Genomic DNA, 72,089 nt, shown 5'->3' on the forward strand with positions numbered 1-72,089 from the left:
TCTGTATGAGACAGCCCTAGCATGTATTCAATATGGACGTGGGTGTTAGCGCCGAAGTGGTGACATGTGCAGGTGTAGGAGGACTACTGGGCCTTGGGATGGGCCACTGCCCCCAAGATATAGGCCCTGAGCCTTTGTCCAGAGTCGGACACGTAAATATATATATATATATATATATATATATATATATATATATATATATATATATATATATATATATATATATATATAACCCATTGGATCCCAGGGGTGCTGGGCAAGGCATGGCGCTGGGTGGGTACTAAGCGTGCTGCCCTCCGCCTATCGGGTCATAGTCGCGAAGCTCATAGGTCCCTACCCGGGGGTTCCCTACTTTATAAAGACTTGAAAAATCTCAGTTCTGTCCAGTATTCCGGACACCGGGCTCCAATGCGATATATATATATATATATATATATATATATATATATATATATATATATATATATATATATATATATATATATATCCCATTGGATCCCAGGGGTGCTGGGCAAGGCATGGCGCTGGGTGGGTACTAAGCGTGCTGCCCTCCGCCTATCGGGTCATAGTCGCGAAGCTCATAGGTCCCTACCCGGGGGTTCCCTACTTTATAAAGACTTGAAAAATCTCAGTTCTGTCCAGTATTCCGGACATCGGGCTCCAATGGGATATATATATATATATATATATATATATATATATATATATATATATATATATATATATATATATAATATATACAAAAATCATTAAAGACCAAGGCGTAGCCATTGTTCACTATTTTTCTGTTGATCTTTTCGAGTTTTCTTACACATTGTTTTAAACTATGATTCAGGTTGTAGATAATATGTCCAAGATCCATGTCGTAACTATATTTTATTAATTATTTATTTTCATTTTTTCGTAGGACGTTTCGTGTATCCTTACACATCATCAGTGACTGTAATATAGATACAATACACTATAAAAACATGACATATACAACATAAACCTATACAATATATATACTGAAATGTACAACAACGACTAATAAAAGTGTAGAGTTACAAGAGTATGGATAAAAGAGACAAACCCTTTAGGTGAAGTCAAGTATGAGCTACAGTTAAAAGTGTATGGATAAAAGAGACAAACCTTATAGGTGTAGTCAGCTATGAGCTACGTGGTTGACTGCGAAGGTTGTATGGGTGGGTGGGTGTTTGTGGCTGTGTAGTGTTGCCAGTTGTGTTATTGTGTGTGTAATGTTCATTTGTAATTGTCGCTGCTTGTGGTCGGGCCTTTGTGTATTTAAACAGTTTGAGGGTACGATCTAGTCCGGTAGTTTGGTTGTTTATGGCCGGCGTGTTTTCATGTATGAGAAGTGCTTCTGCCAGTTGTAGTCTAATGTGGTCATGACATTTTTTTATTATATAAGTATTTTCTATTAGAACTTGTCTGTTTATTGATGTGTGATGTTGAGTCATATGATCTTTTATAGAACTGGATTGTAGGTGCATGGTTAAACGTCTGCTTAGTGTGGTTGTGGTCATACCAATATATTTCATGTGACGAAGTTTACAACCTTCGTGTGGGCAAGTGAATTCATAAACTACATTGGTATGTTGAAGTTTGTTGGTTTGTTGAGCTGTGTTGTTTTTCATAATCATGTTGCTAACTTTCCTGTTTTTATAGTAAATAATTAAACTGAGCTTGTCTGAGGGGATAACACATGATGTGTTACGTGTCACAATCTCTCTAAGTACACGTTCATCCGTTTTATAAGCAGGGGACATCTGATTACCATAATACACATTGTGGGTAACAGTATGGGGAAGCGGTTGGACATTTGTGGTTGAGACTTGTTTTGAAATAAATTGACATATTTCTCTGTCAACTATTTGATTGGAATAACCATTGTTAATTAAGATTTGCTTTAATTTAGTTACTTCTGAGTGGAAGAGTTCCCACGATGAGCAGTTCCTATGAGCACGACGTAAGTATGACCTGATAACTGACAATTGGTACCGCTGCGGACACTCACTCACAGCATTAAGGCATCTACCCAAGTCCGTAGCTTTACGATATACGGAGGTTTTATAGTTACCATTCTCCTCTTCTATTAATACATCAAGAAAAGGGATTTTGTTGTTTTCACTTATCTCATAAGTAAATTTTAATATTGAGTTATGTTCCATGGCAGTTCTTAGTTGTTTAAGGTGGTTTTCGTCTCTAACGACCACATAGATATCAACATAGCGACAATACGTGGTTGGACGCAGGTTGGTATCTTCTAACACTTTGTTTTCTAGGTGACACATGTAAAAGGCAGCAAATGTTGGGCCCAGGGGTGAACCCATGCTGACTCCGTTAACCTGCTGATACAGCTTACCGTCTGGGCTGCGAAAGGGAGCTTCGGTGGTGCATGCTCTCAGTAATGTTTCCAAGTTGTGGGTTGAGATCTTAGGTGGGCACAGGGTTGGGTGGTGATACACATTTTCTAAAATTATCTGTATAGTTTGGTCTACTGGTACGTTAGTGAAGAGGCTTTCAACATCTAACGAAGCCAAGAGTCCGCTGGGTCGAGTAGAGCGGATAATGTCTATGAACTGGTCTGTGGACTTCAGGGAAAACTTAGTTGGAATGTATGGTGTAATGATTTGATTTACTTGTCTCGCTGTTGTATACGTTGGTGTGATTACCTGGGAGATGATGGGACGGAGTGGGTTGTTGGTTTTATGGGTTTTTACATTACCGTAGATGTACCCTGGAGCATACTGTCCAACTATGGGGGTGAGGTGTGGTGAGTCTTGGCATGCGTTGTTTGCAATAATAACTCGATTGATTTTCTTCTTCAGAGTTTCAGTTGGATCATGGGAAACCTGCTGGAATTTGGTATTGTCACTGAGAATAGCATCCAGTTTGTGTTGGTAGTCCTCTTTGTTGAGGAGAACATAAATGTTAGACTTATCAGCTCGCCTAATGACTGTCTGTATTAGTTCGAAGATCCTTGGCTGCTTGCTGAAGTTCTGGTGTAAGGAGAGAGCTCCGTTTGTAGCTGCGTCGTCGTGTGCCCTCGGCCCTCAATTGGTCTTGCAGGTCAGGGTTAATGGTAATTTTGCCTTGTTGTTCCAATTTTTGCAGTGCTGTATTAAGTAATTCTAATTCCATCACTTTGTTAATTTTGTCAAACCTCGGCTGTAGGTAGCAATTAAGGCCCAGGTTTAACACTTTCTTCTCTTGTTCAGTCAGTACATGATTCGAGAGGTTACGGAAAGAATCGGATTTTTCTGGTAAGGTGACTTGTCCTCCATATAGCTTGTTCAGTTTTTTAATGGTTCTAGTTTTGGTTATTATATATATATATATATATATATATATATATATATATATATATATATATATATATATATATATATATATATATATATATATATTGTTACAGAACAGAGAAAACTGTTCCAGGTTCAAAACAAAAGAGTTAGGTAAAATTATAAGTTAAAGTTTAATGCTCAAACTAACAACTAAACATTCAGGACTCATAAGGATAATGTAATGGCAAAAAACAGGTAAAATATATGGTTAACTGCAATAGCCTCTATTAACACGAAATTAGCAAGAGTAAATTTATCTAAGTCAGCCCTGATAAAATGAGAAAACCAGATAATGCACAGTTAATGCAAGATATTACAGATACAAAATATTATTAACAATGGCTGACGCCTAAAACACTTGAATCACAAAAACTTTACCAGGCCTACGAATTAACACCTTATACTATACAGTACAGTACAAGAAAAAATGCAACACTTATACTCAAATTACACAGCAGCTAGATGGTTGGAGACTTCCTGAGCACTCACAAAAATAATAACAACTGTACTGGGGAGGACAGAGATGTGAACAAAATGAGGAGTAGATCTAAGTGGCAATTAATGCAGAGACTGAGCTCATTATATAGGGGCCGGCAGAGCTTGATACAACTTGTAAGAAGGACGCGCAAATGAAGCCATAGGGGACAAAGAGTTGACAATCCTGCTCTGAACAAAAGAAAGGACGACTTATTCTACAATAAGGGTAGAAGCGGGGAGTGAGGTAGAACACGCTCGTGATCAAACATGCAGCATACTGTACGTTAGAATTATACAAAGGATGATGAAATCATAGGCTATGTAACACCTCCTCACAAAGAAAAAAAAATTTACAAAGGAAATTTCATTTTACTCTAAAACAATCTGTCTAAAGTCTAGATAAGCAATCTGCAATAACATTTTCTTTCCCCTTGACATGTTGTATGTCTAATGAATACTCCTGAAGAAGTAGACTCCATCTTGTCAATCTCAGATTTTTATCTTTAAACTTACTAAGGAATTTCAGTAGGTTATGATCGGTATAAATGAATATGGGGTCAAAACCAGAACACAAATAAAATGAAAAATGCTGTAAACCCAAAATCAAGGCCAAAAGCTCTTTCTCAATAGTTGAGTAGTTCTTTTCAAGTGGAGTGAACTTCTTACTGTAATAAGATACAGGGTGTTCAATATCCTGATCATCTTCTTGCAGCAAAACAGCCCCAGCTCCTGTATCACTTGCATCAACAGCCATCTTAAAAGGCTTAGCAAAATTTGGAGTAGCGAGCACTGGCTGACTTAATAGGATAGCTTTAAGCTTGATGAAAGAGAATTCACAGTTATCGGTCCAGACAAATTTAACTCTTTTTCAGTAGGTCTGTAAGTGGTGATACAAGAATTGAAAAGTTAAGAACAAATGTCCTGTAATAACCTACCATTCCCAAAAATCTTTGTAGCTCTTTCCTACTTTTAGGTCTGGGAAGATCACTTATAACCTGAACCTTAGCTCCTGGTGGTGCAACGTGTCCATCACCAATTACGTACCCAAGGTACTGAACTTTAGCTTGACCAAACTCACACTTTGATAAATTAGCTACAAGATTAGCCTGAAACAAACGCTCAAGAAATTTACTGACATGGCATAGGTGATCTTTCCAGTTGTCACTGAAGATTAATACGTCATCAATATAAACAACACACCCTGCCAAACCCTCTGTTACAACATTCATGAGCTTCTGAAATGTGGCTGGTGCATTCTTCATACCATATGGCATTACAGAACATGCAAAAGTCTTTCCTAGTGTTACAAAACATGAGATCTCCCTAGCACGTTCAGTCATAGGTACTTGGCAGTATCCCTTTAACAAATCAAACTTACTTATGTACCTAGCCTTTCCGATCTTGTCTATGCAATCTTCCACGCGAGGGTGAGGGTAAGTGTCTGTTTTGGTTATCTGATTAACACGTCTGTAGTCGATGCAAAGCCGCTGTGACCCACCTGGCTTAGGGACTAGAGTGACAGAACTCCACTCGCTCTGACAGGGCTCAATCATCTTCTGGTCCAACAGGTAGCCAAGCTCCTTCTCGATGAGAGGAACTTTCACTGGGTTCACACGGTAAGGAGCCAGTTTAATTGGCTTTGCGTCGCCAACATCGACATCATGCATCAACACAGTGGTTCTTCCTGGAGTGGCACAGAACACTTGCAGGTACTCCTGCAGTAATGCCGAAAACTCCTGCCTTTCCTCGGGAGCTAGATGAGAAAGCTTAGTCTGGATATCATTCATGATATCAGGATTCTTCCCCAAACTATCACTCAGGCTCATGCTGCATGGGAGAGCTTCACTTGCAAAGTCGAGTGGAACAGCTACAGTGCAGACTCGGTTATTTTCGTCCCGCCTGTGATATAACTTTAGCATGTTGATGTGACAAAGTTGCTTGTTCTTTCTACGATCTGGTGTGGCGATGACATAGTTGACATCACTGAGTTTCTTCTCCACGAAATAAGGACCACTAAACTTGGCTTGAAGAGGTTGCCCATGCACCGGTAGCAGAATCGAAACCTGACCTCTTGGCTGAAAGTGGCGTAACCTGGACTTCTTATCACACCAAGTCTTCATCTTCTCCTGAGCAGCTCCTAAATTCTCTCTCGCCAGCTGTAAAGCAATGGACAGCCGTTCTTTGAACTTCATCACATACTCCAGCAGGTTGACGTCATCTTCCTCCGACAACCACCATTCCTTGAGTAGCTTTAGGGGTCCTCTTACTTCATGGCCAAACAGTAGTTCAAAGGGTGAGAAGCCCAGTGATTCATTTGGAGATTCTCTTGCGGCAAGTACAACGAATGGAAGACCTTTATCCCAGTCTTTCTGATGTTCCAAACGGTAGTTCTTGAGCATCGATTTGAGTGTTTGATGATATCTCTCCAACGCTCCTTGGGTCTGGGGATGGTAAGCTGAAGACGTGATCTGGGTGATGCCCAACTCTTTCAGAGACTGCTTGAAAATATTTGACATGAAATTACTTCCCCGGTCTGACTGTACCTCCTTGGGCAGACCAAACTTTGTGAAGAACCCTAGCATTTCCTTAACCACGTTCTTTGCTGAGATATTTCTAAGTGGAATGGCTTCAGGATAACGAGTAGCCATATTAATCAGGGTCAACACATAAGAAAATCCTGAAGAAGTCTTAGGAAGAGGGCCCACAATATCCACCAACACACGGGTGAATGGCGCCTCAAAAGGAGGAATGGGAACTAGAGGTGCAACCTTTTCAGTCTGATTACACTTCCCCACAACTTGACAGGTGTGACAAGACTTACAATACCAGGAAACATCCCTGAAGATACCTTGCCAGTAGAAGTGTTTCAAAATGCGTGCCACAGTTTCCTCACTGCAAGGTGTCCTGCCAAACTGGAATCATGAGCCACTCTAATGATATCCTGCCTACAAACACGAGGGATGACAACTTGATGTACAACCTCCCATTCACAGTCGGCTGATGCTGTTGGGGTCTCCACTTCCTCATAAGTACTCCTGACTTTATATAATAACAAGTAGAAGCACCAACTGACTCTTCCTCACTGCAAGCAGAGTTAGCTAGACCTTTCAACTCAGGGTCAGCAACCTGCAACTCAACCAACTCTTGATGAGACAAATTATCAACACTACGGGGTACTGCCTCATCTGGTGAGTGGTCCAAATTAGCAAGAAAAGTGTCAGCTAGGATAACATCATCATCATCATTATCCTCTAAGTCACCAGTAACTTTAGACTTAGCCCTAGTGACAGCACAAGCAGAGAACACATCAGGGACATCACAATCTTGGGCCGCAGCCACTGGCTCACTAGACAACTGAGGAGCTGGACACACTTGACTTCCACCAATATCATTTCCAAGTAAGAAAGTTACACCTGACATTGGGAGTGTCTCAACCAAGCCAACCATAACGGAACCATTAACAAAACCAGACTCTTAAATTCACTCTGCACAGAGGGACAGAGAAGTAATTATTCCCTACACGCTGTCTCCTGAAACATTTACAGTTTCATCAGAGGAATTAACATTGAGCCTAGAACACTGGTCAGCATAAGGGATTGGCAAGCACCTGTATCACGATATATTTTAACTGATTTCCTGTCATTACTGTCCAGAGGACTGACAAAACCATCAGACAGGAAATTAGCACATGAACTCTTGAGAGTGTCACCCACGTTACTGCTCAAAAGAGGAGCTTCAGCATGAGAATTTAATTTACCCCTCAAAGCAGGTTCAGTTAACTCAGTTAAAGAATTCTGGGAACTCTCAAGGGTGGACACTAGACCAATTGACTGAATATTTAAAGACTCCTTTTTGTTCACATCACGCTGTCTCCTGAAACATTTCTCCGTAGTATGACCAAGCTTACTACAATAAGTACATTTACTTTTCTGAAACCTAGAGGTGAAGCTGGTATTTACTTCCTGAGAAACATCATCTTTATTCTCTTTCCTGTTACCTGTACTCTGAGTAGAGGCAACGTACGTACTCTCAGCTTTCCTTTTTTCTTTAAAATATTTCTTGTGAGTGAGAACATATTCATCAGCTAAAACTACAGCATCAGACAAATTATCTATTCTTCTCTCATCAAGATATAGGCTTCCATCTCTATTAATACACCTTTTGAAGTCCTCCAGCAAAATCATCTGCTTAAATTTACCAAAATCAGAATCCACATTCTTAGAATTTAACGACTGCTCTAACAGATCTTCTTTGATTTTTGCATACTCAACATGGGATTGCTTATCTTGCTTGTAAGTTGTCCTAAATTTTACTCTATAGGCTTCAGGAACAAGCTCATAGGCCTTAAGAATCAAGCTCTTAACTACATCATAATTATCAGATTGATCCTGAGGCAAAGATGCATAAGTTACTTGAGCTTTACCGGTGAGAACAGTTTGAAGGAGTACTGGCCAATACTTTTTGGGCCAATTAAAACCTGTAGCTACCCTCTCAAACAACTGAAAATACTTTGCTAAACCAGATTCATTAAAAGGAGGGACAAGTTTAACATTTTTAGCCACATCAAAATCATCAGAGCTAGATGATCCAGTTCCACCTTGTTTCATGCGATACTCATGGTCTGCCTGAATCCTAGCAAGTTCAATTTGTGCCTCCTGAGAACGTGCCTGAAACTCAGCCTCCTTAGCACGAGCCTCCTCCAGGGCTAGCTGTAACTTAGCTAATTCAATCTGCGTTTGCTCATTTGGAGGAGTTACATTAAACAAGCTTTCATTAATCATGTCGACAATTTGATCTTTAGAATGATGAGAGCGAACAACAACTCCCAATTGTTGAGCAACAAGCTTAAGTTCATTCTTTGTTCTGTTTTCTACATCACACACTGTTTGCACATTTGACAAAAAATCTTTGGCTTCATCAAGAGTAGTAATAGCAGACATCATGAATAGATCACAGTCACAAAATATCAAGCAATATCCTTATGATAATATCCTGAATATCCTGATGAGAGGTCGCCAAATTTATGTTAAAGAACAGAGAAAACTGTCCCGCAAAGTTCCAGGTTCAAAACAAAAGAGTTAGGTAAAATCATAAGTTAAAGTTTAATGCTCAAACTAACAACTAAACATTCAGGACTCATAAGGATAATGTAATGGCAAAAAACAGGTTAAATATATGGTTAACTGCAATAGCCTCTATTAATACGAAATTAGCAAGAGTAAATTTATCTAAGTCAGCCCTGATAAAATGAGAAAACCAGATAATGCTCAGTTAATGCAAGATATTAGAGATACAAAATATTATTAACAATGGCTGACGCCTAAAACACTTGAATCACACAAACTTTACCAGGCCTACGAATTAACACCTTATGCTATGCAGTACAAGAAAAAATGCAACAACACTTATACTCAAATTACACAGCAGCTAGATGGTTGGAGACTTCCTGAGCACTCACAAAAATAATAACAACCGTACAGGGGAGGACAGAGATGTGAACAAAATGAGGAGTAGATCTAAGTGGCAATTAATGCAGAGACTGAGCTCATTATATAGGGGCCGGCAGAGCTTGATACAACTTGTAAGAAGGACGCGCAAATGAAGCCATAGGGGACAAAGAGTTGACAATCCTGCTCTGAACAACAGAAAGGACGACTTACTCTACTATAAGGGTAGAAGGGGGGAGTGAGGTAGAACACGCTCGTGATCAAACATGCAGCATACTGTACGTTAGAATTATACAAAGGATGATGAAATCATAGGCTATGTAACAATATATGTATATATATATATATATATATATATATATATATATATATATATATATATATATATATATATATATATTGCCAGACGCCTCAATCCCGTTCAGGGTGGCCACAAACAAATCGCCTCCACGTCGCCCTGTCCCCTGCCATTTCACTGCCCCGCTCCCAACTCACACCCCCCTCTCTCATATACCTTTCCACCCCATCCCTCCATCTCATCCTCGGCCTCCCCCTACCTCTTCCCCCCTCCACCTCACTCACATACACTCTCTTCGTCAGTCTTTCACCCTCCATCCTCTCCAAATGGCCAAACCACCTCAATGTATTCCTCCTAACGCTTTCTATCACACCCACATCCACACCACAACGCTCCTTTATATCCTCATTTTTCAGCCTGTCTCTCCATGAAATAAAGACTGAGCCAAGACTTCATTCCTGGTTGATAGTCATGGTTCAGAACTCTGTTGCTGTCAGTCTGTGAGGTCTGTATATTTTGCACGCTTCGGCACACACACACACACACACACACACACACACACACACATATATATATATATATATATATATATATATATATATATATATATGGTTAGATAGATAGATAGATACAATGCCTAAGGCTGAATGATTTTATTTAAATTATGAGCCTCTCAGGGGCAACTGAGTTGATATCTTACAGTCAGCATAAAAGGTATTACTACTCTAGCTTTGGCTTGCACTCTGCAACGAAGACGAAAACTTTAAAATTATTCATACTGTACTAGATATCCTGTTTCAAAACCATGTAACACGGTTGATTATTATCATTCACTGAAACATGTAGAATGGAATCAGAGTGAATGTTATTAAGCTGAGTGAATTACCTAGCATCCTCGAAACACGGAGAAACGTCGGCCCAGACACTCAGACTTACCAGTTATACCCAGTCATACGGGACAACATTTGCATACATCCAGTTTCATTCATCGAGAACAGCTAAACATACAATACCGAACACAAGAAGAAGCATCGGCCAAATATGTAATTTCTTTTTCTTTAGCTGACTAACGATAGATTGAGGAGAATGGCATTAAAAAGTAAGGCAAGGGAAGACCTGGCAGTGAGAGAAAAGGTTGGTGAAAACGAAACAGACTGAAAAATTAAAAAGAGTGTACATTTGAGTAGTTATCAACAGCAGGAAAGTATTGTATATAGGTTTCAAAAGCTAAAGTAGAGTATGTATCAGTCAATCAACCAGCCAATCAATCAAATCAATTTATCTATCTAGCTATCTGTGTGTATGTCTCTCTCTATCTATCTACGTGTATCTATCTATGTGTCTGTATATCTATCTGTCTATCTGTCCATCAGTATGTAAAAACTAGTGTTATCAGCCAAGTCATATCTGCAAATCTTCCTATGCGACAATAAAGACAAAATACAATAAATGCTCGCACACAAAGATTCTTCCTTAGCCTTGTGTCACTCTTCAGTGACATCAATTGCCTGGCGTCATCTGAGCTGGCGCAACCTGAGACTGGTATCCCATCTAACTTAGCCCAGCACAAGTTTTTAATCAGGTTCCCAGGAGCGAAATTTGTATGCTGCAAAGAAGATCGAGTTGCGGAATACGATTGGGAATGGAGTGGGAGATGGACTAAGACGCAGATGTTCGTGGCTTCCACATTCTTGCTGACGGAACCTGTAGTGTTGGTATGCATCTGTACTTATCAACCAGCCATCAGTCTGTCTGACTGTCTATCTAGCTACATGTATCTGCTTGTAGATTTATACTGCCTCTATCTAAATTTACCTACATGTCTACCTACCTATTTACCTAGCAATCAAAATACCCATCCATCCATTTTTCTATGTATCTATAATAATTTCCTACCGTACAACTTCATCTTTCAATCAAGTAATCCATCGTCTATACCAATCTTCCAGTCAATCAAATTATCGTGTTTCTGTTTTTTTCAGCAATGTACTGTCTGTCTCTGTTTTCTGATTAATACACCTATCGTCTGTCTCAATCTTTCAATGGGGTCGCCACTATATCCCAGGCAGTTTTTCAGACACCTACAGACTTCGATCACCCCACATGCCCATTTGACTCCCTCATGCCTCAGAGGGTAGGATCGATTCACTTCAATCCCATCCTTCATATCACTCATTCTCAGTGGCTGTCTCTCTGATTATCAGGGATAAAAGACTTCCTATAGTTCCATCACATCTTTGACATTTAGGGTATGTCCGTCATTTTCCTTCCTGATCTATCATATCTAGGAATCATCTGTGGACAGAAATGCATACTTAACATCTCTCAGCTTTGGAATAATAGCCAGCGTAGGAAAGCGGGAAGCAGAAAAGGTGAAACATATGGCACAGACACATACAAGCCTTTCTCAGTCTAGGAATATCAGCAGGTAGATGAAAGTTAAAAGTGGAAGAGGTGAGATATTAGCTGAATTTTTGAACATGACTGCATTTCAGGCAATTTCGATTCCTTCATCTTTTAGTCATTCTGTCTCATCAGGCATTCTTCTTATGGTCGCAAAACTTAACTTCCAGTCTTTAGGTTTTACGATCATTTTATCGAAATTAATTTGCACTACTGTTTTGTCAGTTTCCTTACACAATTATTTTTTCCATTTCCCTTTAACCCGCCCCGTCCCGACCACTTTTTGACCACTGGTACCCCCCAATCCCGACCATTTTTCGACCCTTTTTTTTTTTTTTGCTAAAACTTTCGCTTTTGGTCAGAAACAATGGTCAGTGGCAAAGAAATTGTTCCCCGGGGTCCATAATTACCCTAACCAGGTATGCCTTGGTCCCACCTGGCCCCGTGTTCTCCGTAGGCGGTCTGAGCCTCTAACGTTTTCTATGGTATTATAAGTCTGGGAAACCAATGAAAGTAAGTAGATATGTATTTATTACAAACATAAAAACATGTGATAAAAGAGTATATTGGATTTTATACAAAAATAGAGCAGAAATAAGCATTGTACCATCGTGCGAAACGAGCAAAATCGGGCAACTTGGTCACGATGAATCGCTAACATTCTAAAATCATGATACATATCATTTTTTTTACTTAAATAATACTTCTACAATAACATTATACCATTTTACATTTTATTGAACTGTTTTTACGTATTCACAGGCCTTTTGATAACATTTAGCGAAATGTTAGCGCTTATTTACGTAGTGAGTGAACTCGCTGTGACTGTTGTTTCAACTCGTATTTGTTTTTTCTACTTACATAATACTTTCCTAATAACATTATTCACTTTTCAACTTTATAGAACTGTTTTGAGATAATTTCAGGCCTTAGGTAAATATTTAGCGTAATAATAGCGCATAATAACACACACGGTGAAGTCGCTATGACTACTATTTCAACTTACAACCTATTTTTGTACTTATATAATAATTCTCCATTAACATTGCACATGTTTACACTTGATATAATTGATATCACATAATTTCAGACCTTACGATTCAACTGAGCGTCATATTAGCGCGTACTTACACAGTGAGTGTTATCGCAATATCATTTGTTTCATCTTACACTGGTATTCAACTTATAAATTACCTTACTACTAACATTACAACAAATTCCACTTCATATAATTCCTATCACATACTTACTGACCAGAATGTTCTACTGAGCATAATATTTTCACAGATTTACACAGTGGGTGTACTTGTGACATCAATTATTACAACTTACACTATTTTTCAACTTATACGTTTTATTCATGCTAACATTACACCAGTTTCCACTTTATATTCTTGATATCACATATTTACTGACCAGAGTGTTATACTGAGCGTCATATTTTCGCAGATTTATACAGTGGGTGTAGTTTTCATATCACTTCGTTCAATTTACACTATTTCTCAACTTATACATTACTTTCCTGCAAACATTACACCCGTTTCAAGTTTATATAAGACTTGGCACATACTGACTGGCCTTACCATTATACTGAACGTCATATCGCCATCCCACACAGTTTCAGTAGTGTAGGAAGTTATGGTACTCTCTGAAACATGGCTGAAGGCACAACGCAACATTGGTGGTGGTTGGGGAGGTGGAGAGCGGCGCCTTTCATCACTCACACTTCTCTTCCCTCTCCCTTTTCCTTTACCCTTTCCCTTCCCTTTCCTTCCTTTCCCCACATCCTGGGGCTGTGTGGAGGAAGTTTGGGAATATTGTATGGCAAAAGACGTGCTGGGGAGTGGCTCCACCTCCTCTCCCCTAAGCCTACGTGCACCACGTGCTCGTGCTGCCTCCCTCACACCACTTCCCTTTCACCCCGCACTCCCACCACACCACTTTCGCCTTCCCCAGACAAAACACTAGGCCATACTTTATTTGCCTTCTCGCCCCACCTTCTGATCCTCGGGGTGAGATTTTTTCCTTCCCCAACCACGAGGCAACATCACGTCCTAAGCCGCCGTCATCGTCATCGTCCTCATCCTCGTCCTCATCAGAATCTCTCTCTAGGGGATGGAGAGAGGTCCATGCAGGTGTTTTGGGTGCAGGCTGGCCTTCCCTTGCCTTACGATACGTGACATACCGCTTTTTCCCGGGGCGAAGGGACCTCCTCATCACTGCTTGTTATTTCCTCCTCAGGCTGTACATAATCTCGATCCACCACATCATCATCAAGTGGAGAATCATTATCTCCAGTGAAGGCATCCAGGGCGGATTGTATTTCGTCGTCTGAGAGAACTTTACGCGCCATGTCTGACCTGGGTCACTGCTAACAGGTGAGTGACCGAGACAAGGACGAGCGCAGGTCACGCGGGGTCTGGGATGCTGCCCGCCTGGGGGCAGGTAGGGGAGGCTTGGGTACGTGGGCGAATCGAAAATCTCACGCGAATTTTGAAAATTGTGGAAATTATGAACCTTGCAATTGCAGGACGTTGAAGTACATCAACAGGATTGGCAGTGACATAACGTGAGGACGTGGAAGTACGTCGACGGGACGCCGTGGGTTAATGCTCAAAATTGACATTCTCGCTTCGTACCTCCTACATTCTTTTGACTTTTTTTTTATTTTTTATTGTTACTGACACTATTAGTAAATTTTATTCAGCGTTACGTCTAACCCTTTCAGTTCGAAACGTCTATTCTAATATAAACAGAAGCGTCTTGAGACAGCAATATTATAACAAAAACTACGTCACTGGACTGATGGAACTGATTCATCTTGCAACGACATTGTCAGCCTCGACCCACATTGCAATGCGATGCTGCCTCAATGTTTTGTCCTCGTTACTGCAGGATTATTTAAGTAACCTTCGGAAGAATTCTGAGCAGTGAAGGAATTTTCAATGTCCTCTTCCCGAATGGCATTCAATCTCCGCTTACAAATTTTACTGGCACCAGACGAGGCACAACTGCCCACACTTACTGGTGTTGGTATTTCCAGGGTTTATTTTTATTCCTCGGCAGCACAGGACAGATAAACAATGAGTGAATGGTTTGTCAGATACTTAATCTGTATGCTTGTATCTATCTATCTATTTCTATATCTATCATTGTATGTATATGTACACACACACACACACACACACACACACACACACACACACACACACACACACACACACACACACAATACTTCAATATTTTGTCTGTCTGTCTGTCTGTCTCTCTGTCTGTCTGTCTCTCTCTCTCTCTCTCTCTCTCTCTCTCTCTCTCTCTCTCTTGTTTGCCTGCGGTTGCTGAGTCTGCTTAGCCAGACAGGCTGGGGTTGATCAACAACGACAACGTGCTTACCTATCTGCTTGCCTACTTCCCCATTAACTCATTTATCTATATGTTTTTCCATGTACATCTTTCAACCACCTCTCTTCATTTATCAGCAGCTGTCCATCACCAGAGCGGAGAAAATGAGCAAAATCGCCCTCGCCATCGATCTTCACAGTTTATTATCTTCTCGCTTCTGAACACGTTTACTTTCACTTTATTTCACCACTTCAACTACGAGGGGGCTAATAATCTCTCCTCCCTTGTTTCATTCCTTGCACGCATCACTTCTTCCTTCACTTAGTCTTTCACTTCTCCTTGCTTCATTATTTGCTCAATTCCTTGTCTCACTCGTCTAATCTTGCATTACAGTCTTCGTTATCCCTTTGCTTTTACATCTTGTTTCACTCACTTCACCTTACCTCACACATCTTCAGTCTTCTTTATCACACTTTACTTTTCTTACTTTATTATCTAGACCTCATTCTACATCAGGTAACATGTCGGTGGATCTTGTGAGGAACAGTAAAGATGGTTTTAACGAAATTCCAGTCACTAAACTGAGCCATGCTTCATCCAGGACCTATCTCACGTACTTGCAGACAGCAGTTAAACAGCTTGACCTCCACCTCCCAGCCTCACCTCATTCTTCATTACTTTATTCTCTTTAACACATTTCCTTGGTTTGTTTCTTACCTCACTGTCCTTTTTACCTCACTCCTTGCCTCACTACTCTTACCTCACCCTATATGCTTCCTTCATTTACAAACTTTTTATTACATACCTCATTTACCTCCTTCTTACTTCATTTTCCTTTTTTCACTCTAATTCTTTCCACCAAATTTCCCACACACTCAAAAAACCCACAACTACTCGCTGCCAAGCACTCCTCCGTAATTCGCTCTCCCTCATTTTTATATCCTTTGAACACAGACACTCTTCTTTTTCCTTGCACTTTCCCCACACCCATAGTTCCACGCTGTCATATTCACCGCCATATCTTTGTCTCTTCTTCTGATCTCACTCTTAAAAAGCCCCGTCCCGACAGATTTTCCACCACTGACTCCCCCGAATCCCGACCAATTTTGGAAAAAAGAAATTGGCTCAAATCTCCGCTTTTGGTGAGAAACATCGAAAATTCATAGAGAAATCGCTCACCTGAGGTTTAAAATATTCGAAACAGGTACCAGTGCCCCATACGAGTACCTTACTGGGTTTTCTATCAGGCTGGCTCCAAGGAAAGCGAGTTCTCATAAATGGTATTTATTTATTTATTTATTTGGTACGAATTTATATGTAGTACAAGAGTATATTGGTTTTCACACAGTAATATAGGCAATATAAGCATTGTTTCACTCACCAAACACATCAACATACCTGTCTTTTTTTGGTGACATTACCTGATCATCATTTCTGACTGTTTCTTCCTCTAATGCTAAGTAAACTTTGTCCTCCACATTGTCATCGATTGGGGAATCACTTTGGCCCTGAATTTCGTACCATGACACGACATATCTTTACTGGCCAGGTCACTGGTAACAGGTGAATTGCCGAGACAATGGCGTGCGGGGGGGGGGAGGTCATGCAGGGTAAGGCATTGTCCCTGCCTGGCATCTTGTAGAGGAAGGTGTCCCGTGTATACGTACCAAAAATCACGCAAAAAAATTGAAAATTGTGCAAATTAAGGACCTTGCAATTGAAGCGCGTTTATATACATCAACAGAACTGACAGTGTCAAAATGTGTGGATGTATACATATATACATCAATGGGACGCGGCGGGTTAAAGAAACATCATCATCACGGTTATATGAAACGAATTTTGATAATATATTTTTATATACTCTATTCCGACAGAGAGTTTTACCTTATTTTTCATTAGCCAGACACTTTGTTAATTTAGGAAGGATCTGTCTCTCTCTCTCTTTCTCTCTCTCTCTCTCTCTCTCAATAGGTTAGTTGTTAAGTGCAAGGTCCATTTACCCACTTACTACGTTAACGTCTTCTTTACATACCTTAGCTCATGGTACACGACTGAAGTAAATATGGAGCGACTACTCTAATGGAATTATACCTCCATCCTCATTATGTACTCTCATATATATATATATGGAAGTTGTTTAACCCGTACCATCCTATGCATTCTTGCAAGTTTATACCCACCCAATCCTGGACCAAACACGGAAAAAAAATTTTATTGCATAAAACAATCCAGAAGGACATATAAATCAAGGAAAAGCAATAAAAAGTACTCCTTATAGGAGAAATAAGACCAGGATGGCCGTCAATTGTGTTTTTAGCCCAGTTTCCCAAGCTGTGAGCAATGCTTTCCCACCCAGCTGGGCGGGATGAGAGAGAACGAGGGAGGAGAAAGGGGGATTCCCCTTTCTCAGTGTCCTCCACTGGCTCATATTCCTCCCCAGAATAGTTATCCAGGTCTTTCTCTTCCGAAGAAACACTAAAAGAAGGGAGAGAAGGGTCCATGTGACAATTTTAACACACTCCTCCAGCTCAACGAGGCGGAAAAATGGCGTGATTTTCGCGACATCCTGATGCTCTGACGGACAGTGGCACACTGATCCACGCAGAACCAAACTCAGTACTAAAACTGCTTGGACAGTGTTGCCAATACATTAAGCTACTCCTTACCAAAAAGTAATTAAAGCAGTTTGAGACGTGCTACAGCGTTCAAATTTTACTGTCGGCACCATCACGTCACTGGGATTAATTGAGACGTTTTGTACTGTTGGCATCATGCCGACGATGGGATTGTACAGGTTAAGAGTACTGCGTTGGGGCATGCGGAAGAGGTGTGTGGTGTGAGAGGAGTGGGTGGTGGTGTAAGAAAGGAAAGTGAACGGTGGTGTGAGGACATAAATATGGATGTGACTGAGAAGAGACGTGCATATGAAGTGTGGCTGCAAAGGAAGGATTAGGTGTCATATGAGAGGTATAAGGAAAAGAGGCATAGGGCGAGAAGGGCTGTGCTTGATGCAAAAGTGGCAGCAGATGAGAGGTGAGGTAGGCAGTTGACTGAGAATTCTCAACAGAATAAGAAAATGTTTTGGAAGGAGGTGAAGAGGGTGCGAAAGGGAGAGTCTGGGAAGGAAGAGTGAGTAAAAGCAGAGGATGGAAGGATATTAAATGAGATGGATGCAGTTAGGAAGAGATGGGCAGAGTATTTTGAAAGATTGTTAAATGTAGAGGAGGAAAGGGAGGCTGATTTTGAGGAAGGTGGAAGGGTGCAAGGAATATATGTCCTGGGAGAACTGAATGATTCTTTGATCATGAGGGAGGAAGTGTAGGAGGCAGTAAAGGAGATGAAATCAGGGAAAACTGCAGGTATGAATGGTTGTGCTGTGGAATGCCTGGAAGGTGGTTGAGCAACTATTGTTGACTGGTTAGTAAGATTGTTGAATGTGTGCTTTGTGCAAGATATGGTGTCAGTTGACTGGACAAGTGCTTGTGTGGTCCCATTCTATAAAGGTAAGGGTGATAACTATGAATATACAAGCTTTAGGGGTATAAATCTGTTGAGTGTTGTAGGTAAGGTGTATGGTAGAGTGTTAATTAAGAGAGTTAGAGAGGGTACAGAGGGAGTGATTGGTGATGAGCAGTGTGGCTTTAGGAGAGGGAGGGGATGCGTGGATCAGGTGTTTGCTGTGAGACAAGTGTGTGAAAAGTATTTAGCGAAAGGTAATAATGTGTTTTGGGCATTCATGGATTTAGAGAAAGCGTATGATAGAAGTGATAGGGAGGCTTTGTGGACTGTTTTAACCTGCCACGTGCCAGTGCCGTTCTAAAACGGTGTGACATAATTCTGCGGCCAGTGCCAGTACCGTTTTAAAGTGGTTTAAAATAAAAAACTTCACTGTGACTGCATTTTTCAAGATTCGTGAGTAAAAATTGGCATGCTTGTAAGGTAACTGTTCCTCTACCATCCCCAGGCTGTCAAGGTCATACACTCACTAGCTCCCCTCCTCACACTCGCTCTGCCTCACTCTGCCTGTGTGCCTCACCCAGTGCTGTACATAGTGAAGGCATTTTGTAAATATTTTCATGTAAGTGTAAGTTGTAAATATTTTCTTGTAAGTGTAAGGACCATATAGTGAAGTCAAGTTGTAAATACCTTCTTATAAGTGCCAGGACTGTACGTAATGAAGTCAGGTTGTACCTATCTTCAAGTAAGTGTAAGATAATGCACTCATGATGAGAAAGACATGCAAATTGTGATAGATGCTGAAGTAATAAGTATTTAGAAAGGTGAGGCGGTGGCTCAATCGGTAGAGAGGTGGCCTGTAGTCCTAATGGACCCAGGTTCGAATCCTGGCTGGGGCAGGGAACAGTTTAAGGATTTGAATTTCATTAAATCAGGCTTTACTGGTCTACCAGAAGACCCGCCGACATGTCGTAAAAATACCCCCACTAATACCAATACACCAGTCCTGTATGAGACAGCCCTAGCATGTATTCAATATGGACGGTGGGTGTTAGCGCCGAAGTGGTGACATGTAGAGGTGTATGGTATGTAGGAGGACTGCTGGGCCTTGATAGCAGGTTGTGAAGCCTATGCCCAGAGTCGGACAAAAAAAAAAAAAAAAACCTTCCCAGCATAAATACCTGAGTATACCTTACATAGAAAAAGGCTTCCTCTCACGTACATGGTGAGCGTGAGAGAGCGGCTATAACTGTACACGAATATGCAAGACTCAATAAAACTTATTTCCGAGCCTCAGTGAGCATTTTAATGGCAAAATTATTGTTTCCACATCAAAATCTATCATTTTAGACCAAAAAAAAATAAAAAATAGCTGGCACGCAGTGGGTTAAGATTATATGGACTTGATGGCAGGTTACTAAAAGGAGTGAAAAGTTGTTATGTAAAAATTAAAGCGTGTATAGGAGTGGGAAATACTGTGAGTGATTGGTTTCCCATAGGAGTGGGGCTCTGGCAGGAATGTGTGATGTCGCCTTGGTTGTTTAATATTTATACGGATGGTGTTGTAAAGGAGGTGAATGCAAGAGTGTTAGGTGGAGGTCTGAGTATGGTGAATGTTGATGGTAGAGAGTGGAATCTGAAGCAGTTGCTGTTTGCAAATGATACTGCACTGATAGCTGGTTCAGGGGAGAGATTGAAACAGCTGGTAGAGGAGTCTGGACGGGTGTGTGAAAGGAGGAAAATGAAAGTAAATAGAAATAAGAGTAGAATGATGAAGTGTACAAGATTCTTTGACGGTAGGGGGATGAATAAAGTTTTGAATGGTGAGTTGCTTGAGGAGGTAGAGTGTTTCAAGTATTTATGGTCACATGTTGCTGTGGACGGAAGAATAGGTGCAGAAGTGAAGTTTAGAATGAATGAAGTAAGAAAGGTGCTGGGAGGAATGAAAATAGTGTTTAGATGTCGTTTGCTTAGAATGGATGTGAAGAGAAGGCTGTATGAGGGTGTTGTGGTACCGACTGTGTTATAAGGGCTGAAACATGGAATATGAGTGTAGCAGAAAGGAAAAGTTTGAACATAATGGAAATGAGGTGTCTGAGGAGTATGCGTAGAGTGACGCATATGGATAGAGTGAGAAATGATGAAGTGCGAAGGAGAACTGGAGTTGTTCGGGAGATGGCTGATCGAGTTGAGCAGAGGGTGTTGCGAGGGTTTGGGCATATGGAGAGAATGGATAATGAGTGATTGGTGAAAAAAATAACTGGATCTGATGTGAGAGGTGTAAGGCTGAGAGGAAGACAACAGATAGGATGAATGGACAGTGTGAAGAGAGCGTTGGATGCAACAGGGATGTCTGTTGCGCAAGGAAGTGTGGCTGTGCGTGATAGAAATGAACAGAGAGAATTTTTGAATGAATAAATGATGATGCAGCCCTGATGGGATATTCTCCTGTATTTTGTCTGATCAGCTGATCAGGTCAGGTGCGGGTAAGGGGATGGGTCCATTATGATGTGGCAGGGGTAAACCAGCTCTGCTGTTGGACCCTGCTGCGAATGTCACCATTTGCACTGTGCAGTTGACCCTTGTGTGGTATGGTGTGGTGAGGATCTGTCCCTTCTCCCCTTTGGGGCTAAGATGCAAATAAACGTGCTGAGTGGATGAGTAAATTGGGAGTGTGTCATCCTGTCTCGGCTACCTCCCTTACGTTGGGGGAAGCCACCTGGATATATAGATATATAGAAAGATGTGTGCGTGTGTGTGTGTGTGTGTGTGTGTGTGTGTGATAGAGCCTCAGGAGAAATTGAAATATGAGTTGAATGCAGTGATAGAACAGAAGCGTGGCAGTGTGGATGATGAATGGCATTTAACCCCTTAACCGCGGGTATTGTTTTGGTCTGACTGTCCTCTCCTGCAGGGGTTTCAGCCAAATGTAAATAAATCTTTAAACCTTAATAACTCTGCCCAGAATAAAGCTAGAGAAAAAAAATAAGGTACCATTAGAAAGTACTAACTTTCAGCTTTCCATTAATGTAGGTTTCATGACTTTGTTGACTTTCACAGGACGGGCAGAGCCGTTAGAAGTGAGGGGTGTAAAATCACTATTTTACACCCCACACACCAGTACCAAATGCCAACCACTCTCTGATAATAGTAATATAAACATATATGAACACTGCACATACGATAAACACCCACTCTGTGTTCACTGAGGTAGGTAAAAGGCACTTCACTGCGGCTGCGCCCGCACTTCACTGCGGCGTCACCCGCTCACTGACGTTTCGGGCGATCTTTTCATTATTTCTAACTTCTAATATTATTTTACATATAATCTGGGCAATATACATTATATTTACACTGCACTTATTACTATATTGCGTCACTGTCGCATCACAGAATTACACAAGTGCCGCAGATTCTCTTATTACAATGTCACTTATTATACTGGCCAATATTTACATTTTTTTCTAGGCAAAATATCCCTTATTACTACATTATCCATTATACAATTATTGGTAAAGCACGTCACTGTCGCATCACTGTATATCACTGTCACTTTCAGTATTTACTCAGAGAGTGGTACTCGGCAAAGCACGGAGTCACACAGAGAGCGACTTGGCATTCAAGGCACTGGTGTGTGCTCATTTTTCTCGTCCGAGGCCTCCGTGTGGTGTTATGACATACTCTGCAGCGGCCCTGTGACAACCTGCCGCCTTCTGTAAGAGGCAATTTCACAAGCTGGTGCCGGCTCATGTAATTGCGGCACTCAAGACGGTCAGGTTGTGTGTCAGAGTGTCGCCTCAGGATCAATGCCGTCACTTGACCAAATCGTGCAAGCAGCTGCTGCACGACAGTCTTGGAGAACTGTCTCAGGGACGGTTGCCTTATGCCACCGACTTGTGTCTTGTAGAGGATGAAGGCATTGAGCATGCACATATCGAGCATGTGCAGGCAAGCCTTCCTGTACCATCGGGTGTTTCTCCTGAGACAGTCTATTTCGCCAATCATCATATCAGACTTATCAACAAGTCTCATGTTGGCATTGTAATCAGTGACAGCATCAGGCTTCATGATTGGCTCTCCCGTCCTGTAGCTGACCTTCCCAGTTCTCTGCAATTCCCCCTTGTGGATGGTGCTGATCATATTCACGACCTTCTTGTCATGCCACCTGATCGCCAGAAGCTTGTCTGACTTCTTCAGGTGCACATCTCCCTTGGATGAGGATGATGCTTCTGGGAAACTTGGCCACTCTTTCCTATAGCTCCATACAGTGCCAACAGTGCCAATGCCGTGTTCAGCCAGGTATTTGGAGAGTTTCGGTGCTGTGTAATAATTGTCTGTGTACAGCACATGATTCCCACCAAAATACCTCTCCATCAGCACTTTTACAACGGAGCCAGAGAAGCCAAGGGGGTCTTTCCTGTTCACGTCCATTGTGCTTGCAGAGTAGATGACGAAATCAAGGATATACCCCGTCTCACAGTCACACAGCACAAAGAACGTTATCCCAAAGCGGTGGCGTTTGCTGGGGATGTACTGCATGAATTTGAGACGTCCTCTGAACAATACCAGGGATTCGTCTATGACGACTTTCCGCATAGGACGGAAAAATCGCATAAATCGATCACTAATCCTGTTGAGAAAATCCCTCACTTTCCACAAACGGTCAGTTTGGGACGGGTTTCCATTGTCAGCGAAGTGCAGGTATCCTAGCAGCTGTCGGAACCGATCCCGTGACATATACTTCCCGAATATTGGGATAGAAGTAATGTCATCCACGAGCCAGTACTCCTCCAACTCATGTCTCTTGATATGGGGCATCAAAAACATTAGTGCAAAGAACACATACAGCTCTCTGATCCCGATAGGCAACCATGACACTTGCTTTGGTGAGCCAATAGGTCCCAGCCCTTCTGCTGCACACTGAGCTGCATACCTATTGGTCTCATCGCTGACATGCTACACGATTTCGTCATCCATGAAGGCCAGGAAATAGTCCACAAAATCATCTCCTGCGTTGCATGGAAAGGCAGGCTGTATTCCAGCATTTGTCATATCAAACGGTGGATTGTGTGGCTGAAAATCTGCACCATCAGACCAAACAAATGCATCAACTTTCCCTGTGCGTGGTTCAGTGGAAGTGGCAGGTCACATTGCACTCGTTTCCCCGTGAGAAGGAGCTGAGGTAGAGGCAATGGGTGAGGCAATGGGTGAGGCAGGAGGTGAGGCAGGAGGCGAGCGGGAGGGGGGTGAGGCAGGAGGCGAGCGGGAGGGGGGTGAGTGCGGGGGCGGTGAGTGGGGGGGTGGCGAGGGTGAGGGAGCTGAGCGGGGGGCAGGCAGGGGGGTTACTGACCTGGTGCATGGTGAAACTTGACCCTTTCTTCACAGCTTATCACCTCGCTATTCACCTTGCTTATCGCCCAGCTTTGCCCTCCAACTGCCACGCATCCCCTTTGTTCTAGGCCGGCCTGCCCTGCCTGCACGGCCTGCACGGCCTGCCTTCCCTCGCTTTGCAGGCTCTGGGAATTCATATTCCTCAGATGATGTAGACTGAGGAGAGGGCACAGCAGAAGATGAAGATGATGTGAGGGCAATAGGGCTAGGGGAACGGGAAAGTGATGGGAAATGCTTACTAGGGCCTGGTGTAGGAGACGTAAGTCTACGCTTCACTCCCTTCCCACGTGCAATACCAATTTTCCCCATAGGCGCCTTCCCTTTCCCAGAGTAAGTTGGGGGTGGTGGGGGGGAAACTACACGATCACTTTCATCACTGTCACTGTCAATGGTAAAGGGTTCACCACCAATCACTGCAAAATCGTCACTACTTGCTGTAAGTGTATCACTCTTACTGCCACAATCCAGAGTAGTGCTTACAGTTTTGTCCAGCTCTGTTCTAATTTCTGGAGTGCTCAACTCCTTCTGCCTCGCCGTCAGCAGTTCCTTCACCAGTGTAGAGGTCGAAGGCACACTAGCACTGATCACTTGCGAGGAGGAAGCGAGCGACGATGAGTCGGGACGGAGCGCCATTCTCACGCACAGAGCTGGACAGATACTGACTGATGCGGGTCAGGGCAGGGGTAGGGGGGGCCCCCTCGGGGTTGGAGGAGGGAGGTGTGGGATGGCTGGCGTGAAAGAACTCGACAGCTACTCTTGCATGAGACAATTTGTGCACAGGAAAAATGCATGGTGTTCAAAATATTCACGATCATTCCAGAATGACACCTACGGTTTGGTCCAGTTTTGTCAATGTCATTCTGGAATGACACCCGCGGTTAAAGGGTTAATTAAGGATGCTGTGGTGGGGCATGCGGAAGAGGTGTGTGGTGTGAGACGAGTGGGGGTGGTGTAAGAAAGGGAAGTGAATGATGGCGCGAGGAAGTAAGTATGGCTGTGGCTGAGAAGAGACATGCATATGAAGTGTGGCTGCAAAAGGAAGGATGAGGTGCCATATGAGAGATATAAAGAAAAGAAGAAAAGGGCGAGAAGGGCTCTACTTGATGCTAAAGTGGAAGCAGATAAGAGATGGAGTAGGCGGTTGACTGAGAATTTTCAACAGAATAAGAAAATGTTTTGGAAGGAGGTGAAAAGGGTGCGAAAGGGAGAGTCTGGGAAGGAAGAGTGAGTAAAAGCAGGGAATGGAAGGATGTTAACTGAGATGGATGCAGTAAGGAAGAGATGGGTGGAGTATTTTGAAAGACTGTTAAATGTAGAGGAGGAAAGGGAGGCTGAGACTTTGGCAGATGGAAGGGTGCAGGGAATAAATGTCCTGGGAGAGTTGAATGATTCTTTGATCATGAGGGAAGAAGTGCAGGAGGCAGTAAAGGAGATGAAAACAGGGAAAGCTGCAGGTATGGATGGGTGTGCTGTGGAATGCCTGAAATGTGGTGTGGCGACTATAGTTGTGTGGTTAGTAAAATTGTTGAATGTGTGTTTTGTGGGAGGTATGGTGCCTGTTGACTGGGCAAGTGCTTGTGTGGTTTCATTGTATAAAGGTAAGGGTGGTAAGTATGTATGTACTAGCTTTAGATGTATAAGTCTGTTGAGTGTTGTAGGTAATGTGTATGGTAGAGTTTTCATTAACCTCTTAGTGCCCTTCCTGTGCAAGGGATTTTTCTGGAGGGGTGCTAAATGTACTATTTTCCGCCTGTTGGCTCACAGTCGCAAAGCTCATAGGTCCCTACTCCTGGGTTCCCTTCTTTATTAAATTTTGAAAATGCCTAGTTCTGTCCCATACTTGGGACGTGGGGGGCAAAGAGGTTAAAGAAACTAGTAGATTTTTCAGTGTTTAACCCCTTAGCATCCAGAGTTCCCGTGTGAGGGATTTTGCTGGAAGGGTGCTAGGTGCACTGTCCTCTGCCTGTCGGCTCACAGTTGCAAAGCTCATAGGTCCCGACCCCGCAGTTCCCTTCTTATTAAATCTTGAAAATGCCCACTTCCATCCCATATTGGCGATGTGGGGCGTAAGGAGATGACGAGAGTTAGAGAGAGTACAGAGGGAATGATTGGTGATGAGCAGGGTGGCTTTAGGAGAGGAAATTGATGCATGGATCAGGTGTTTCCTGTGAGACAGGTATATGAAAAGTATTTAGCGAAAGGTAAGGATGTGTTTTAGGCGTTCATGGATTTAGAGAATGCATATGATCCAATTGATGGGGAGGTTCTATGGACTGTTTTAAGAGTGCATGGACTTCATGATACGTTGCTGAAAGGAGTGAAAAGTTTGTATGCAAATAGTACAGCGTGTGTAAGAGTGGTAAATACTGTGAGTGATTGGTTTCCCATGAGAGTGGGGCTGTGGCAGAGATGTGTGATGCCGCCTTGGTTGTTTAATATTTATTTGGACTGATCCTGTTGCTGCTGTAGAGACCTGTATACATCTTCTTGGGAAGAGACTTTGACTAGTGATTTGAATAAAGGTTGCCGTCAGCTTCAAAACAGTACTAAGTGGAATTGGTAGAATCATAGCATAAGTGAGAAAATGGTGGTTTTCAAAATGGCCACCACCAGGGTTTTTCAGGACTAAAAAGGCTTACAATTTATAATAGAAGTGTAGTACCTGAAAGATTTTTATGGAGTTTTCAGGCACGGCTGACATGATGGTGCCTATACTGTAGATCATTTTAACCTTGCATAGTACCCGAAATCCAAGGTGGCCACCATCTAGACCCTCCCCAAACAAAAAATGCGTGTATCTTTCTAATGGAACATCGTGACTGGATGATTTTTATGTTAATTATGAGGTTTTCAGGCACTGCCGACACGATGGTACCTCTAGTGAGTCGATATTGTCACTTTTGATACCCAAACTTCAAGATGGCCACAAATTAGTAATGAAAACATAAACATAGAAAAGTAGTTATTCAGTCATTTCCCAGTCATACAGATATCAGTACCATGCCAAGGTCATTTCACGAACATATGACTTAATCATGACTGAAAGATTTCATTTTCACATAATTTGACAAAATGACTCTTGTTTATGACAAAAAATTATACATTTGACACCCACCTTTTTGCACAAACATTCCATTGAGCCACACTTGCCCGTGCACTTACGAACAACTAGCATTCTTTGGAGTAATGGATTCAGGCATTTTTCAGGTAGTAGTGTGCCATTGACTTTCAACTATCTGTATTTGGTCGGGTCTGTGTCAGGGTGGGTAACATCAAGAAGGCACAGAACTTTATGGACAAAGTAAAATGCTCTCCTGATGTGGCCACAAATTGCACTTGAAGCTGGTAGCAGGGCTTCCAACGACTTTAGTGTCGGAGGTAGCAGTTGCACTTCCACCCAAAGCTGGTCGAATGTTCGCAATTTGGGTTTGCTCTTCACTACAGTCCACATCCGAACGAGATACTCCTTCATTTTCATCAAGATCTCATCAGTGAGAGTGTCAGACTCTGCAAAAGCAGCCAAGTAATGTTCTGGATCACATGACAGAGACGCATGTTTGGTACCTATCTTACTCATTGCATCATATCCAGTCAATACATGTGCCTTCACAATGACTTTAGATAGTCCTTCTCTCAGCATATCTGCAAGAGTGTGTAGTGGTATGTGACACCATCGCTTACCGGTCCTGAACTCCGCCCACAATTGTTGGAGGTCTCGCTTTCAAAAATGTTAATATAATGGAGACGTGCTACTGTGTCTGTGTCACTGGAGACTACATGCAGCTGGCTACTTCTCCGATCCACCTCCCATGCACAGTGCATCACTATGCGATCATCGGCTTCTCCCACATCACATGTCAGCGCATCAGTAGGTTCTGTAGTGTCAGAAGACAGTTGGGTGGACGGCCTTCCAGAAAGTAGAAACTCTGCTGACATAACACCATCATCTGTGACGCATTCACCAAGCACAGCAACCAACTTCACCAGTTCCGGAGTCGAGACGAGATCGCAAATGAAATGCTGTGGCATACTTTTGTTAATCAAGGAGGTCCAGAGCTTGTTCATCTGTTAGGGTACTGGGACACCTGCAGTGAGCCCAGTGAGGCCAATAGATTCAACTCCACGTGTGCGTAGCCTTTCTCCACCCTTAGGAGATGACTCTAAGTAGCTGTCAAACATGATGTGGAGGCTGGACCTGGATCAAGTAGAGCAGCCCACTGATAGCACACAATTGATTGCACTTTCGAATCTTCTAAATGAAGCCAAGTTTGGAAAGGAACGTATTTTTGACATGAAGTCCAATATAACGGATGCATCTCCAGCAGGAAAGCGGAACTCATCGCCTGTTAAGCTCTTCTCCAATCTGCAATGAGCGCACTTTTGTCAGGCTTGGAAGGAAGATCGCCCTCAAATAGAGATGAAAGAGGCAAGATATCATGAGCATCTTTCACAATTTTGATGTCGCGCTGAGCCGCTACTATCATTTTCAATGTCACAGCAGAAGTTGCACTCACATCAGTGGATGGTTTGCTGCCAAGTTGAGGTAATTTCCTCTTCAGTATAACAGTAGAAAGTTTTTTGGTCTTGTCAAAAACCCTCTCTCTCTGGAATTCTCTTACCAGTTGATCCCAATTCACCTGCACTTGGAGCAGCCGGACGGCCACTTCATCAAATGCCAGTTGCTTAGTGATTAGATTGTGCAGTTTAATGGCAGGAGCCTTGATGATGTAAGAGTTACCCCTGTCTTGAACAAAGTCCAGGAGCTTTTGAAACGTTTTCATTCAGCTGATGAGATTTGAGGAGGTATATATATATATATATATATATATATATATATATATATATATATATATATATATATATACTTTTCTTGGAACGACAAAGGACTAGGGAGAGGGTAATGTTAAGAAACGAGATTTGCCAGCTAGGTAGCCGAGACGTCTCTCGACGTTTCCCGATGTTTTCAGTGGTTCCAGTACTAGTCAGAGTTCCCAATTTGCCTGTTGTTTGTGAGCGTAGTTGATTCGTAAGTTATGCATTAATATTTGCGTCTTTTTCTTTGTAATGTTCTATTTATGTGATTATTTGTTAAATTGTGTAATTTAATTTGGGTTTGTATGCTAAACAATTGACAGTGTTATGTAATGTAAGAAAACTTTGGCATGCTTTGGATGTCTCCGAACTGGTAACTTGTTGGTAAGGGTAGGTACAGACTCAGCGTGTTTTAGAATGCTGGAGAAGCAATACAAGCTTATATAAGGATGGGGAGGAGACTAGAGCAAGGTTAGTCGGTTTTCAGTTCAGTTTGAGTGTAGTGCAGTGTCAGGGCAGTGAAGTTCATATATTTTCAGTACTTGTGAAAACAGTGAAGTGTTACAGAAGTTCGTACATCATCAGTACTTGTGAAAATAGTGAAGTGTTGTCAAGCATTAAGTGTACTTGCAGTTAGTAAAGTTTGTATAACTCCAGTGCTCGTAAGAATAGTGAAGTTAGAAAGCATTCAGTGTAACTGTTTGGAAAATAAAGACAGTGAACTTACTGTAAGAGGCCAGTGTTTATTTACGACACCTGAGCTGCTCCTGTGTACTGTACACCAGTGATTTCCAACCTGTGGGGCACACACCCCCTAGGGGGGCACGAAGGGCCTCCTGGGGGGGCGCGAAGGCTTGATAAAGAGGGTAATTATATTTGAAAACTATAAATTATGATGGAATTTATGAATAAGAAATCTAGTTATCTGAATATATATACAATTTCAAAGATTGAGAATCTATGATATTTATTGACACGTGCCAACTATGCCAGTAAAATACAGTATTTGAGGAAGGGGGGCGCAGGGAACGTGTCATTCAGTGGGGGTGGCGCAGGGAACATATCATCCAGTGGGGGGGACGAGAATTAGAAGAGGTTGGAAACCACTGCTGTACACACCTAAAGGCTGACCATAGGAAGAACAACTCACTGGGCAACGCCCTTCCTGTAATATATATATATATATATATATATATATATATATATATATATATATATATATATATATATATATATAAATCTCTCTCGATAGCGTTATCGTAGGTACTTGTAGGGAGATAGGGAGGTCTGTTGTAGATCGTCAGAGCACTGCCAGAATAAAGTCATGAGACGTAGTATGGCTTGAACTTGTCGCTGCTTATTGCACGGTGTATCGTTAGCTAGAGTGAATAGGTAGGTCTCTCTCTCTCTCTCTCTCTTTGTGTATCAGCTAGGTGAGCTAGAGCACTCTTGGGTTATGGAGTTTTTTGTACAGTTACATCGAATAGTGAGTTACAGCATAACGGAGCATGACGGCAAAGCCTGCTAACTTCCACCATCTGCCCCTCTCCCGGTGACGACTCAAGATGCCTGGAACCACTGTCTGACTCTCTTCTTCTTCATTTCTGCAACATTCGCGGCCTTTCCTCTAACTTTCGCTCTGTTGAGCACCACCTCTCCTCCTCTAAACCTCACCTTCTTTTTCTAACGGAGACTCAGCTGTCTGAGGCAACTGACAGCAAACCCTTTTCTGTATCCTCCTACTTTCTCTATACTCATTTCAAAGCCAAAGGTGGCTGTTGTGTATATATACGCAACGACTTATCTTGCTCTCGTGTTCCTGAACTTGATTCTTCTGAATTCCACACTCTGGCTTCGGCTTTCCTGTCATTCTCTGACTAAATATATCTGTGCTGTTTACTTATCCCCTAATTCTACTGACTATCAAAAATTCTTCGACTATCTTACTTCTACGATGGAACACATTCTATCCATTTCTCCTTTCTCTGAAATCTCCATTCTTGGAGATTTCAATGTTCACCACCACCTTTGGCTCTCCTCTCCTTTCACGGATCCACCTGGTGAACAAGCCTACATCTTTTCTATCCTTAATGACCTAGAGCAGCTTGTACAGCACCCTACCCGTATCCCTGACCGCCTTGGAGAGAGCTCCAACATACTTGACCTCTTCCTCACAACTAATCCTTCTGCTTACTCTGTTAATCTTTTCTCTCCGTTGGGCTCCTCCGATCACAACCTTATTACCTTAACCTGTCCTATCACTCCGGTCACGCCTGTGGACCCTCCAGAGAAACGTCGTCTGTGGCATTTTGGAGCCGAGGATTGGGAGGCCCTCAGGCAGTACTTGTTTGCTTTTCCTTGGAATATTGCTTCCATGGCCGGGAGCCATCTGAGTGTGCCTTGCATTACGGAGATTATTCTCTCGGGCATGGAAGCATACATTCCCTTCTCATATCCTTTGACTAATGCAAGAAAGCCTTGGTTTAATCACGCTTGTTCTAATGCTGTCCGCAACAAGGAGAGGGCCTACAAAAGGTACCGAAGCCAACCCACCCCTGAATCACATCATCTTTACGTTTCTGGCCGGAATCGCGCTAAGTCTGTTCTTCGCTCTACTAAAAATAATTTCATCCATACTAAATGCTCTCAATTCTCCAACTCGAATTCTTCTCGCTCCTTTTGGCACCTTGCCAAAAATCTTTCTAACAACTTTACCTCATCATCCTTCCCTCCTCTTTTCTACTCTGATGGTTCTGTAGCTATTTCTTCTACTGATAAAGCAGATCTCTTTGCCTGAACTTTCTCCTCCATTTCTACCTTAGATGATTCCGGTGCTGTTCCTCCATCACTTCCCCCCCTCTGACTTCCTCATGGCTGACATTAAAATTTCTTCAGTTGATGTATTTTCTGCCATCACTGGCCTCAGTACTAACAAGGCATATGGGCCTGATGGGGTCCCTCCTGTTGTTCTCAAGAACTGTGCTTCTGTGCTTACACCCTGCCTAGGCAAACTCTTTCGTCTTTGTCTGTCAACTTGTACCTTTCCTTCTTGCTGGAAGTTTGCTCTCATTCAGCCAGTCCCAAGAAGGGTGACCACTCCCAACCCTCCAACTATCGTCCAATTGCTTTAACGTCCTGTATTTCAAAAGTTTTCGAGTCAATTCTTAATAGAAAAATTTTAAGGCATCTTTCCTATCACAACCTTCTTTCCGATCGTCAGTATGGGTTCCGTCAGGACGCTCCACTGGCGATCTTCTCACTACCTTTCAGACTCCTGGTCATCCTCCTTTCAGGACTTTGGCGAAAGCTTTGCCATTGCACTTGACATCTCAAAGGCTTTCGATCGAGTCTGGCATAAATCTTTAATTTCCAAACTGCCCTCCTACGGTTTCTATCCTTCTATCTGTGCCTTCATCGCTAGCTTCCTTTCTGGTCGTTCTATAGCCGCTGTTATAGACGGCCATCGTTCTTCTCCTAGATCTATCAACAGTGGTGTTCCTCAGGGCTCTGTCCTATCACCAACTCTCTTCCTTTTATTCATCAATGATCTTCTAAGCTGTACATCTAACCCTATCCACTCATATGCTGATGACTCCACCCTTCACCTTTCCATTCGGTTCCCGCAACGCCCATCTCAACAGTTACTTCAACAAACAAGGGATGAGGCTATGGCACACCTAATGTCTGACTTGGCTCGTATCTCTGACTGGGGTAAAAATAATATGGTTGTCTTTAATGCATCTAAGACTCAGTTCTTACACCTTTCAACCCGACAAAATCTTCCACAGGTATACCCACTAATGTTTAATAATATTCAGCTTAATCCTACATCATCCTTGAACATGCTTGGGGTTTCATTTACTTGGGACTTATCTTGGAAAGATCATATTACATCTCTTGTAAAATCTGCTTCCAAGAGATTGGGTGTGCTAAGCCGACTCCACTCTTTCTTTACCCCTGCGCAATTGTTGACTCTATACAGGGGTTTTATCCGCCCCTGTGTGGAGTACAACTCTCATGTGCGGGGAGGCTCCCCTCATACAGCTCTTCTCAATAGGGTGGAGTCAAAGGCTTTTCGTCTCATTAACTCTCCTCTTACTGACTCCCTTCAACCTCTGTCTCTTCGCCGCACTGTTGCATCTTTATCTCTTTTCTATCGCTACTTTAATGGTCACTGCTCCTCTGAACTGTCTGCTTGCATTCCTCCACCTCTACGACGGGCGCGTAGCACCCGTCTGGCAGCAGACTCTCATCCTTTTTCTGTCCAACTCTCTAATGCAAGAATTAACCGTTACTCCCAGTCTTTCATTTATGCAACAGGTCAACTCTGGAACTGTCTCCCTCTGTCTGTATTTCCTGCTGCCTATGATCTCCAGTCTTTCAAACGCAGTGTGTCCAGGCATCTCAAAATGATCGGATCTTGAATTTGGCTCTATATTGTATTTTGTTTTTCTCTTGGAGGGAACACTTACTGCGGGCTCATGGCCTTTGGTTCCTTCTTCCTCGCATAAAAAAAAAAAAAAAAAAAGCTGACCCTCGTGTTATCTGACCTTCTCTCCAACCCATTCTGACCTGAAGGGAATCTCTCCAACATTTTATACAGCTTGGAGTGGATATGTGTGTGTGATGTAGTGTCTAGTAGATTTCCATTCACTTGGACTTCTCGACTAAAAACAGCCCACGTGTTTGAATACGTCATGAAATTCTCGGTAGTCTGGACTACAACGAGATTATTTGAAATACATCGTATGTTAAGAAATCTTGATGGTCTAGGACAAGAGTGTGGATATACATTATGTGGATTGACATTCCTGGTGAGAAGCTGTGTATGTCTCCAGCAGACACTACATCCTGTACGTTGTGTTATGAGATATATATGTGCCAATGCCTATAATAATGTCTACATATCGCTCGGTCACCCCCACTGTCGTACCAACGACAGTAAAATTGTCATAACATATTTATGCATACTATACTGTATACACATTACAATTAACTTGTAACCTAATAAAGTAAAATACATAATACTGTAAAAGTAACATAACTGTATGAATTTTGTATCATAACTGCAGTTACATCGTGTTAATGCAATTGTAGTTACATTGTGTAAATGCAACTGTTATGCAAGTGTGGCTGTAACATAACATTATGTTAATGCAACTGTTACACAACTGTGATTGTAGTAAAACTGTAGTTACATCTTGTTAATGCAACTGTTACATAATTGTGGTTGCCATAAAACTGTAGTTACATCTCGTTAATGCAACTGTTACATAATTGTGGTTGCCATAAAACTGTAGTTACATCTTTTTAATGCAACTGTTACATAACTGTGGTTGCCATAAAACTGTAGTTACATCTTGTTAATGCAACTGTTACATAACTGTGGTTGCCATAAAACTGTAGTTACATCTTTTTAATGCAACTGTTACATAATTGTGGTTGTATCAAATGGTAGGTACATTGTATTGATGCAATTGTAGTTACATTGTGTTAATGCAACTGTCACAAAATGTGGTTGTAACTAACTGTAGGTAGAGAACTATAGCAACTGTAATATAATTTCAGTAATGCTATTGTTTGTAATTACATAATTGTAGCAACTGTAGTTGTAACTAATTGTAGGTATGGAACTATAGCAACTGTAATATAATTGCAGTAATGCTAGTGTTTGTAGTTACCCTACATAATTGTAGTAACTGTAACATAACTGCATTCATGCTAGTGTTTGTGGTTACATAATTGGAGCAATTGTAATATAATTGTAGTAATGCTAGTGTTAGTAGTTATATAATTGTAGCAATTGTAACATAACTGCAGTAATGCTGTTGTTTGTAGTTACATAACTGTAGCAACTGTAACATAATTGCAGGAATCACGTGTGGTCATTGTAACTATGTAACTGATACATATGTATATAATTTATACAATAATAGCAATACAGTCTTATTATGAATCAGCCGTATTTGATGTACTTGTTTATTTGAGACACCACAGGTGTATTGGCTTGGTTATGTTGCACAGTTTATGTTTAAATGATAGAACAGGTAACTACATATTTTGTTATTTAATATAAAATTAGATAAATAATATGTACAATATGTACAGTATTCACTTAATTTCACACATCGCTTGATACTATAGTCTTCCAAAGATTGTGAAATGAGCTTGATATGTTTGCTCATTTTTAATTTCTTCTTTAGGTATATATAGGTTGTAAGTACTGATGTGTGTGGTTGAGTATAGCATAATGTTGCTAGCTCCATTTGTGTTAGGCATTTTCACTTGATTTTCATTGTAACTGTAATATGAAGGCTTTGTATAAACTTACATTTTAATTCCCTGGTTTTTGTGTTAGGGTATTTGTCGCTGCTAATGCTGATCCTTCAGGCACTAATTTTGGTGCTTTACTTAGCATAATGGGATTACACACTAAATCACATTCTGTATTTCTCTTGATTGCTCATGAAATTAAAATGTTAAAACTCATATGTCAGTGTAAATTGTGCGTCTGTCTCTTACTGAGTAGTTTGTAATATTTACGTTGATATACTAAGTGTTAGTATATTATAGATAGTTATGTAAGTGACGAAGTATTAACTAACACAACTTGGTTAGAATAAATCAACTCACTAGAACAGTCGTGGTGTGACGTGTGGTGAGGGCAGGGGCGTTATTTGGGGGGGCGGGCAGCTAAGGGCTCTCGCCCTCCCCCCAAGCTTTCTGAGGGGGTCTCCAAATCTACCACAATTAATGGAAAAAATATAAGGTTAACATTATGAAGTTAAAAATAATTTGTATTTATCCTCAGTACGTTTTGAGTGAAATATATCGTGTGTGTGTGTGTGTGTGTGTGTAATAATCACAATAATTTGCTAGATATATTAAAGGATGTCAATGTAAATATGTTCCTAGCCCGCTGTTCAGATAACTTCCGTATCGAGCTGCCATTTTTTATTGTGTTCTGGCTATCATTAAAAGTTTTTCTTCATCTTAGGAAGTATGTACCTGTACGTAGGAGTCTTAAGAGTTCATTTAGATCAGTGGTTCCCAAAGTGGGAGATGGAAAGATCCAGAGGGGAGGGGAGGTACCATGGGACCGTGAGAGAAAAAGGGACGGTTGGAGGGGGCGGCAGGGTGGCATCAGAACCAAGAAAGCATTTTTTTTTTTTTTTTTTGACAAAATCAGTATGACAAAATTAAAGTCACAAACACTTAAGTGGCATGTATGCTTAAAAAAAAAAAAAGAAAAAAAAGAATTATACACGAAAGCATGGTTTTATTTTATTTTGTGGTTCGAAGTCGGAATTAAAAATTCGAATGTTTTCTTTATACCTTGGTAACGTGGTCTCGACAAGATAGGCACCACAAGCCAGTGGCCAGCCAGTCAGACAGCAGACATCGTGGGGAGTTCATTCTGTAAGGGCTGGTAAAGTACGTATGACCACAGTTCTATCTACGTATCTCTTGCCAGACGCCTTAATCCCGGAAGGAGTGGCCACAATCAAATCGCCTCCATGTCGTCCTGTCCCCCTCCATTTCACTGCCCTGCTCCCAGCTCACACCCCTCTCTCTCATATACCTCTCCACCCCATCCCTCCATCTCATCCTTGGCCTCCTCATCCCTCCTCCCCCACCTCACTCACATACACTCTCCTCGTCAGTCTCTCACCCTCCATCCTCTCCACATGGCCAAACCACCTCAGTTTGTTTCTCCTAACGCTTCCTTTCACATCCACACCCACATCACAACACTCCTTCACTTCCTCATTTGTCAGTCTGTCTCACCATGTGACTCCACATGCTTCTCTCAAATAACTCATTTCCACTGCTCTCATTCTTGACCTGTGTCCCTCCAACAAGGACCAAGCTTCACTTCCATACGTTAGAGTTGGTATCACAATACTGTCATGTAGTAACTTTTTCACTTCCATGCTCACTTCCCTGTTTCTTATCAGTGTTTTCAAGGAACCAGCAACCTTTCTTCCCTGTTGTACCCTTTCAAGCACTTCACCCGCCAAACTTCCATCCTGACTCATCACACTCACCATGTATTTAAACGCACTCACATTTTCCATTTCCCCCTCATAGAACCTCACCGTACATTCATTGACTTCACTTCTCTCGAAGATTATATCTTTACTCTTCCCTACATTCACCTTTAGATTCCCTTTCTTACACACCCTCCCAAACTCATCCACTAAGCCTTGCAGCTCGCCTTCGTCTTCACTTAACAACACAGTATCATCTGCAAACAAGAGTACAGGGAGTTTCCAAACACTATCCTCTCTCACCAGGGCCACTCCAACATCCACTGCCCTACCTTGTATCTCGTTTATTACCCCTTCCATATACAGATTGAACAACCATGGAGACATGACACATCCCTGTTTCAATCCAACCTTTAAATAGAAAAATTCAGTCAGTTCACTATCCACATGCACTGCAGCCTTAGAACTCTCATATATACTCTTCACGGCATTCAACAACTTCCCATCTACTCCATACATTCTTGATACTTTCCACAATCCTTGTCTATCCACCCTGTCATAATGCTTTCTCCAAATCCATGAAGGCCGCATACAACTTCTTTCCCTTCTCTAGAAACTTTTCCACTAAAGATCTAAGAATGAATATCTGATCTACACAACCTCTTCCCTTCCTAAAGCCTCCTTCTTCTTCTCCAACTAATTCCTTTGTTATTTCCCTAACTCTGTCAGTATGTATCCTACCATATACATTTCCTACTACATTAAGAAAACAAATACCCCTATTGTAACGGTCGTATTTTATCCCACCGGTTGACACCAGTGTAATGGTCGGATTTAACTTACTCGTTGATAATACAAATGGTACTCAACTTAGTCTCCCCTCAATGACTGATAAAGTATTCACCTCAGTAAAAACAAAGGGGGGAAGTACTTCGACTTTGAATGATAAAGGTTAATTGCTTAACAGGTATTTTTGGTAGCGTTTGTAGTTTTGGCCGAGTCGAGAATAAGTCAGTACCACGTGCGTTAGTCGTTCCCAAAGCAGAGGAATCTTGAACTGGAAGGGGAGTGAATTATGAGTGAGAGGACATAATTCCCTTGGTTGGGTATCAAAATTACATCTACTTTACTCTACTTTAATAATTCTATACTTGTCAATCAACAGACATTGTTGAATTACATGACCATTAATCATATATAAAAGGGTTGTAAATTAAGCCATGGTTTGGGCGAAAATCATATAGTACTGTTACCAAGCGAAACAATTTGAATATTCAACAGTGACTACTGAGGTCATCACACCACATTCCCCACTATCGGTCATTCTTGGGCTCGTCAATAGCCTCAAGACTGGGACATTTATTGGCATGAATTGTCTTTTCGGGCTGGCATAGCCTCGAACCAAAATAAATAGTCACTCTTGTCCCATTTCGTCGGGGCAGTATAAACTCATCACACAATTCATTAATAATTCATAATCACTAATAATTCATAATCACTAAGAATTCATAATCACTATTAATTCATAATCACTAATAATTCATCATCACTAATAATTCATAATCACTCATAATTCATTATCACTAATAATTCATAATCACTCGGGCTTGTTTAGCCTCAAGGAACAACTCAAACATCACATTTTTCTTACAACCACTAAGTTCACTTCAACACTCCCAATATTCCTAACCTATTAATAGAAGAGAAAAGAAAACGGTTGATGAGTTTGAATTCGCCTTTCCGTTACATGATCACATTAACTTTCAAAATTCTGTACCTTAACGACTATAAAAAAAGGTTCACCTGATTGATTCATAATTCAGTTTCTACTACATTCAGTTTATAAAACTATTCATGGGTAGTGTAAGTGTGTGTGTACGACAAGTCTATGGGCACTATCACATGATTGCCTCGTGCACGCCCCAAAGTCACGGTGTCTGTGAACTGAATCAACGTCTGTTATCAACCATGTCTGGGTAGTGAATGTCTACGTTAAGCTTTTAACAACATTACTTCATATTGTTCACGACAAGTAAGGATTAACCCGCCCCGTCCCGACCACTTTTTGACCACTGGTACCCCCCAATCCCGACCATTTTTCAACCCTTTTTTTTTTTTTTGCTAAAAATTTCGCTTTTGGTGAGAAACATCGAAAATTCATAGAGAAATCGCTCACCTGAGGTTTAAAATACTCATTACAGGTAGGAGAGCCTCCTTACCTTACTGGGTTTTCTATCAGGCTGGCACCAAAGAAAACGAGTTCTATGGGAGGATAACTATTTCACACCACTCATAAACGGTATTTATTTATTTACTGTTACGAATTTATATGTAGTACAAGAGTATATTGGTTTTCAAGCAGTAATATAGGCATTATAAGCATTGTTTCACTCACTAATACCTGACCTTTTTTTGCCACATTACCTGATCATCATCTCTAACTGTTTCTTCCCCTAATGCTATGTAAAGTTTGTCCTCCACATTGTCATTGATTGGGGAATCACTCTGGCCCTGAATTTCGTACTGTGGCATGACATGGCTATACTGGCCAGGTCACTGATAACAGGTGAATTGCTGAGAAAAGGGCATGCAGGGGGGGGGAGGAGGTCATGCTGGGTAAGGCATTGTCTCTGCCTGGCATCTTGTTGAGGAAGGTGTCCCGTGTATACGTACCAAAAATGACTCGCGAAAATTGAAAATTGTGGAAATTATGAACCTTGCAATTGCAGGACGTTGAAGTACGTCCTCGGGATTAGCTGTGACAAAACGTGAGGACGTGGAAGTACGTCCTCGGGACGGCGCGGGTTAAACAAGCAAGGGGGGGAGAAAGGAGGAATGTGTACAGCTCACCTGAATCAACGTCTGTTATCCACCATGTCTGGGTAGTGAATGTGGCTTATCGGGCACATAGGGACGCCATTGCCAGATCAAATGAGACTGTGTTTTTGCGATATGGTGAGGTTTAATTCTCTTCACTATTTATATAGTAGAGTACACATGACATTAGGACTTTTGATTGAATTGGGGAAAATTTGAGATTCAATCCTTACTACATTTAAATACTGAATTTACTGCCATCCCGCCTTGAGTTTGGGGTAGCTTATGCCATCTAGTGACGGCTAAGGCAAGCGGGACTATTTGGTCCTCACAAAATACGTGATCTTGGCCTTTTTTTGACTAGTAATTTCACATATTTGGATTCTAGCAGCTTCATTAGTAAGCATTTCACAACAATGACACAGAAAGAATTGCATACCCATTATTATTCTGTTTAAGGTATAAACTTGGCGCCCGGCAACAACGCACAAGCAAGGGGGGGACGTTGCTCACATCTGTTGTTCGTTACTCCCATAACTCAACACTTCAGTTACACCACCTATGCATAGATACAGAGATGTATACATATAAAAGTAAAGTTATCCCTACATCGATCATTAACACATGAACTACTACTTAGAACAGGAGCCTTATAGACTAGTATTCAGATTACACCCTATCTAACTTAGAAATTACAGTACCTCTAAACATATACATGAATACTAAATTTGTGGCATTACACTATGATTACCACATACTTATTATCCCCCTTTTCCTTTGTACAGGGGAATAATTATACCTGACTTCCAATCCTCTGGGACTCTACCTTCCTCCCAGGCGAATCTGCACATCTTCCACATCCATTCTACTACTATCTCTCCCCCATGCTTCAGCATTCCACCACACACTCCGTCAATTCCTGGGGCTTTCCCCATTTTAACTTTCTTCACTGCTTCCACAACTTCTATCCTACTGATTTCTTCCTTTCGTCTCTCACATCCCTCCTTCTCCCAGCCATTCCCCAGCCACTTACACTTGCATTACTTTCATTCTGTATGTTCAACAATACCCTAAAGTGTTCCATCTCCTCATTTTTTCTCTCTTCTCCATTAGTAATCTACCATTTTGATCTTTCACTCATTAGCTAACTCCTTTGACACCCTGTCTAACTCTCTTTACCTCTTTCCAGAACATTTTCTTACGTTCCCTCCACTTTACACCCAAATTCCTTCCAAATTCCTCATCCACTGTCTTCTTTCTCTCTCATACCAATCTTTTCACCTCTCTCTTCCTCTCTGTCTATAACTCTCTCATTCGTCTGTAAACTTCTTCTACACCCCTGTTTCTCATCCACTCACTATATGCTTTTTTCTTTTGTGCCACAGGCTCTCTCACCTCTTCATTCCACCATGCTGTTCCCTGCATCCCCATTCGTCTTCTCTTCTCCCCTCACACCACCTCACACGTCAAATTAATGTATGATGTCTTGCCATGTAACTATAATAATCTCATGGAACTGGTATAGAGTAAAGCTGCTTTAGGTAGAATATACGGCATTATTCATCATGGCACGTAGGCCACAAAGGGCACTACAAATAACTTTGCAAAGCAGAGATCACGGAGATGTCCACTGTTGCAGCAGTTTATTCATTATTCAATGCAATAAATATACATAGCTTAGTTTTCAATTTCCTCTAATGAATTCTGAAATTAATATATTCTTACGTGAGCATCTTCCAGATTTAAAAACCATAATTTTATTTCTCCCACCTCTTAGTGTAGAGCTTACTTTTCACATAACTTTATACTGTTCATGATATTTTGGGGGCCAGTAAGTTAAAACCTTTCCATTATTAATTCAGTTACCATGTTTACAACTTTTCATTCTAAATTTTATATTCATTATTTTTTCATTCGGCTATAAAAATGAAGTCAATTTAACCCCTACACCGCGAGGATGTTTTCGCCACTTCTTGCGCCTCCCGCTGGGATATTCGTGCTCTGACTAACTTTTTAAAAATATTTGCCAAAAATCAATTATTAGCCCTAGAATATTAAAATTACAAATGCTTATGGTACATACCTTCAGCTTTCTCTTGGGATGTTTGTTGAGCCTTCGTCGACAACCGTAGGACTTCTGGAGACTTCTGAAGTTGGGTAACGAAATCTCCACTTTACACTTCCCGACACACCGTAATATGATTACCACAGCCTGATAATATCACTAGAAACACTATTCTATCATTTTCAAGTAATTTGGAATCCATAGTAAAAAAAAAAGAACACTGTGAAAGCAATGTAAATTACGAGCATATACGAGCTTCCCACGTGTGCTCGTTCCCTGCTGGTATTCTGTCATTTATTATTCATAAACACACTCACACTTTATATTCCTATTTCTTTATTAAACTTATATATATTTATAGTATTTATCCATAAGTTTCCTTCAGTAATGGTAGTCCCTGTAAAACAATTAACTCTAAGCCCTTGACCACCCCGTTTGGGATACATGGCGTCTGGCAATGGATGGATGGATGGTCTTCACTTTCTCGTCCAGTAAACTACGTAATGTATTTTCAATATTTACATTTCTTTTTTGTGTACACTATGTTATGCACTGTCACTTGCAGTAATATATAAAACTATTTTCCACTGTTCAATCATATTTATATCCATTGCTTTCACTTGCTATTTACACATTATTTACATTTCCACTTGCACTGTTCTAGAGTAACCAGAAAGATCGTAGTCATTGTCCATCATTATCATTGATATTAGCCAGTTTGCGTTCCACAGCAGAGTCACTTAGCCCTTTACCGCTTCCCACGCAAGGTTTAGTAGGGGTAAAGGTCACAGGGCCCTTTGCATGGAGCTAAAAAGCAGCGGAATTGGACAGGTGCGAATCCGACTTGGTTTCACCTTGAAAGTCGACAGTAAACTGAATGCTGTGGCCTAGGGGCAGTGAAGGGTTGCCAATGTCAGCATGGTGACAGCTGCTAATTTATATGCTATGAAAGGATTGGCAGGAAATCTAGACAATACATAATAAATTAAGTAGTTCCAGGTGAATGTAAATATCACTTAGGCTTCTCCCTTCTGTTCTTATATATATTTTTATTATGAGAACAGGTCATACGGCATATTTCAAGGGTAAATAAACAGGGAAAATTAGCGAACGAGTGCACGAAGGGTGTTGCCGGGTGATAATTAACCGATTTCAGATGTATGGCAGTATCAATTACCTTTTCTCTTTCATTTATATATTATTATGTATAAGAATGGGGCACAGGGCACATTTCAATGGATAAAATGAGTGGAAAAATCCGTCCAGAATTTGTGTAGTGCAGCACAGCTGGGCAGGAGGGAGGAGAGGGTAATGGAGGGGAGGTAAGGAGGGGAGTCAAGGACAGGGGAAAAATGGCTCAACTGTCAACAGCAGATGGGAGTACAGATGACATTAGCAGAACTGAGTATAGCTGGACACTGGTAGTACTGATAGATGATTCAAGCCACCACTTGAAAGCCTGGGCGAATTCAAAATAACACAGAATCACCAAAGTGACGCCCCGCGATATGATCCCTTGCTCCCGAGCATCACAAAAGTGATGCCCCATGGTTAAGGGGTTAAGCTTTCACCAATACAAATATTATAATTGTATTTGGTCTATTATCTAAGTTCATTAGCATATAATGCAATGATATGTACTATACCATGCACTTTAAATTTCATATTCAACATCACACAGAAATACTGCCAATGCTAGAATATCCATTAGTGTGTGTGTCACGAAGAAATTGGTTTAATAAATAATTATGTTCAGTATATATATTTGTTTACTGCTTTAATTCTCTAAATATAGCTTTGCATGTGGCTTCAAAATGCTTGCTGGCCACCCCCCCATGTGGGGAGGTGGGAGTAGGGGGGCCTCCTAAATAGCCTATGCCCCCCCCCAAGGAAAATTTAAATGATGCCCCTGGGTGAGGGAGGTACTGGTGTTGAAGACTGTTGATACACCTCAACACGTCAGCATGGTTTCGTCATCACATCTGGGGTCAATACACTCGCTCGCCTCTTCCTGGTGGTGGTGATAGTGGTGGTGGGGTGGCGGAGATGGATGGTGTAGGTCAGCTGTGTTGTGCTTTACTCAGGTGTCACTTCACTCACTTTCTTTGCTTGCTTCTTCTTATTAACGTGTGTTTGGTTTTCCTTACTTGTTGAGATTAACTTGTAGGCTTATTGAGATGTTGATAGTTGTAGTTTATCGCTGCTGTCTTTCTCATAAATCGTGATGTTATGGTTGAGGTGGTTAGGAGCGTTTAGGGGCGAAGTTAAGGTGCATTGATGCTCCGCCAGCTCTCGCTCTCTGTTTTGCTTGTAGCTTGATTGAAGATTGTTGATTGAGATGTTAATCAGCTTTGTTTACTAATCTCACTTAGCGTATTTATCATAGTTGGTTCGTTATTACCACTTGCCACTAATCTCAGTGACAAATTTTATCGTTGTATAAACTATGAAGGCGTGTTTTGATTGTACTGTAGTTCGGTTCGTTCCCACTACCGCCACCAATCTCGATAGCATCGTTGTAGGTACTTGTAGGGAAATAGGGAGGTCGGTTGTAGATTGTTGGAGCACTGCCAGAATAAAGCCGTGAGATGTAGTATGGCTCAAACATGTCACCGCTTATTGCACGGTGTGTCGTCGGCTAGAGTGAATATGTAGGTCTCTCTCTCTGTCTCTCTGTCTCTCTCTCACTTTCCCCCTTTGTGTATCAGCGAGGTGAGTTAGAGCACTCTTGGGTTACGGAGTTTATTGTACAGTTATATCGAATAGTGAGTTACAGCATAACGGAGCGCAACACCAAAGCCTCCTAGCTGACTCTCGTGTTCTCTGGCCTTCTCTCTAACCCCATGTGACTTGAAGGGAAACCCTCCAACATTATATAGTAATCCCTTAAATTACACGAGGGTTACGTTCCCAGACCCTTCTCGTATGTGTATATTCGCATATAAGTTCTGCGCATGTGTGCACATAATTACACATGTGTATTAAATGAATAATACTGTTTATGCACTACATACACCTAATAAACTAGCATAAAGTATGAAAAATAACAAAAATGAAAGAAATTTAACATTACTGAAAGCTGGCAAGCACAGGCGTAAGTGGAGACACTTTAGCACAATCTGGTGCACTAGCCCTTACTGCCTCCCGTATGCTACGTTCTGCCTTCTTTATCGTACGAACAGTTGACTCATTCACCCCAAACATACGGTTCCGAGACAATTCACCGTCAAGTCAATTCACCGTCAAAACATTGATGATTCCCTGTCTGGACAATTCACACCCTGGACGATTCCCCGTCATTCTATAAATGTACTTATTATTGTTTAATTAATAATTTAATCCCCCCTATGGCAGGGGGGACACAATCTGGCCCGCACTATAGGGTGGTACTACTATTCTGCAGCCAGGTTGTGTTAGGAAGAATACTGCCACTGCATTCCTTGCGTGTCGTAAAAGGCGACTAAAAGGTGCGGGGTGAGCGGACTAGGGACCCCCTCTTCTGTATTTTAGTTCCTAAAAAGAGACAGGTCAGAGAAAGGGATGGGAGATTGAGTTATCCCCGTACCTGAAGATTGGGTCTACGAATGTGTGTGAATGTAGTACGACTGAGGCTAAAAGGGAGGAGATTGGGAGAATGCTTGTGAGAAGAAAGTTGGATGTGTTAGCTTTGAGTGAAACGAAGATGAAAGGGAAGAGTGAGTCTATGTTTGGAAGTGTGAATGGAAAATTGTCAGGTGTTGATAGAGGAAGGGCAAGAGAAGGTGTGGCCTTGTTAGTGAGTCCGGAAGTACAGCAGTGTGGCATTGAATGGAAGGAGGTGTCATCGAAACTGATGTGCGTGAAAGCAAAATTTGAATGTGAGTTGTGGGTGTTTGTGAGTGCATATGGGCCTGGTAGTGAAAGGGATGAGGAAGAGAAGATGTCTTTCTGGAATGATGTTGATGAGTGTCTGCAGAGTTTTGGAACGAATGTGAATGTGGTTTTGATGGGAGATCTGAATGCTAGAGTGGGAAATGTAGCAGTTGAAGGTGTAGTTGGTAGGCATGGTGTGCCTGGAAGAAATGAATATGGGGAACGAATGATAGGAATGTGCGTTGAGCGAGAGATGGTGATTGGAAATAGCTTGTTTGAGAAGAAAGATTTTTATAAATATACATGGGTGAGACAGGAGGGTGGAAGGGTTGTTGATAGAGCATTGATGGATTATGTGGTTGTGTCCAGGAATGTAATAGGAAGATTGTTGGATGTGAGAGCTCTGAGAGCGGAGAGTGGAGGTATGTCTGACCATTACCTGATGGAGGAAAAATTAAAATTAGGTAAGAGATGGGTGAGAGCTAGGAGAGTTAGGTGTGGCAGGGAGGTGTTCAAAGTGAATGAGTTGGATAAAAGAGAGAAAATGATGGAGTATCAGAAGTTGAAAGATGAGTGGAACACAGTGAAAGATCAGGAAAATGGCAATGTAGAGGAGGAATGGTAGTTGTTTAAGAGTGCTGTGGTGGGGCATACGGAAGAGGTGTGTGGTGTGAGACGAGTGGGTGGTGGTGTAAGAAAAGGAAGTGAATGGTGGTGCGAGGCAGTAGGTATGGCTGTGGCTGAGAAGAGATGTGCATATGAAGTGTGACTGCAGAGAAAGGATGAGGTGCCATATGAGAGGTATAAGGAAAAGAGGAATAGGGCGAGAAGGGCTGTGCGTGATGCTAAAGTGGCAGCAGATGAGAGGTGAGATACGCGGTTGACTGAGAATTTTCAACGGAATAAGAAAATGAGTGGAAGGAGGTGAAAAGGGTGCGAGAGAGAGAGTCTGCGAAGGAAGAACAAGTAAAAGCAGAGGATGGAAGGATGTTAACTGAGATGGATGCAGTAAGGAAGAGATGAGCGGAGTATTGTGAAATATTGTTAAATGTAGAAGAGGAAAGGGAGGATGAGATTGTGGCAGATGGAAGGGTGCAAGGAATAAATGTGTTGGGAGAGTTGAATGATTCTTTGATCATGAAGAAGGAAGTGCAGGAGGCAGTAAAAATGAAAACAGGGAAAGCTGGAGGTATGGATGGGCGTGCTGTGGAATGCCTGAAGGGTGGTGGAGCGACTCTTGTTGACTGGTTAGTAAGATTGTTGAATGTGTGCTTTGTGAATGGTATGATGCCAATTGACTGGGCAAGTGCTTGTGTGGTCCCATTCTATAAAGGTAAGGGTGATAAGCATGAATATACAAGCTTTAGGGGTATACAGTAAGTCTGTTGAGTGTTGTAGGTAAGGTGTATGGTAGAGTGTTAATTAAGAAAGTTAGAGAGGGTACAGAGGGAGTGATTGATGATGAGCAGCGTGGCTTTAGGAGAGGAAGGGGATGCGTGGATCAGGTGTTTGCTGTGAGACAAGTGTGTGAAAAGTATTTAGCAAAAGGCAAGGATGCGTTCTGGGCGTTCATGGATTTAGAGAAAGCGTATCATAGAAGTGATAGGAAGGCTTTGTGGACTGTTTTAAGATTGTATGGACTTGATTGTAGCTTAGTAAAAGGGGTGAAAAGTTTTTATGTTAATAGTAGAGCGTGTGTAAGAGTGAGAAATACTGTGAGTGATTGGTTTCCCGTGAGAGTGGAACTGCAGCAGGGTTATGTGATGTCGCCTTGGTTGTTTAATATTTTTATGGATGGTGTTGTAAAGGAGGTGAATGCAAGAGTGTTAGGTGGAGGTCTGCGTCTGGTGAATGCTGATGGTAGAGAGTGGAATTTGAAGTAGCTGCTGTTTGCAGATGATACTGCACTGGTGGCTGATTCAGAGGAGAGATTGAGACAGTTGGTCGAGGAGTTTGGAAGGGTGTGTGAAAGGAAGAAATTGAAAGTAAATGAAAATAAGGGTAAAATGATGAAGTGTACGAGGCTGGTAGATGGTAGAAGGACGAATATAGTTTTGAATGGTGAGCTGCTTGAGATGGTAGAGTGTTTTAAGCACTTAGGGTCACATGTTGCTGTGGATGGAAGAATAAATCCAGAAATGAAGTTTAGAATGAATGAAGTAGGAAAGGTGCTGGGAGGAATGAAAAATGTGTTTAGATGTCGTTCACTTAGAATGGATGTGAAGAGAAGGCTGTATGAGGGTGTTGTGGTACCGACTGCGTTATACGGGGCAGAAGCATGGAATATGGGTGTAGCAGAGAGGAAAAATTTGAATGTAATGAGGTGTCTGAGGAGTATGTGTGGAGTGATGTGTATGGATCGAGTGAGAAATGATGAGGTGTGAAGGAGAACTGGAGTTGTTCGGGAGATGGCTGATCAAGTTGAGCAGAGGGTGTTGCGATGGTTTGGACATATGGAGAGAATGGACGATGAGCGATTGGTGAAAAAGATACCTAGATCTGATGTGAGAGGTGTAAGGCTGAGAGGGAGACCACGAATAAGATGGATGTACAGTGTGAAGAGAGCGTTGGATGCAACAGGGATGTCTGTTGAGGAAGGGAGAGTGGCTGTGCGTGACAGAAATAAAGGGAGAGAAATTGTGAATGGATAAATGATGATGCAGTCCTGAGGGGATACTCCCGCATTTGGTCTGATCAGCTGATCAGGTCAGGTGCTGGTACGGGGATGGGTCTATTATGATGTGTCAGGGGTAAACCAGCTCTGATGTTGGGTCCTGCTGTGGATGTCACTGATTGCACTGTGCAGTTGACCCTCGGGCGGTGTGGTGCGGTAAGGATCTGTCCCTTCTCCCCTTTGGGGCTAAGATGTGAATGAATGTGTTTGAATAGATGAGGAAATTGGGAGTGTGTCGTCCGGTGTCGGCTACCTTCCTTTCCTTAGGGGAAGCAGCCTAGGTATATAGATAGATAATATTTTAATAACTAATTTTCAGGGGGATTTTATAACTCATATAAGTAAGAAACCAGTGTACCTGCTAAAGAAACTGGTATGTAAATAAATGATGGGGAATCGGCCTGAAAGTGAATTGTCTCCGACATTCCTTCCCTAACTTTGTCCAGCACTTTAACTTTCTCTGTCAGCGACACCGCTTTGCAAGACCGCTTTGGTGTGTTACCACATGCATCACTAGCACTACGCTTAGGCTTCATGTTGTCAAGCAAGGCAAGCAATCACTGGAAGGCAGAAAAATAAGCCACAAATAACGATTCGCGAGTCATGCATGCTTCGACTGTCAGATTCAAACTGACTGTGTGGTGCGTGGTAAACAGTTGCGCGCACACACACACACACACACACACACACACACACACACACACACACACACACACACATATGTATGTGCACGGGCAGCGGGTAGGCATTTTTATATTTTATTTATTTCTCTCATATATTAAAATTATTAATTTGAATGCTATAATTCTACATTTTTTTAATTACTGTATGAAAAAATTCGTGGATAACTGAAATCGCGCGAAAAAGTTCGCATGAATTAAGGGATTATTGTATACAGCTTGGAGAAGATATGTGTGTGATGTAGTATCTAGTAGATTTCCATTCACTTTGACTAACCGACTAGGGCTGGGTACTCCGCGTGTTTGAATACGTCATGAAATTCTTGGTCGTCTGGACTACAACGAGATTGTTTGAGATACATCGTATGTTAAGAATTCTTGATGGTCTGGGACAAGATTGTGGATATACATTATGTGGATTGACATTCCTGGTGAGAAGCTGTGTATATCTCCAGCAGACAGTACATCCTGTTCATTGTGTTATGAGATATACAGTATATGTGCTAGTGCCTATATAATATCTACATATATATGGTTAAAGTATATATATATATATATATATATATATATATATATATATATATATATATATATATATATATATATATATATATATATATATGGAAAGAGCACTTTGAATCTGTTCTAAATAGACCAATCCCAGCTGAAGAGGACATTTTGCCAGCCGAGAGAGATCTGCAGATAGAAACAGGGGATATAACTTTGGAAGAGGTAGCAAAATCTATAATGGAGTTAAAGAATTTTAAGGCCCCAGGAGAGGATGGAATATTCCCTGAAATGCTTAAGGTGGAAAATCACGAGTTGATGAATGCGCTTTTGAAACTTTTTAATGTGGCTTGGGATAATGGTGGAATTCCAGAAGAGTGGAAAGATGGAGTGATTATAAAAATACCAAAAAAGGGAGATTTAAGTGTGTGCGGCAATTGGAGGTGGATAACTTTGACACCTGTAGTTGCAAAAGTCTTTTCCAAAATCTTGTTGAACAGAAGAGAGACAATAATTGATAAAATTTTAAGAGAAGAAGAAGCGGGATTTAGATAGGGCCGAGGTTGCAATGATCAGATTTTTATTGTAGGGCATCTAATGCAACAAGCTAATGAGATGAAAATCCCACTTAGTATGTGTTTCGTGGATTTTGAAAAGGCGTTTGATAGTGTTTCACGTGGAGGTATGTTGAAAATTATGAGATTCTATGGTATACCAGAAAAGTTTGTAAATATTATTAGAAGCCTGCATGAAGGTACTTTTTGTAAGGTAATGGTGGGTGGTTCTTTGAGTGATCCATTTCAAGTTAGGTCAGGAGTGATTCAAGGAGTTCTTTCACCATTGTTGTTTGTTTTGGTTATGGATTATGTTATGAAAAAGGCTGAAAGGAGAACAGGTGCAGGGATTGACTGGAAAGAAAATAAGAAGCTGATGGATTTGGACTATGCTGATGATATTGTACTGATTTGCAGAAGTATTTGCGAGATGCAGAGGGTGCTTGATTTTCTGGTGGAGGAAGAAAAAGTGGGATTGCTAATAAATTGTGGAAAGACTGAAATTATTAATATGAACGTGGAGAACCAAATTGATTGTGTAATTGGGAATAATGTGGTGAAGAATGTAGTAAACTTTAAATATCTGGGAACGATTGTATCATCTAATGGACCATTAAACAATGAAATTGAGGAGAGTATTAAACAGGCTTGGCGAGCTGTTGGGATGTTGAAATCTGTTTGGAATAATAATGTGCTTTCGGTACATACTAAAGTGAAAAGTTACAAGTCCATGGTTAGACCAATTTCAATTTGCGGGCATGAGTCATGGTACAGTACAATTGCAACAGATCAGAAAGTATTAGGGTTTGAGAATAAAATACTGAGAAGGATTCTTGGGGTAAAGTGGCAAGACAGAGTCACAAATGCAAGAGTAAGGGATATTACGAGAGTGGAACCAGTTAATGAATATGTAAGACTGTCTCGCTGGAAGTGGCTGGGACACACATACAGAAAAGAAGGTAGTTTAATACAAGATGTGCCAGAGTGGATTGCTAGAGGAAGAAGAGGTAGAGGTAGGCCGAGGGAAACCTGGTTGAGGACAATGAAAACAGAAGCAGGAGAGGAGTGTTGGTGGGACCTGAAGGAGATGGCAAGAGACAAATATTGGTGAAGAGAGTTCATTGAGGCCCTATCCATCCCGTGGGGTGCCACAGGAAATGATTGATTGAATTATATATATATATATATATATATATATATATATATATATATATATATATATGTATATATATATTGTTACATAGCCTATGATTTCATCATCCTTTGTATAATTCTAATGTACAGTATGCTGCGTGTTTGATCACGATTCGCCTCGTGGTTTCCATAGTGACCAGGCTTGTGTGTTCTACCTCACTCCCCCCTTCTCCCCTTATAGTAGAGTAAGTCGTTGTTTCTGTTGTTCAGAGCATGACTGTCAACTCTTCCTTCCCTGTGCCTTCATTTCCGCGTCCTTCTTGCAAGTTGAATCAAGCTCTGCTGGCCCCTATATAATGAGCTCAGTCTCTGCATTATTGCCACTTAGATCTACTCCTCATTTTGTTCACATCTCTCTCCTCCCCTGTATAGTGTATTATCTTTGTGAGTGCTCAGGAAGTCTCCAACCATCTAGCTGCTGTATAATTTGAGTACAAGTGTTGTTACCATTTTTCTTGTACTTTATGGCCTAAGGTGTTGATTCGTAGGCCTGGTCAGGTTTTTGTGATTCATGTAGAGTTTTAGTGTCAGCCAATATTAATAATATTTTGTATCTGTAATAATATAACTTGCTTTAACTGAGCATTATCCGGTTTTCTCATTTTATCAGGGCTGACTTAGATAAATTTGCTCTTGCTAAATTCGTGTTAATAGAGGCTATTGCAGTTAACCATATATGTAACCTGTTTTGCCATTACATTATCCTTATGAGTCCTGAATGTTTAGTTGTTAGTTTGACCGTTAAACTTTAACTTGTAATTTTACCTAACTCTTTTTGTTTTGAACCTGGAACGTTGCGGGACAGTAGTGATTTTGGTATTCTCACTTGAAGTGTTCATTATCTCTCTCTGTTCCGTAACATAAATTTGGCGACCTCTTATCAGGATATTCAGGATATTATCATAAGGATATTGCTTGATATTTTGTTACTGTGATTTATTCATGATGTCTACTATTACTACTCTTCATGAAGCCAAAGATTTTTTGTCAAATGTGCAAATAATGTGTGATGTAGAAAACAGAACAAAGAATGAACTTAAGCTTGTTGCTCAACAATTGGGAATTGCTGTTCGCTCTCATCATTCTAAACATCAAATTGTTGGCATGATTAATAAAAGCTTGTTTGATGCAACTCCTCCAGATGAGCAAACGCAGATTAAAATAGCAAAGTTACAGCTAGCCCTGCAGGAGGCTCGTGCTAAGGAGGCTGAGTTTCAGGCACATGCTAAGGAGGCTGAGTCTCAGGCTCGTATTCAGGAGGCACAGGCACAGGCTGAGTCTCAGGCTCGTATTCAGGAGGCACAAATTGAACTTGCTAGGATTCAGGCAGACCATGAGTATAGCATGAGACAAGGTGGAACTGGATCATCTAGCTCTGATGATTTTGATGTGGCTAAAAATGTTAAACTTGTCCCTCCTTTTAATGAATCTGATTTAACAAAGTATTTTCAGTTGTTTGAGAGGGTAGCTACAGGTTTTAATTGGCCCAAAAAGTGTTGGCCAGTACTCCTTCAAACTGTTCTCACCTTTAAAGCTCAAGTAACTTATGCATCTTTGCCTCAGGATCAATCTGATAATTATGATGTAGTTAAGAGCTTGATTCTTAAGGCCTATGAGCTTGTTCCTGAAGCCAATAGAGTAAAATTTAGGACAACTTATAAACAAGATAAGCAATCCCATGTTGAGTATGCAAAAATCAAAGAAGATCTGTTAGAGCAGTGGTTAAATTCTAAGAATGTAAATTCTGATTTTGATAAATTTAAGCAGATGATTTTGCTGGAAGACTTCAAAAGGTGTATTAATAAAGATGTAAGCCTATATCTTGATGAGAAAAGAATAGATAATTTGTCTGATGCTGCAGTTTTAACTGATGAATATGTTCTCACTCACAGGAGATATTCTAAAGAAAAAAGGAAAGGTGAGTGTAAGTACGTTGCCTCTACTCAGAGTACAGGTAACAGGAAAGAGAATAAAGATGATGTTTCTCAGGAAGTAAATACCAGCTTCACCTCTAGATTTCAGAAAAGTAAATGTACTTATTGTAGTAAGCTTGGTCATACTACGGAGAAATGTTTCAGAAGACAGCGTGATGTGAACAAAAAGGAGTCTTTAAATATTCAGTCAACTGGTCTTGAGAGTTCCCAGAATTCTTTAACCGAGTTAACCGAACCTACTTTGAGGGGTATATTAAATTCTCATGATGAAGCTCCTCTTTTGAGCAGTAACGTGGGTGACACTCTCAAGAGTTCATGTGCTAATTTCCTGTCTGATGGTTTTGTCAGTCCTCTGGACAATAATGACAGGAAATCAGTTAAAATATATCGTGATACAGGTGCTTGCCAATCCCTTATGCTGACCAGTGTTCTAGGCTCTAATGTTAATTCCTCTGATGAAACTGTAATCTTACAAGGTGTAGGGAATAATTACTTCTCTGTCTCTCTGTGCAGAGTGAATTTAGAGTCTGGTTTTGTTAATGGTTCCGGTGTGGTTGGGTTGGTTCAGACACCCCCAATGTCAGGTGTAACTTTCTTACTTGGAAATGATATTGGTGGAAGTCAAGTGTGTCCAGTTCATCAGTTGTCTAGTGAATCAGTGACTGCGACCCAGGATTGTGATGTCCCTGATGTGTTCTCTGCATGTGCTGTCACTAGGTCTAAGTCTAAAGTTACTGGTGACTTAGAGGATAATGATGATGATGATGTTATCCTTGCTGACACTTTTTTTGCTAATTTGGACCACTCACCAGATGAGGCAGTACCCCGTAGTGTTGATAATTTGTCTCGTCAAGAGTTGGTTGAGTTGCAGGTTGCTGACCCTGAGTTGAAAGGTCTAGCTAACTCTGATTGCAGTGAGGAAGAGTCAGCTGGTGCTTCTACTTCTTATTTTATAAAGTCAGGAGTACTTATGAGAAAGTGGAGACCCCCAACAGCATCAGCCGACTGTGAATAGGAAGGTTGTACATCAAGTTGTCATCCCTCGGGTTTGTAGGCAGGATATCATTAGAGTGACTCATGATTCCAGTTTGGCAGGACACCTTGGAGTGAGGAAGAATGTGGCACGCATTTTGAAACACTTCTACTGGCCAGGTATCTTCAGAGATGTTTCCTGGTATTGTAAGTCTTGTCACACCTGTCAAGTTGTGGGGAAGTGTAATGAGACCGAAAAGGTTGCATCTCTAGTTCCCATTCCTCCTTTTGAGGCGCCATTCACCTGTGTGTTGGTGGATATTGTGGGCCCTCTTCCTAAGACTTCTTCAGGATTTTCTTATGTGTTGACCCTGATTGATATGGCTACTCATTATCCTGAAGCCATTCCACTTAGAAATATCTCTGCAAAGAACATAGTTAAGGAAATGCTAGGGTTCTTTACCAAGTTTGGTCTGCCCAAGGAGGTACAGTCAGACCGGGGAAGTTATTTCATGTCAAATGTTTTCAAGCAGTCTCTGAAAGAGTTGGGCATCACCCAGATCACGTCTTCAGCTTACCATCCCCAGACCCAAGGAGTGTTGGAGAGATATCATCAAACACTCAAATCGATGCTCAGGAAATACTGTTTGGAACATCAGAAAGACTGGGATAAAGGTCTTCCATTCGTTGTATTTGCCGCAAGAGAATCTCCAAATGAATCACTGGGCTTCTCATCCTTTGAACTACTGTTTGGCCATGAAGTAAGAGGACCCCTTAAGCTACTCAAGGAATGGTGGCTGTCGGAGGAAGATGACGTCAACCTGCTGGAGTATGTGATGAAGTTCAAAGAACGGCTGTCCACTGCTTTACAGCTGGCAAGAGAGAATTTAGGAGCTGCTCAGGAGAAGATGAAGACTTGGTATGATAAGAAGTCCAGGTTACGCCACTTTCAGCCAAGAGATCAGGTTTTGATTCTGCTACCAGTGCATGAGCAACCTCTTCAAGCCAAGTTTAGTGGTCCTTATTTCGTGGAGAAGAAACTCAGTGATGTCAACTATGTCATCGCCACACCAGATCGTAGAAAGAACAAGCAACATTGTCACATCAACATGCTAAAGTTATATCACAGGCGGGACGAAAATAACCCAGTCTGCACTGTAGCTGTTCCACCCGAGTCTGCAAGTGAAGTTCTCCCATGCAGCATGAGCCTGAGTGATAGTTTGGGGAAGAATCCTGATACCATGAATGATCTCCAGACTAAGCTTTCTCATCTACCTCCCAAGGAAAGGCAGGAGTTTTCGGCATTACTGCAGGAGTACCGGCAAGTGTTCCGTGCCACTCCAGGAAGAACCACTGTGTTGATGCATGATGTCGATGTTGGCGACGCAAAGCCAATTAAACTGGCTCCTTACCGTGTGAACCCAGTGAAAGTTCCTCTCATCCAGAAGGAGCTTGGCTACCTGTTGGACCACAAGATGATTGAGCCCTGTCAGAGCGAGAGGAGTTCTCCTGTCACTCTAGTCCCTAAGCCAGGTGGGTCACAGTGGCTTTGCATCGACTACAGACGTGTTAATCAGATAACCAAAACAGACACTTACCCTCTCCCTCGCGTGGAAGATTGCATAGACAAGATCAGAAAGGCTAGGTACATAGTAAGTTTGATTTGACAACCCGCCTCATCCCGTCGACGTATGGGTGCATTGCAATGATTTGCATTTGCCAGTCCCGGCGACGTACCAGTACGCCGTGCAATTGCAAGGTCCGTAAATTGCACAATTTTCAATTTTCGCGGGTGATTTTTCGTATGTATACACGGGACACATTCCTCTATTCCGCTACAAGATGCCAAGCAGGGACAATGTCTTATACCACATAGCCTCCCCCCTCCCCCCGTCACGCCATTGTCTCGGCAATGGACCTGTTACCAGTGACCTGGCTAGTAAAGATATTCAGGGCCAGAGTGATTCCCCAATCAATGACAATGTGGAGGACAATGTTTACATAGCATTAGAAGAAGAAACAGCCAGAAATAATGATCAGGTAATGTGACAAAAAAAGGTCAGGTATGGTGATTAGTTAGTGAGTGAAACAATGCTTATAATGCCTTTATTACTGCTTGAAAACCAATATGCTCTCATACTACATATACATTCGTACCAAGTAAATAAATAAATACCGTTTATGAGTGGATAAAATAGTTATCCTCCCATAGAACTCGTTTTCTTTGGTGCCAGCAAGTTAGACAACCCAGTCAGGTAAGGAGGAACTCCTTCCTGGATTGGGTATTTTAAACCTCAGGTGAGTGATTTCTCTATGAATTTTCGATGTTTCTCACCAAAAGCGAAGGTTTTAGCCCAAAATTTTTTTTTCAAAATTACCTCGGGACTGGGGGATGTCGGAGGTGCGGAAAACCTCGGGACGTGACGGGTTAAAGGGATACTGGCAAGTATCTATGACTGAACGTGCTAGGGAGATCTCATGTTTTGTAACACTAGGAAAGACTTTTGATGTTCTGTAATGCCATATGGTATGAAGAATGCACCAGCCACTTTTCAGAAGCTCATGAATGTTGTAACAGAGGGTTTGGCAGTGTGTGTTGTTTATATTGATGATGAATTAATCTTCAGTGACAACTGGAAAGATCACCTATGCCATGTCAGTAAATTTCTTGAGCGTTTGATTATTGCTAATCTTGTAGCTAATTTATCAAACAGTGAGTTTGGTCAAGCTAAAGTTCAGTACCTTGGGTACGTAATTGGTGATGGACACGTTGCACCACCAGGAGCTAAGGTTCAGGTTATAAGTGATCTTCCCAGACCTAAAAGTAGGAAAGAGCTACAAAGATTTTTCGGAATGGTAGGTTATTACAGGAGATTTGTTCCTAACTTTTCAATTCTTATATCACCACTTACAGACCTACTGAAAAAGGGAGTTAAATTTGTCTGGACCGATAACTGTGAATCCTCTTTCAGCAAACTTAAAGCTATCCTATGAAGTCAGCCAGTGCTCGCTACTCCAAATTTTGCTAAACCTTTTAAGATGGCTGTTGACGCAAGTGATACAGGAGCTGGGGCTGTTTTGCTGCAAGAGGATGATCAGGGTATTGAACACCCTGTATCTAATTACAGTAAGAAGTTCACTCCACCTCAAAAGAACTACTTAGCTATTGAGAAAGAGCTTTGGGCCTTGATTTTGGGTTTACACCATTTTTCATTTTATTTGTGTTCTGGTTTTGACCCCATATTCATTTATACCGATCATAACCCACTGAAATTTCTTAGTAAGTTTAAAGATAAAAATAAGACATTGATAAGATGGAGTCTACTTCTTCAGGAGTATTCATTAGACATACAACATGTCAAGGGGAAAGAAAATGTTATTGCAGATTGCTTATCTAAACTTTAGACAGACTGTTTTAGGGTAATATGAAATTTCCTTTGAAAATTTCTTTTTCTTTGTGGGGAGGTGTTACATAGCCTATGATTTCATCATCCTTTGTATAATTCTAGCGTACAGTATGCTGCATGTTTGATCACGATTCGCCTCGTGGCTTCCATAGTGACCAGGCTTGCGTGTTCTACCTCACTCCCCCTTTCTCCCCCTTATAGTAGAGTAAATCGTTCTTTCTGTTGTTCAGAGCAGGACTGTGAAATCTTCCTCCCCTGTGCCTTCATTTCCGCGTCCTTCATACAAGTTGAATCAAGCTTTGCTGGCCCCTATATAATGAGCTCAGTCTCTGCATTATTGCCACTTAGATCTACTCCTCATTTTGTTCACATCTCTGTCCTCCCCTGTATAGTGTATTATCTTTGTGAGTGCTCAGGAAGTCTCCAACCATCTAGCTGCTGTATAATTTGAGTATAAGTGTTGTTACCATTTTTCTTGTACTGTATGGCCTAAGGTGTTGATTCATAGGCCTGGTAAGGTTTTTGTGATTCATGTCGAGTTTTAGTGTCAGCCAATATTAATAATATTTTGTATCTGTAATAATATATCTTGCTTTAACTGAGCATTATCCGGTTTTCTCATTTTATCAGGGCTGACTTAGATAAATTTGCTCTTGCTAAATTCGTGTTAATAGAGGCTATTGCAGTTAACCATATATGTAACCTGTTTTGCCATTACATTATCCTTATGAGTCCTGAATGTTTAGTTGTTAGTTTGAGCATTAAAGTTTAACTTGTAATTTTACCTAACTCTTTTTGTTTTGAACCTGGAAAGTTGCGGGACAGTAGTGATTTTAGTATTCTCACTTGAAGTGTTCATTATCTCTCTCTGTTCCGTAACAATATATATATATATATATATATATATATATATATATATATATATATATATATATATATATATATATATATATATATATATATATATATTTGAGTGTAAAGTGGAAGGAATGTAAGAAAATGTTCTGGAACGATGTAAAGAAAATTAGACAGGTTGCCAAAAAAGTTAGCTGGGGAGTGAAAGAAGAAAATGGTAGATTACTAGAGGAGAAGGGAAAAAAAGTGAGTAGATGGAGAGAACACTTTAAGGAAATGTTGAACATAGAGATTGAAAGTAATGCAAGTTTAAGTGGCTGGGGAATGGCTGGGAGAAGGAGGGATGTGAGAAGAGAGGAAGAAATCAGTAGGATAGAAGTTGTAGAAGCAATGAAGAAAGTTAAAATGGGGAAAGCCCCAGGAACTGATGGAGTGTGTGGTGAAATGCTGAAACATGGGAGAGAGATAGTAGTAGAAGGGATGTTGAAGATGTGCAAATTGGCCTGGGAGGAAGGTAGAGTCCCGGAGGATTGGAAGTCAGGTATAATTATTTCCCTGTACAAGGGAAAAAGGGAAAAGGAAGCGTGTGGTAATCATAGGGGCATTTGCCTTCTTAGTGAAATAGGAAAAGTATATGGAAAGATACTTATTGAAAGAGTTAGGGAAATATCAGAGGAAAACCCGTCCACTGCTCTATACATCCTGGGCTGTTCCGAGTGCGACTGCTCAATACAGCCCTGGCTGCACGGGTGTCGGTCAAATATAGCGCCACGGTGACCAAGGCAGACGCATGCAAGCATGTTGGAGCCTTAAAAAATAGAAACGATATTGAAAACGAAAATGAAAAATATACATTCCAATATGGTTTCAGACACTTCGATGTTCTTCCACGGCTTTAGCAAGATAAATATTGAGCTAGTATTTCATTACTATATACTTTGGCATGTATTCTCTCAATTCCTAAGACAAAATTGGGCATTTGAGAAATTTCATTTTTACCCCTATGCCTGAGCACCACAGACACCTCCAAAAATCAGCCATGAGCAGTTAATGGGTTTGGAGAAGAACAAGGAAGTTTTAGGAAGGGAAGATCTTTAGCAGAAAAGTTTCTAGAGAAGGAAAATAAATTGCATGCGGCCTTCATGGATTTGGAGAAAGCATATGACAGGCTGGATAGACAAAGATTGAGCAAAGTATTAAGAATATATGTAATAGATGGGAAGTTGTTGAATATAGTGAAGTGTATGTATGAGGATGGTAAGGCTGCAGTGTGTGTGGATAGCGAACTGAATGAATTTTTCTATTTGAAGGTTGGATTGAAACAAGGATGTGTCATGTCTCCATGGTTGTTCAGTCTGAATATGGATGGGGGTTATAAAAGAGACATGTTAAGAGGAAAAAGAAGGTGGCAAATGATGATCTAGGAAGAAAAATGAATGCACATTACTATGAAAATAAGAAACTGGCAATGTAGATGTGACAGTAGAAAGAAATGTGAAGGTGTGAAGGATGTAAGTTGTAGATTTTTAATCCTTGGGGATGATATAAGGACCAGATGGAAGGAATACTTCGAAAGTCTGATGAATGGGAATAGAGAGAGCAGAGTGGCTGTAAACATGATTCGTTTTGGGGGCGTGCAAAGAAGAAAAAATGCAGTGCCAGGAAACGTGATACTAGCACAGGTGAAGGATGCTGTGTAGTGGTTGAAAAATAGAATAGCAACTGGGGTTGATGAGGTTTATGCAGAGATGATATAGTGTAGTGGAGAGAGTGGAATGAAGTGCTAATTGCTGGGGATATGTAAGAAGGCATGGATAAGTGAAACTGTGCCAGCAGAGTGGAAAAAGGCTGTGACTGTACCCTGTACAAAAATAAAGGTGAGTGAAGGAAGTGCAAAAATTATCATGGCATAAGTTTACTGAGTGCTGTGGAGAAGGTATATGGTAGACCTATTATTGAGAAAGTAAGAGAGATACAGGAAGTCCTAACGCCTGATGAATAGGGTGGCTTTAAGGGTGGCAGAGGATGTGAGGATCATAAATTTCCAGTGCGACAGATAGTGGAGAAGGCCTGTAAGAAGGACTATAACGTGTTTATGGCACTTATGGATCTGGAAAAAGCATACGACAGAGTAGACAGAGAAGGATTGTGGAAGGTTTTGCACATGTACAGTGTAGATGGTAAGCTACTAGGTTCCGTCAGGAGTTTTTATGATGGTAGTGAGGCATGTGTAAAGGTAAACGGGCAATTCAAGTTTCTCTATCTATCAACACCAAACTACATGCACATTACACACTACACTTCCTTTTCAAAAAAAAAAAAATCATGGCAGCGTAACACGTGGCCTCGGAGTCCCCAGGGGGGGGACCATAAATGCCCCCACCTTCCGCCCCTCTCCCGGTGACGACTCGAGCTGCCTGGAACCACTGTCTGATTCTCTTCTTCTTAATTTCTGCAACATTCGCGGCCTTTCCTCTAACTTTCGCTCTGTTGAGCACCACCTCTCCTTCTCTAAACCTCACCTTCTCTTTCTAACTGAGACTCAGCTGTCTGAGGGAACTGATAGCAGACCCATTTCAGTATCTTCCTACTTTCTCTATACTCATTCCGAAGCCAAAGGTAGCTGTTGTGCATATATATGCAGCAACTTATCTTGCTTTCGTGTTCCTGAACTCGATTCTTCTGAATTTTCTACACTTTGGCTTCGCCTTTCCTGTCATTCTCTGACTAAATATATCTGCACTGTTTACTTATCTCCTACTTCTACTATCAAAATTTCTTTGACTATCTTCTGTGATCGAACACATTCTATCCATTTCTCCTTTCTCTAAAATCTCCATTCTAGGAGATTTCAATGTTCACCATCACCTTTGGCTCTCCTCGTCTTTCACTGATCCACCTGGTGAACAAACCTACACTTTTTCTATCCTTAATGCCCTAGAGCAGCTTCTACAGCACCCTACCCGTATCCCTGACCGCCTTGGAGAGAGCTCCAACATACTTGACCTCTTCCTTGCAACTAATCCTTCTGCTTACACTTAATCTTTTCCCTCCGTTGGGCTCCTCCGATCACAACGTTATCACCTAAACCTGTCCTATCACTCTTGTATGGGCTGTGAACCTTTCAAAGAAATGTCGTCTGAGGCACTTTGGAGCTGCAGATTGGCAGGCCCTCAGGCAGAACTTCTTTAATTTTCCATGAAATGATTATTGCGTCCATGGCCGGGAGGCATCCGAGTGTGCCTTGCACATTAAGGAGGTTATTCTCTCTGGCATGGAAGCATATATTCCTTTCTCATTTTCTTTGACCAATGCAAGAAAGCCCTGGTTTAATCACGCTTGTTCTAATGCTGTCCACAACAAGGAGAGGGCCTATAAAAGGTACCGGAGCCAACCCACCGCTGAATCACATCTTTTATATGTTTCTGCCCGGAATCATGCTAAGCCTGTTCTTCACTCTGTTAAAAATAATTTCATCCGTACTAAATGCTCTCAACTCTACAACTCGAATTCTTCCTGCTCCTTCTGGCACCGTGCCATAAACCTTTCTAACAACTTTACCTCATCATCCTTCCTTTCTCTTTTCTACTCTGATGGTTCTCTAGCTATTTCTTCTACAGATAAAGCAGACCTCTTCGTTCAGACTTTCTCCTCCAGTTCCACCTTAGACGATTCCGGTGCTGTTCCTCCAGCACTTCCCCCCTCTGACTTCCTCATAGCTGACATTAAAATTTCTTCAGCTGATGTATTTTCTATCATCACAGGTACTAATAAGGCATATGGGCCTGATGGAGTCCCTCCTGTTGTTCTCAAGAACTGTACTTCTGTGCTTACACCCTGCCCAGGCAAACTCTTTCGCCTTAGTCTATCAACTTGAACCTTTCCTTCTTGCTAGAAGTTTGCTCTCATTCAGCCAGTCCCAAAGGAGGGTGACCATTCCCAACCCTCTAACTATCGTCCAGTTGTTTTAACATCCTCTATTTTAAAAGTTTTTGAGTCAGTTCTTAATAGAAAAATTTTAAAGCATCTCTCCTATCACAACCTTCTTTCTGATCGTCAGTACGGGTTCCGTCAGGGACGCTCCACTGGTGATCTTCTCACCTACCTTTCAGACTCCTGGTCATCCTCCTTTCGGGACTTTGGCGAAAGCTTTGCCATTGCACTTGACATCTCAAAGGCTTTCGATCGAGTCTGGCATAAATCTTCAATTTCCAAACTACCCTTTTGCGGTTTCTCTCCTTCTATATGTGCCTTCATCTCTAGCTTCCTTTCTGGTCGTTCTATAGCCGCTGTTGTAGACGGCTATCGTTCTTCTCCTAGATCTATAAACAGTGGTATTCCTCAGGGCTCTGTCCTATCACCAACTCTCTTCCTTTTATTCATCAATGACCTTCTAAGCTGTACATCTAACCCTATCCACACGTATGCTTATGATTCCACCCTTCACCTTTCCAATCAGTTCCCACAACGTCCATCTCAGCAGTTACTTCAACAAACAAGGGATGAGGCTATGGCACAGCTAATGTCTGACTTGCCTCGTATCTCTGATTGGTGTAAAAATAATCTTGTTGTTTTTAATGCATCAAAGACTCAGTTCTTACACCTATCAACCCGATGCAACCTTCCAAAGGTGTACCCACTAATGTTTAATAATACTCAGCTTAATCCATCCATCTTGGGAGTACTGCCCTGCTCGACTGGTGCTACCGTCTACTCCTTTTATATATATATATATATATATATATATATATATATATATATATATATACAGTATCTCTCTCTCTCTCTCTCTCTCTCTCTCTCTCTCTATATATATATATATATATATATATAATATATATATATATAAATCTATCTATCTATCTATCTATCTCTCTATCTATCTATCTATCTATCTATCTATATACATATATATATGTATAATGTGTGTGTGTGTGTGTGTGTGTGTTTGTTTGTGTGTAATATTACAGTATTTCAAAAATATTAAATATCGCTTCCCTTTGTTTGATTCTATTTAACTTCAAAAGAAGAATGAGAAATAAAAAAAAATCAGTACAACTAAAATATAAGGTGGCTCAAAAGGGTCAAATTTTACTGAACATGGCAGCACTCAGTGTTATCATATTTGCTTCTTGATAATGATGATATTGCTGAGTTAGTTCACGAATGCCAAGAATATTACAATACAGATGACTTCTTAAAATTTGAAACAATTTCCGGTGTTGTTTCACCTCCTGAATGGGACACTGATCCTGCTTTTCGTCTTCTCTTAAGCTCCCGGACAACAGCTTACTGAAAGCCACAGCTCTCAGCTGTATCATTGAGAAGTCGAAGAGACCCTGCATTTTTTTTTTTTCCTGTTTTGTAATTTTCATGTTCTTCCCATAGAGCTGGAAGTTTATTCAGAAAAGATTGGTCGATGTTCAGTCTGCAGAAGAACTTCTTCGTGGCTGTTGTTAAGTAATTATTATTATTATTATTTTTTGATAACGAATGAAGGAAGGAAAAACAACAGAAAAAAAAATAAGACCATCTATCAAAGAGCAGATGTGTGTTTGCTGCTAAAAGACAATTACATATGTACTGCACAAACTTTACTATATAACCTTCTATGACACTTTGCTTGGCCATTTGACAACCCAGAGAATTGCACACCCATCAAGTATTATAACATCAGCTGGGACCGTTCTGCAATCAGAAACTTCCACTTGGATTTTGGCTTTCAGGGTGGCATTAGAAGGTGACAGCCTCATATCAACTGCCCTCTCCTGCAATACTGAGGGTGGAAATGCAGCCAGCTCATAGGAGAGAACATCTCTCATGTTGATGTTCCTTTAGGTTTGAAGACAAAGCACTCTTGAATAGATCAATGTGGTATCATACACAGATATATTGTCCACTTTATTTTTTTTTCTTGAAGTTGACATGAGCACAACTGGTCTTGTGAGTGGCTTGTGAAAACTCTGTGGCCATCTTTCCTCAAGTGTTTTCGTCATAGCTGGTCCCAGTTCAACAGCCCTGTGAATATTGACATGCTCTGCACATATCCTACCTGTAACCATATTAATAAGTCCAGGTGGATGGCACTCTCCTGCCAGTGGATCTATGCAGCTTTGAAGCTTCTCCCGAATTTTTGCTCTGTCTACTTCATCACTTTATATCCTTGAAGGTCCTTCTTCTTTATGGACTCATGACCGTGGATTGTGCGTTTCCATCAAGCATGGATTCAGTTGAGCACAGATATGTAGTCCAAGAGTCCACCTTTTCAATGCTTCTGGTTGATGGGTTATTCCAATAATTCCTCCTGGACTATGGCCATAACGCATGAAAGTTGTCTCAATGTACTGGTCAGGCCAGATGCCATTCCAGATGCCTGGTTGATGTCGCAGTACATGACCTCCGTCAATGAAGTCTTGAAGCACTTCATCAGGCAGTTTGCCCGTAGAATGAAAGTTTTACAAGGCACACCTTGCATAATTGGCATGACCACTAGCAAAGAAATAAGGAAGCATCTCTTTGATGACAGGCAAATGGAGTGGCCAATCACCTTCTCGTTCAGCATGAACAAACTGCATCATCAGAAATACTGACTTCACAAGGACATTAATCCATAGTTTTGCTGTTTTACTCTGTGCTGCTCTGAGGTTTAGTTCTGTCATGAACTCAGAATAACTGGATATCATCCTGAATAACTGTATGAAGAAAATTAAGAAACGAAAAAGATAGCTAAACATGTTTTATTGGCATCATCATTCATGCAGGCGGCCATAGTGGATTTCGGCCTCCATTTTGAAACGCTCAAGTGTGCCAGCTGGGTGCACCTTTTTTTATTTTGATGGTTACATCCCAAAGTATCAGAAAATCCAATAAAACTTTGTATATGTCTCGGAACGAGGTTCACCCGAAAATGACCATTCTGCCAGCAGACTAGTATCAGATCGCTAAAAAACATGTTAGTCTCCTCCCCAAGAGTAGGAACAGTTGTACACTACATGTTACTTGAACACTTGCTCTTGCATCCTGCCACTTCCTTGTGCTCTCGAGCGCATTCATATCCCTGATTGTTTTCTTTTTTTCTTTCTTTATTTTATTTATTTATTTTTTGCTAGAAGGAATAATAAAGAGCTGAAAGCCTACAAAAAGTTATCCTTCTTGGAAATTGAACAAAAGAGTGTCAGAATCAAGGTCATTTCGAGATGCCTGGACATTATTTATCCATAGCAGACGCCTTAATCCCGGAGAGGTTAGTCACAAACAAATCTCCTCCATAACCTATCCTTCGCCACCAGGCATCCCCTCCCTCCAACTCACACCACCCTTATTCATATACCTCTCTACCAAACCTCTCTATCTCATCCTCACTCTCTTCCCCTTCCCCTCCACCTTACTTACAATCACTCTCCTAGTCAGTATCTCATTCCCCATTCTCTTTACATGGCCAGATCATCTATAGTACATTTCTACACATCCACATTCACATCAGTACAGAAAAGTACCTAAATTCCTCACCTGTCTGACTGTCTCTCCATATAACATCACTATTTTATTTTCTTGAAACCGTTAGGCATAGGGGAATACAGATTGAAGAAAACAGTTCCAGTTTTGACCAGTTGTATACATGAAGAACTGAGAATACCGGTATTAGGTATTAGGAGGGTGTCTACCATCGACCCTGGGAGATGCTACCATGAGATTTACTTGTAAGTGTGATTAAAAGCATTTTAAATATTCACACTATCATCACCCTTGTGTAGGAAGCATTTAGCCACAAGTACATAGGTTATGAGTCTGAGCTCAAGCAGAGACTTTAACACTGTTATAAATCTTATTTTACATTTTGTATTTCTCTTCTCCCACCAGCTTCCAAAACCGTGGAGATATAATTAGTTACTCTTGAAACTTGGTTCAGCTTTCAGTTCATTAAAAACATTAGCTGCATCATGGCTAACCCAAAAGCGAGAAGTTCTAGACAGGGAGCATGGCATCATTCTTATATATGCGTGTATGCAGTACCATTAATCTCCTGCAGTACAGATGTACTGTATACTATCAATGCACTCTCACCAAAAGAGGTGAGAGTACGTTGATAGTATACTTCTAAATACCCCCAAACACCCTGTCATGCTACTTTACTACCTTTGTTATGCACATACGGTAAATCTGGGAGTCAGATTGAGAAATGGGAATAATGTGGCTTAGGTAGGTGGTTGTAGGTCAAGGTATCATATCGCAAAACAAGGTATCATATCATAAACTGTTCCCTGCCCCAGCCGGGATTCGAACCTGGGTCCATTAGGACTGCAGGCCGCCTCTCTACCGATTCAGTCATCGCCTGCCCCTAATCTATTGTACTATTTATTAATATTCAAACAATATTTAAACAATAATTCCTCATACTGCCTGGATTCTAATGTACTCAAATATTCTCTCATGTAACCTGTAGACTTCTGTCATGTTACTTGTTCATTATATTATTTAAACAATTTCTCATGCTACTTGAATTCGTTCGAACGATATCTGAAAACTAATGCATCCTAACGGTCTCTCATTTCCCAAACACTTTGTCATGGTCTACGGCACTGCCTTATGCTCTCGAACATGATTTATAATTTTGACTACCCCCGAACACTCCCAAACAATTGTCCATGCTACCCGTATACTTTCCCATGTTTTTTAACATTTCCTCATCCTATCGAAACTCCTTTATATGTTCTTGAACAGTGCCTCATGCTTCAGAACACTTTTTCATGCTTCCAGAACACCAGTTCCCTGACGAACACTTCATCCCTCAGAACACATCTTCCCCCCTTCCCATAGCTCAGAACAACTTATCCTTCCTTCCATTCCCCCTCATGAGTGATTACTCACCCATCCTAGTGAACACTTACCCTCTCTCTCTCTGAACGTACATTTCTCCTTTCCCTCTGCCCTCAAAATTTTATCCCTTCACTCCTCTCCTACGAACACCTCCTCATACCTCTGAACACCCTTTTCTCTCCACATCTTCCACGAACATTTTTTATCTTTTAAACTCTCTCTCTCTCTCTCTCTCTCTCTCTCTCTCTCTCGAACCAAGAGGTGCTACTATACAGTAAGAAATCGCCATAAAGTATCGAATAAAACCCGGATTAGTAGTAGTAGCTGTTGTTTCCTAGGCAGTGTGGCCGAACAGCCTCAAGTCCCTAAGACTGGGTTTACACATTCAAGAATTGGAGCCACGATGCTTCACGACAGGCAAAAGGGTAGGATTCGTGGTGAAAATGCCATGATTGCTGATTGTTCGTGATCGTCCAAGATGGCTGTATGAATTGCTAACGATGTTGCAACGATTATCACGACAGAGTTACAATCGCATTACGAATGTCGTAATTGTATCACCAAGGATGCCTCCTAATTCACAAAGATTCTTGTATAAACAACGAGTCATCAGCACGATGCTAATACAACGTACTTACATTTTTTGCCGAATGTCTTGCACGGTTCGTAGCACCAGTGTCCCGAAGGCTGTCAAACTACAAAAGGGGCGTATCCTGAAACAGGCATTCAGAGTGGTACTTCCAGCTGAAGAAAAAACAACAGCAGCATGGACTTTGTGCTAGAGAAGGACCTTGTGATATTATATCTAACCTTCAGCAACAGCAGATGAATGCCAGCGTAACTTGTATTATTTTATTATTATTTTATGAAGTTAACCCGAGACGTACCGTCAACGTATGAATACGTTGCAACATTTTGCATTTGCCAGTCCCGTCAACGTACTGGTACGTTTTGCAATTGCAAGTTGCATAATTTCCACAATTTTCCAAATTCGGGTGAGATTTTTGGTACATAGCGTTGCACGACCTTCCCCTACCTGCCACCAGGCGGGGACACTCAGCAACCCTGCACGACCCGCGCTCACCTGCGGCTTGGTCACTCACCTGTTAGCGATTGTCCTGCTCAGACATGGTGCATAGAGGTCTCTCGGAGGAGGAAATTCAAGCCGCCCTGGATGCCTTTACTGGCGATAGCGATTCGCCACTCGATGATGAGGAGATGGACAAAGATTATGTCCAACCAGAGGATGTGGAAAGCAGCACCAGTGATGAAGAAGTCCCGTCCCCCAGGAAGCGGCGCTACGTGACTTATCGTGCTGCAGGAGAGGGTCAGGCTGGACAAAAACAACGTGCAAGATCCTCTAGCCAGCCTCTACGTGACGTGGAGCCCAATTTCGAGGACGAGGACATAGCTTTGGGACGTGCTGCCACGTGGTACGGCCATGAGGTTATTACTCATTGTGGCCCAAAGTGCACACCACATCGTTCTAACAGGTATGGGCCTAGTGTTTTGTTTGGGGATGGCGGAAGTGGCTTTGAGGGAGTGGGAAGTGAAAGGGAAAGTGTTGGGAGGAGTGTGGAAAGTGAGAGTGGCGGGAGTGAGTGAAGTGGTGGTGTGAGGCGGCAGGGCTTATCACTTGGGGCAGTGAGCATGGGTGGTGAATCACGTGGTGTGGTGATGGAGCAGGGAGGTGAGGAGGAGCCACTCCCCAGCACGTCTTATGCTCCCCACTATTCCTGGGCTTCCTCCCCACAGCCCCCTGATGTTCCACAAGGCCGTAAGGGTAAGGGAAAGGGGAAGGGTAAAGTCATAGGGAAAAGAAGTGCGAGTCGGGAAGCCCTACGCACTCAATCTCCCCAACCTCCCCCACCATCATCTCCCCCCCACCCTGATGAAGGCGAGGATGGGGACGATCGGGACGAGGATTTTGTGTCTTGGAATTGGGAGGATGGGAGTGATTTTACTCCCCTCATTCACCCATTCACTGAACAGGAGCGTGCTGGATGCATTGGTCCCGGTATTCACCCTAATTCAACCAGACTGGATTTTTTCCACCTTTTCTTCAGTGAGGCTTTTGTGGAGGAAATAGTGAATCAAACAAACCGGTTTGCTAACAGCCAGCTGCGTGAAAGTGAACGACAGGGCACAAGGAGCAGGCATTCTATCCTCTATGATTACCCAGTATCCCTTGCAAAAATGTTTTTGTTTTTGGCCTTGATACGAAAGAACCGAATTCCTGCATACTGGACAAGGGACCCTATTATGCTTACACCAATATTTGGCAAAGTAATGAGCCGTAATCGGTTTCAGCAAATTCTAAGCTGCCTCCATTTCTATGATGCTGATGATCCTGCAAATGCTAATGACACAGATAAGATGAGGCGAATTAGGTTGGTTTTTGATCACCTAAGGCAGACATTCCGTTCCTCATTTTATCCCTATAGAGACCTCAACATAGACGAGAGTCTCGTGTTGTGGAGAGGCAATATTTCATTTCTTCAGTACATACCCAGCAAAAGGCACCGTTTTGGGTTCAAGATCTTTGTTATGTGTGACTGCAGGACTGGGTATGTGCAAGACATAGTCTTGTATACTGGTGCACAGACAGACATAATAGAAGATTGGAGTATTGGTCTGTCGGGAGCAGTGGTAAAGACAATGATAGAAGACTATCTTCATCGTGGTCACGTCCTTTACCTTGACAATTGGTACACTAGCCCTCTTCTCGCTCGATATCTACACAGGCATGACACGGGGATATGTGGGACCGTCAAGGTGAACCGGCGTCACATGGTCAAGGTGGGGCAGAAACTTGACAGGAATGAGGTTGTCTTCTTCCAGGCAAACAATATCCTTGCAACAGTGTGGAACCACAATAGAGAAGTCCGCCTCTTGTCCACGGTTCACCCCCCCTTCATGCACCGTACAGAGTCGGTAGATTATCGGAGCGCGAACAGGCGCCACGTATGGAAACCTGAGTGTATGCTTGATTATAATATCAACATGCGCCAGGTGGACCGGTCAGACTCCATGATATCCACTGTCGAGTGTGCCAGGACCACGACGAAGTGGTACAAAAAACTATTCTTTCACCTGCTTGACATTACTGCCCTGAATTGCCATCACCTTCACGCCATGACAACAGGCGTTCAGGAAACCTTTGAAGGGTTTGTGAGGGAGCTGACACGAGAGATTGTTGCAAGATATGCAGTTGAAAGGCCCCAACACCGCACCCGCACAGCCCCAGGTGCCCACCCTCCCCTGAGATTATCCGCCTGCCGTTTCCCCACTCCCATACCTTCCCAAGCAAATAGACCTAGGCCCCAATGCAGGTGTCACGTGTGTAGCAATTCCCGCGTGAGACACATCACTCAGAGAAAGGACACCAGCTATGAGTGCGTTCAGTGTGACGTGGGTCTGTGTATTCACCCATGTTTCAGTGAGTTTCACACGCTCCTGCACTTCTGATAAGGTGTGAATGCGATAGGACGCTGATACTTTGAGATAAATGCGACAAACAGACGCTCAGTGTAATTATAAGGCCCGTAGATCTGTAAATAGTAGTATGGAAGTGAAAATGGGTGTAATATAAGTGGAAAATTATTATGTAAGTGTATGAATATTATCTAAGTGGAAACATACCTTTCGAGAGTATTTTGGTGCTATATTCAGACGCTCAGTGGAATAAATAAGGCCCGTAAATATGTAAATAGGAGTCTACAAGTGAACACGGGTGTAATATAAGTGGAATATTAGTATGTAAGTGTATGAGTATTATGTTGGTCGAAACATTCATTGCGAGGGTATTTTCATACGATATTCTGACACTCACTAGAATAAATAATGTCAGTAAATATGTATAGTGCAGAATAGGGTGTAAATGGGTGTAATGTAAGTGGTAAAGTATATTGGGATTGAAGAAATAAAGTAAAAGTGGAAACACAAGTGTTAGAGAGTGTGCTTGCTACGAGATTATGCGCTAGCATATCGCTAAATGCCCTCGTAATGAATATAAATAATTGAAAACGTTTATAGTGGTGGAGGAAAGGTTCAATGTAAAGAAGAAAATATTATGAAAGTGATAAAACAATGTTGTATGTTGAAATACGAGTCGTAGCGAGTGCGCTGAGTATGCATATGTGCGCTATACTTATGCTACATGTCATCGTCTATCTATCTATCTATATACCTAGGCTGCTTCCCCCAAGGAAAGGGAGGTAGCCGAGACAGGACGACACACTCCCCATTTACTCATCCATTCAAACACATTCATTCGCATCTTAGCCCCAAAGGGGAGAACGGACAGATCCTCACCGCACCACACCGCACAAGGGTCAACTGTGCAATGCAATCAGTGACATCTGCAGCAGGGCCCGACAGCAGAGCTGGTTTACCCTTGCCACATCATAACAGCCTCATCCCCTTACCCGCACGTAGCCTGATATAGCTGATCAGACCAAATGCGGGACAATATCCCCTCAGGGCTGCGTCATCACTTATTCATTCACAATTTCTCTCCATTTACTTCTGTCACGCACAGCCACTCTTCCTTGCTCAACAGACATCCCTCTCGCATCCAGCGCTCTCTTCACGCTGTCCATCCATCCTATTCGTGGTCTTCCTCTCAGCCTTACACCTCTCACATCAGATCTAGTTATCTGTTTCACCAATCGCTCATTATCCATTCTCTCCATATCCCCAAACTATCGCAACACCCTCTGCTCAACTGTACCAGCCATCTCCCGAGCAACTCCAGTTCGCTTTCGCACTTCATCATTCCGCACCTGATCCATA

The sequence above is a fragment of the Coenobita brevimanus genome, chromosome 24 (assembly GCF_032717465.1).
Source record: "Coenobita brevimanus isolate Jiangsu-jjx chromosome 24, ASM3271746v2, whole genome shotgun sequence".
In the NCBI taxonomy this organism is placed as follows: Eukaryota; Metazoa; Arthropoda; class Malacostraca; order Decapoda; family Coenobitidae; genus Coenobita; species Coenobita brevimanus.